Source organism: Bufo bufo, chromosome 3 (assembly GCF_905171765.1).
Source record: "Bufo bufo chromosome 3, aBufBuf1.1, whole genome shotgun sequence".
Classification (NCBI taxonomy): domain Eukaryota; kingdom Metazoa; phylum Chordata; class Amphibia; order Anura; family Bufonidae; genus Bufo; species Bufo bufo.
In genome coordinates this window covers 183,413,963-183,486,051 of record NC_053391.1, presented here as the reverse complement: position 1 = coordinate 183,486,051, position 72,089 = coordinate 183,413,963, and the positions used below count along the sequence as shown (strand labels likewise).

At 45.3% G+C, this 72,089-nt stretch overlaps 1 long non-coding RNA gene across 1 annotated transcript; it reads left to right on the top strand.

Annotated features, from left to right (window-relative positions):
- Positions 1 to 27,078: 27,078 nt before the first annotated feature.
- Positions 27,079 to 67,385, top strand: LOC120994920. The gene is made up of 2 exons (XR_005777500.1): positions 27,079 to 27,141; positions 67,247 to 67,385. It is a non-coding gene; the product is annotated as an uncharacterized LOC120994920 (long non-coding RNA).
- Positions 67,386 to 72,089: the final 4,704 nt, after the last annotated feature.

The window sequence follows — 72,089 nt, the reverse complement described above, 5'->3', positions numbered from 1 at the left end:
GAAGCATCTTCCATCTTCTCTGCCACAGCCAGCACCACAGTGCCACCCTCTCCAGTCCCATTTTTAACAGGCTCTGGCTTCTTGACATCTTCCAGAGAACTCTCCTCTTCAGGTTTCTCACCTTCCACCTGCTGTTTGGGAGCACACTTAGATTTCTCCAACTCATCTTTTAAGCTCATGAGATTTTCATTCTCTGCTCTGAGTTGCTTGTTCAGCCTCTCCAATTCAGCATGCTCCTCAAGCGCTTTTTCCAGGGCTTTAGCCAAGGAGAGGGCCTTGGTCTCCTTTTCCCAAGCATCAGTCTCTGTTTGGTCACGTTTTTCACCATATCGAGCCGAGATGTATTTCTCTTCAGCTAGGAGCCAGTCACACTTCTCCTGTTTCTTCGCTGGATTAGACATAACTTGCTTCTGGTGGTCCAGGTCCACCATCAGATCATCCAATCCTCGCTGAAGTTTGTTCTTGGTTTTCTCCCCCTTTTTGTATGTCACACCCTGTTTCTCCAGGCGCTGAACCACCAACTCCATGTTTTTCAGCAGTTTCTTTTCAGCTTTTTGCACAAGCTTGTGGGAAGTGCCCCGCTTTTGGGCCTCCGGTTCCAGCTGCTCCTTGCTCGGCTCTGCTGCAGCAGATGTAGGAGTATCACCATTCTCTTTCTTTGCCCTTTCTGAAATTTTCTTCAGTTGCTCTGTGAAGACAGCTAGTCCCGTCTCTAACGTTTCTAGGGAGCGTGAGGAGAGAGAGATCATTCTCCTGTTTGCAGTTGTACTGTCCTGTCAGGTCATCTACAACTGTCTGGATATGGGCTTCAGACCCTAGGATGACGTCACCCGACTTAATTCTCATCTCGTCATATATAACTGTCTGGTCGCTACTAGTAACCACCTTTGTTTCCCAGGACCTTGACATGGTAGCTTCACTCTCTGGGTTGCTATCGGTCACAGCACATACGTCACCTATACCGCTCGTGTCATTATTAATTCTGACCTCTAGGAGCACCGATGAGCTAATCCCGACCTGGGACACTTCCTTAGTAACCAACCAACATTGTGGGGACTGCATTTTCCCCTCTGGTCTGTGCGGTACACCCTCTAGCCCCATCATATTTTCCTGCACCTTCAAACACTGAGCTGGAGCTGGGCTTTGCTCCACACTACTTATATGCATGTCTTCAAACCTTTCGATTACGTCATATCGCGCTTCATGAAACATAGCAGATGCAGAAAATAAAGCTTCATCATCATTTACATTTTTACCACCAGGGGGCGCTTCTCCCCTGACCACAACCTGCAACAGAAAAGTTATATCACTGTCACCACTTATTTCATATGACATCATATTTTCCTTATGCATTTCCGCACTTTTGTCACCATCACTTTGCACTTGACCAGCCCCATTGTTTTCAATGGTCAATATTCTTTCCCCATGCAGGTCAAAGTGCAACTCCCTTAGATCCTCACTTAAAGGGACAGGTACAGGTTCTGCAGGAGTTTCGTCACTATCTGCAGAAGTGTCTCCATTACTCCACAGCAACAACCCGATATCACGGCCCAACACTCCCTCATGCATGAGCGTATCTGTAACATCAAATTCATCAGTCTCTGTTCTCATTGGAGTCTCACGCTCAGTGAAAATCAGCGGATAGTCCTTTATCGCACGACTGTCCAGCACCTTTAATATTTTACCAGTCTCAGGTTTCAATATTGTGCTGCCTCTTACCTGAGCTAGCATGGGATCCCGGATCCTTGTCATCCCAAAACTAGCTTTGGTCATGGGCAACTGAGGTAACACAGAAACCTTCTCCCCTGTAGATTTCTGCGAGGGAGCGATCACAGCAGGCTGATCCGCCTGTCCAGACACAGACTTATTACCTACCGGCCCAGCAGGTATCCCCTGCCGCCGGCTCACTGTCACTGGGTCTGCCACATAGTTAATAACAGGAACAGTCTTACCCTTTGTAATCAACCATTCTGGTAAATCAGTGACATTCTCTCCCGCAGACTCATCAAGGTTGTGGTTGCTCCTAGCAACAGCTTTACTGCACCTCCGCACTTCCTCTCTAGGACTCCGGACACAGTCGCAGGGAAGATATGCACTCCTGAGAACCGCGCCGCTCTCCACCTCTTTGTCTTCCCGACGGTTGCCCTTGGCAACGGCATATCTTTGCCTTTTATCAGGAACTCTGCTCCACAACTGCCCAAACAATGGAAAGTCCTTGCCCAGTACAAATTCCCCTTCCAGTGTCTCACATTTTAACAGCTCCCATTGCACAGAGCCATAGTCCGTCACAAAGGTCAGTGACACCGTAGTTTTGGTCTCTGGCCCCCTTGTTACAAAGTCCAGAATTCCAGGCAGGACCCGAGACACTTGCTGGCGGGAGTCTAGAATGACCCCCAGCGGGATTCCGCCGATCACTAGCAGGATTTCTCCCACGGGCTATACCATTTTGCAGCCATTTCCACTGCTCAGTCTCTTGTACTGGGCTTCTGTCCCTTTAAATCCTGCACTGTTTGCACCACAGGAAAAAAAAAGTCCAGTTTAACACCAGCAGTCTCTGCTCTGCAAACTAGCAGGCTTCCAGCATTTTTACTTATCAGCAGGGACACTTGCCCGCATCCTCCACCAATTGTGGGGGGGTTAGCTCTTCTCCGGGGGTGATTCACACAAATATCGTCGCCAGACACCAAGTTTCTGGTCCAAACATCACTTTATTTGGCTCCTCAGCAATCCAAACATAAATGGTACAAAATAAACACCTGCCCGGCTAGGCTCTAACTAAACATATAATATCCTGACTCACCTAAAGTCACAGTTCACACCCTGTGAACACATGCGGCTTTGTCAGCCAATGTCCCACAGCCTCCTGGCTGTACAGAGCACAGTACGCCCACTGTCTCCAGTTCAGTAATTCTTGTGGGGGATTGGGGCTCAGTAGTCTGCCTGACTATGGCCCTGCGACCCTCCCAGGCGCCGCTGCGTCCCCCAACTCCAGGCTATCTCCCAGCCTTGTGGTCCCTCAGCCTTGCCCCGCTGAGACCACACAGACAGAGCCTCCAGGCCTCTGTCCACAGGTAACACACTACCCCCTCTCTGACACTCTGGGAGGTGCCTTATGCCAGGCTGATTACCTCCAGCTTGTCTCACCTGAGGTGGAACAGGGGTGTGGACCACACTATCCACCCCTTCCATGCCTCTAACCTGAGTGAGACCTGTCACTGTCTCACTATATAATATATATATATATATATATATATATATATATATATATATATATATATATATAAAAATAAAAATTTATGTCTGTTTGTCTGTCTGTCCTCTATAGGAATCCAGATGCCTGAACTGATGGACACCAAATTTGGCACATAGGTACATCAGGTGTCTGGGAAAGTTTTCATAGAGGTCTCAGCTCTCTAGGGCACACCGTTTCTGAGATATTCCCCCAAAAATGTATTAGCCAATAGAAGTTTATGTCAGTATGATTCTGTTAGAGAAAGGTCAGACAGAGGCCCACAGCATTATCAATCATGATAATGCCATGCTCTTCCTATAAAGGCTCATGCACACGAACGTATTTTATTTCCGTGTCCGTTCCATTTAATTTGCGGACCGTATGCGGAAGCATTCACTTCAATGGGTCGGCAAAAAAAAATGGAAGTTACTCCGTGTGGATTCCGTTTCCGTATGTCAGTATTTCTGTTCCACAAAAAAATAGAACATGTCCTATTATTATCCGCATTACAGACAAGGAAAGTACAGTTCTATGAAGGGCCAGCTGTTCTGTTCCGCAAAATATGGAATGCACACGGATGTCATCCGTATTTTTTGTGGATCCGTTTTTTTGCGGACCGCAAAATACATACAGTCGTGTGCATGAGCCCTAAGTCCAGAACACACAATCCCTCTCTCAGGGCTTGTTCACACTGCTGTTGTGCGGCCGTTCCTTGCATTGGGGACCGCAATTTGCAGTCCCCAATACACGGGCAACCTCTGTGCGGAGGCACGGCCAGAAACTCTGTAGTGCTTTCGTGGGGTTCAGATCCGTGCTTCCGTTCCGCAGCTCCGTGATTGCGGACCCATTCAAGTGAATGGGTCAGCATCCATGATGCGGAGTGCACACGGGCCGTGCCCGTGTATTGCGGAACCGCAATACGGCCACGGGCACACAACAACCGTTTGAACAAGCCCTCACACGGAGAGTAATTCCAGCAAAGGACAGACTTGTGTGAAAGAGCCCTTGAAGGGGTTGTCCCATGGAAAATATTCTGCAGTTTTCAAACAAGTACCTGGATCTGAATACTTTTGTAATTGCATGACATTTTAAATTTTGTATAGCTGCTGAGGTATTCAATAAAATGTATCTGTATAGCGTCAATTAATTTCTTATATCTTTGACTGCCTCATTAAGAATGCCGCACATGCTCAGTTTCATCCTTCAACTGCCTCCTGAGTTGTGATAGGGAGAACTGAGACTCCCCTTGAGCTGTCAGCTTGATATAAATCTAGCAGAGCAATGAATGGGGAGATCTCTGGATCCATGTGAGGGACAGAGCTGGTTCTAGCTTTGTTAGAGATGGTCATGTACTATATGATGTCTGATTTTCATTGTTTACATTAATCATGGGATAACCCCTTTAACCCCTTAAGGACTCACCTCCGGACCGCCGAACGCAGCGACGCGTCCTGGAGGTGGTTGATTGTTTCCTCCTGGACGCGCCGGCGCGTCCTCTCGCGAGACGCGAGATTTCGATCACAGCCGGCCCGCGCATGCGCATCGCGGGCCGGCAAAAGTTCGAGGAGAATTGCATCAGCAACCTGCCAGCCAATGATCGTTGCTGGCAGGTTGCTGATTTTTAAAAAACCGAATCAGAAGCCATCTAACACCTTATATTAGTAAATATAAGGTGTTAAATGGCTTCTCTGCTCCTCTGCTGGTCCTTTTCGTCGGTTGGATCCAGCAGAGGAGCAGACTGAACTGTGAGTACCCACCAAACACTGCCCTTAGCCCCAGATCACCTTCCATCACCCCCATCATCCAAATTAACCCCTTGATCGCCCCCTGTCAATCACTTAGTGAAAGACAAAAAGTGATCAGTGTAAACTGTCACTTTTTTTTCCCACTAGTATTGGCTGTTAGGTTTTAGGATAGTTTAGGTCCCTTGGTTAGGTAGTTAGCGTCAGTTAGCGCCCACCGCACCGCACCGCAGTCACTTTTATTCGCTGATTAGGGTATCGCTAATCAGCATTTGTACTTTTATAGTATCTGTAAGTGATCAAAACTGATCACGGTCAGATCTATAATAGTATTAGTGTCACTTTAGTTCGCCCTCCACCCAAAACGCAGTGTTTGCCCGATCAGGCCTGATCGGTCGCCCACACGTGCTTTCACCCACGGCCGCCTCACCGCAGTGACAAAAAATTTATTTTTTTTGATCACTGCACATTCACTTTACACGCACTGCGGCGATAAAAAAAAAATCAGTTTTGATATTTTTTATCAACCGCAGCGGCCTCCGGTACTTCGCTAGCCTCCCCTTTGTAAGACAGGCTTGCTTTTTTTCTTGGGTAGTCTCAGGGAATACCCCTAAATTTAGTTGCCCAAATGTCAAACAGGGGGTATTCTTCTGAAGAGGCCTACAGGATTCTGACCCAGTCGGATGAGGAATGGGAACCCTCATCTGACGAATCTAGCGGGTCAGATTATGAACCTGTAGAAAGCAGTGGCTCTCTGACCCAAAGTTCGTACGAGGAGGTGGAGGTCCCTGATAGAACCAGGCGTACCCGGCCCCGTGTCGCTAGACCACAGGTTGCGCAGGATCCGCTTCAAGAGCAGCAGAGTGGGGCTGGCACTGTCGGATCACGTGGTGAGGCATACACCAGCAGCGCAGCCCTTCCTGGACCTAGTACCAGCACTGCCGTACAACATGGTGAAGTAGCGAGCACCAGAAGGGCAGTTGAAGCTGGTACGGTGGCACGTGCAGTAGTTACCCCGTCGCAGCCACCGCACAGACAGGCCCGTAGAGCCCCTAGAGTCCCTGAGGTGCTGGCAAACCCTGATTGGCAGTCACCAACTTCAGCCGCACCATTAGTTACCCCTTTCACCGCCCAGTCTGGAGTTCGGGTTGAGACGGCTCAGATCGGTTCGGCCCTGGGATTTTTTGAGCTGTTTTTGACTGCGGAGCTCTTGGACTTAGTCGTGGCAGAAACAAATCGGTATGCCACACAATTTATAACCGCCAACCCGGGAAGCTATTATGCCCAGCCTTTCCGGTGGAAACCAGTCCAAGTTTCCGAATTTTAAATTTTTCTGGGCCTTCTCCTCAACATGGGTCTAACTAAAAAGCATGAATTGCGGTCATATTGGTCCACGAACCCAATTCATCACATGCCCATGTTCTCTGCTGCTATGTCCAGGACACGATTTGAGACCATCCTGCATTTCCTGCATTTTAGCGACACCACCTCCCGTCCCAGAGGCCACCCAGCTTTTTACCGGCTCACAAAATTCGGCACCTCATAAACAATTTCAAAACATCTGCGTAGACGAGTCCCTAATACATTTTACCGGGCGCCTTGGCTGCAAACAATACATCCCAAGCAAGCGTGCCCGGTATGGGGTCAAATTGTATAAGATCTGTGAAAGGGCCACAGGCTATACCCACAAATTTCGTGTCTATGAGGGAAAAGATCAGACCCTGGAGCCGGTCGGTTGCCCTGACTACCTGGGGAGCAGTGGGAAGACAGTCTGGGACTTGGTGTCACCCTTGTTCGGCAAGGGGTACCATCTTTATGTGGACAATTTTTACACAAGTGTGGCCCTCTTTAGGCATTTGTTTCTAGAACAGATTGGCGCCTGTGGCACCGCGCGAACTAGTCGCGCGGGCTTCCCCCAACGGCTCAGTACCACCCGTCTTGCAAGGGGGGAGAGGGCTGCCTTGTGTAACGAAGAACTGCTCGCGGTGAAATGGAAAGACAAGCGTGACGTTTACATGCTCTCCTCCATTCACGCAGACACGACAATCCAAATTGAAAGGGCAGCCCGTGTCATTAAAAAGCCCCTCTGTGTCCACGACTATAATGCGCTCATGGGAGGGGTGGACTTCAATGACCAGATGTTGGCTCCCTATTTAGTTTCCCGACGCACCAGACGCTGGTATAAGAAGGTGTCTGTATATTTAATTCAATTGGCTCTGTATAATAGTTTTGTTCTCTACAGTAAGGCTGGGAGAACACGATCCTTCCTCAAATTTCAGGAAGAGATCATCGAGAACCTCCTGTATCCAGGAGGTTCCGTGGCCCCAACCACCAGTGTAGTTAGCCGTCTACACGAGCGACATTTCCCCAGTGTCGTTCCTGGTACCTCAACCCAACCGCCACCCCGAAAAAAATGTCGTGTCTGTAGCAGGAGTGGAATAAGGTGTGACACCCACTATTTCTGTCCTGACTGTCCTGACCACCCTGCCCTATGCTTAGGAGAGTGTTTCCGGAAGTACCACACACAGGTACACTTAGCATAGGGATTGCATCTCACAGGACAGGCACACAGGGCTATTAGGGCCCTTTCTCTCACAGCTGCTGCAAACCTCTCCTTTCACCTGGGATAAAGTGCATAACGTACTTCGCCACATCTTTGGGCGATTTGCGCTTTGCACATTGTCCCATGGGGAAGGAGAGGTTTGTTCTATAAAGGTAAAAAACAATAAAAAAATAAAAAATCACTGGTAACTATAAAAGTTAACGTTCAGTTCAATAAAGTTTATATGTTATGTTCAAAAGTTATTATAAAGTTAATAAATTTATTGCATTGCGGCCTGGTTTTTTCTTTTTTGTTTTGTTTTTTTTTACCTTCCAGGTGGACCAACCGATCGACTAGCTGCAGCACTGATGTGCATTCGGACAGAAGCATTGCGCTGCTGTCAGATTACACACAAGTCGGTGTATGCGGCGCTGCAAGACGAGATTTCTCCTCTGCAGTAAAAGATACGTTTGCCGAGGCATATGAGCTGAGGAGGTGGCGGTGTTCATATACTTTGGCAAACACTTTGTATATAAAAAAAATAAAAAATCCCGGCAATGATTTATTCATTCACATCGATTGAGCGTGAGAAGAAGTCTGGTATCCAAATGTCTAAAAATGCCCTCCTAAAAGGAATGTGGGCCCCTTTGCGCATCTAGGCTGCAAAAAAGTGTCACACATGTGGTATCGCCGTACTCAGGAGAAGTTGGGGAATGTTTTGGGGTGTCATTTTACATATACCCATGCTGGGTGAGAGAAATATCTTGGCAAAAGACAACTTTTCCCATTTTTTTTTTATACAAAGTTGGCATTTGACCAAGATATTTCTCTCACCCAGCATGGGTATATGTAAAATGACACCCCAAAACACATTCCCCAACTTCCCTTGAGTACGGAGATACCACATGTGTGACACTTTTTTGCAGCCTAGGTGGGCAAAGAGGCCCACATTCCAAAGAGCATCTTTCGGATTTCACCGGCCATTTTTTTTTACAGATTTTGATTTCAAACTCCTTACCACACATTTGGGCCCCTAGAATGCCAGGGCAGTATAACTACCCCACAAGTGACCCTATTTTGGAAAGAAGACACCCCAAGGTATTCGCTGATGGGCATAGTGAGTTCATGGAAGTTTTTATTTTTTGTCACAAGTTAGTGGAATATGAGACTTTGTAAGAAAAAAAAAAAAATCATCATTTTCCACTAACTTGTGACAAAAAATAAAAAATTCTAGGAACTCGCCATGCCATGCCCCTCACGGAATACCTTGGGGTGTCTTCTTTCCAAAATGGGGTCACTTGTGGGGTAGTTATACTGCCCTGGCATTCTAGGGGCCCTAATGTGTGGTTAGTAGGTAAATGACCTGTGAAATCCGAAAGGTGCTCTTTGGAATGTGGGCCCCTTTGCCCACCTAGGCTGCAAAAAAGTGTCACACATGGGGTATCTCCGTACTCAGGAGAAGTTGGGCAATGTGTTTTGGGGTGTCATTTTACATATACCCATGCTGGGTGAGAGAAATATCTCGGCAAAAGACAACTTTTCCCTTTTTTTATACAAAGTTGGCATTTGACCAAGATATTTCTCTCACCCAGCATGGGTATATGTAAAATGACACCCCAAAACACATTCCCCAACTTCTCCTGAGTACGGCGATACCACATGTGTGACACTTTTTTGCAGCCTAGATGCGCAAAGGGGCCCAAATTCCTTTTAGGAGGGCATTTTTAGACATTTGGATCCCAGACTTCTTCTCACGCTTTAGGGCCCCTAAAAAGCCAGGGCAGTATAAATACCCCACATGTGACCCCATTTTGGAAAGAAGACACCCCAAGGTATTCAATGAGCGGCCTGGCGAGTTCATCGAATTTTTTTTTTTTGGCATAAGTTAGCGGAAATTGATTTTATTTATTTTTTTCTCATAAAGTCTCACTTTCCGCTAACTTGGGACAAAAATTTAAATCTTTCATGGACTCAATATGCCCCTCAGCGAATACCTTGGGGTGTCTTCTTTCCAAAATGGGGTCAGTTGTAGGGTGTTTGTACTGCCCTGGCATTTGAGGGTCTCCGCAATCATTACATGTATGGCCAGCATTAGGAGTTTCTGCTATTCTCCTTATATTGAGCATACAGGTAATGAGATTTTTTTTTTCCGTTAAGCCTCTGGGCTGAAAGAAAAAAATGAACGGCACAGATTTCTTCATTCGCATCGATCAATGTGGATGAAAAAATCTCTGCCAAAAAAAAAAAATGGAGGGGAAAGTCGTCTGCCAGGACATAGGAGCTCCGCCCAACATCCATACCCACTTAGCTCGTATGCCCTGGCAAACCAGATTTCTCCATCCACATCAATCGATGTGGATGAATAAATCATTGCGGGGATTTTTTTTTATTTTTATTTTTTTATATACAAAGTGTTTGCCAAAGCATAGGAACACCGCCACCTCCTCAGCTCATATGCCCTGGCAAATGTATCTTTTACTGCAGAGGAGAAATCTCGTCTTGCAGTGCCGCATACACCGACTTGCGTGTAATCTGACAGCAGCGCAATGCTTCTGTCAGAATGCACATCAGTGCTGCAGCTAGTCGATCGGTTGGTCCACCTGGAAGGTAAAAAAAAGAAAAAACCAGGCCGCAACGCAATAATTTTATTAACTTTGGAACAGAACATATAAACTTTAACTTTTTGAACTGAACATTAACCTTTTTGCTTACTGGTGTTTTTTTTTTTGTTTTTTTTACCTTTATAGAACAAACCTCTCCTTCCCCATGGGTCAATGTGCAAAGCGCAAATCGCCCAAAGATGTGGCGAAGTGCGTTATGCACTTTGTCCCATGTGAAGGGAGACGTTTGTAGCAGCTGTGAGTGAATGGGCCCTAATAGCCCTGTGTGCCTGTTCTGGTGAGATGTGATCCCTATGCTAGGTGTACCTGTGTGTGGTACTTCTGGAAACACTCCCCTAAGCATAGGGCAGGGTGGTCAGGACAGTCAGGACAGAAATAGCGGGTGTCACGCCTTATTCCACTCCTGCTACAGACACAACATCTTTTTCGGGGTGACTGTTGGGTTGAGGTACCAGCAACGACATTGGGGAAATGTCGCTCGTGTAGACGGCTAACTACACTGGTGGATGGGGCCACGGAACCTTCTGGATACAGGAGGTTCTCGATGATCTCTTCCTGGAATTTTAGGAAGGATCGTGTTCTCCCAGCCTTACTGTAGAGAACAAAACTATTATACAGAGCCAATTGAATCAAATATACAGACACCTTCTTATACCAGTGTCTGGTTCTGCGGGACACTAAATACGGAGACAACATCTGGTCATTGAAGTCCACCCTTCCCATGAGCGCATTATAGTCGTGGACTGAGAGGGGCTTTTCAATGACACGGGTTGCTGGCTCAATTTGGATTGTCGTGTCTGCGTGAATGGAGGAGAGCATGTAAACGTCACGCTTGTCTCTCCATTTCACCGCGAGCAGTTCTTCGTTACAAAAGGCAGCCCTCTCCCCCCTTGCAAGACGGGTGGTAACGAGCCGTTGGGGGAAGCCCCGGCGACTAGGTTGCACGGTGCCACAGGCGCAAATCTGTTCTAGAAACAAATGCCTAAAGAGGGCCACACTTGTGTAGAAATTGTCCACATAAAGATGGTACCCCTTGCCGAATAAGGGTGACACCAAGTCCCAGACTGTCTTCCCACTGCTCCCCAGGTAGTCAGGGCAACCGACCGGCTCCAGGGTCTGATCTTTTCCCTCATAGACACGAAATTTGTGGGTATAGCCTGTGGCCCTTTCACAGAGCTTATACAATTTGACCCCATACCGGGCACGCTTGCTTGGGATGTATTGTTTGAAGCCAAGGCGCCCGGTAAAATGTATTAGGGACTCGTCTATGCAGATGTTTTTCTCTGGGGTATACAAATCTGCAAATTTCTGGTTGAAATGGTCTATGAGGGGCCGAATTTTGTGGAGCCGGTCAAAAGCTGGGTGGCCTCTGGGACGGGAGGTGGTGTTGTCGCTAAAATGCAGTTAACACAGGATGGTCTCAAATCGTGTCCTGGACATAGCAGCAGAGAACATGGGCATGTGATGAATAGGGTTCGTGGACCAATATGACCGCAATTCATGCTTTTTAGTTAGACCCATGTTGAGGAGAAGGCCCAGAAAATTTTTAATTTCGGAAACTTGGACTAGTTTCCACCGGAAAGGCTGGGCATAAAAGCTTCCCGGGTTGGCGGTTATAAATTGTGTGGCATACCGATTTGTTTCTGCCACAACTAAGTCTAAGAGCTCCGCAGTCAAGAACAGCTCAAAAAATCCCAGGGCCGAACCGATCTGAGCTGTCTCAACCCGAACTCCAGACTGGGCGGTGAAAGGGGGAACTAATGGTGCGGCTGAAGTTGGTGACTGCCAATCAGGGTTTGCCAGCACCTCAGGGATTCTAGGGGCTCTACGGGCCTGTCTGTGCGGTGGCTGCGATGGGGTAACTACTGCACGTGCCACCGTACCAGCTTCAACTGCCCTTCTGGTGCTCGCTACTTCACCATGTTGTACGGCAGTGCTGGTACTAGGTCCAGGAAGGGCTGCGCTGCTGGTGTATGCCTCACCACGTGATCCGGCAGCGCCAGCCCCACTCTGCTGCTCTTGAAGCGGATCCTGCGCAACCTGTGGTCTAGCGACACGGGGCCGGGTACGCCTGGTGCTATCAGGGACCTCAGCCTCCTAATCCGAACTTTGGGTCAGAGAGCCACTGCTTTCTACAGGTTCATAATCTGACCCGCTAGATTCATCAGATGAGGGTTCCCACTCCTCATCCGACTGGGTCAGAATCCTGTAGGCCTCTTCAGAAGAATACCCCCTGTTTGACATTTGGGCAACTAAATTTAGGGGTATTCCCTGAGACTACCCAAGAAAAAAAGCAAGCCTGTCTTACAAAGGGGAGGCTAGCGAAGTACCGGAGGCCGCTGCGGTTGATAAAAAATATCAAAACTGATTTTTTTTTATCGCCGCAGTGAGTGTAAAGTGAATGTGCAGTGATAAAAAAAAATAAAAATTTTGTCACTGCGGTGGGGCGGGCGTGGGTGAACGCACGTGTGGGCGACCGATCAGGCCTGATCGGGCAAACACTGCGTTTTGGGTGGAGGGCGAGCTAAGGTGACACTAATACTATTATAGATCTGACCGTGATCAGTTTTGATCACTTACAGATACTATAAAAGTACAAATGCTGATTAGCGATACGCTAAACAGCGAATAAGTGACTGCGGTGCGGTGGGCTGGGCGCTAACTGATCCCTAAACTACCTAACCAAGGGGCCTAAACTATCCCTAAAACCTAACAGTCAATACTAGTGGGAAAAAAAAGTGACAGTTTACACTGATCACTTTTTTCCTTTCACTAGTGATTGACAGGGGCGATCAAAGGGGTGATCAAATGGTTAATTGGGGTGCAGGGGGGTGATCTGGGGCTAAAGTGTACTGTTGGTGCTACTCACTGTGATCTCTGCTCCTCTGCTGGATCCAACCGACGAAAAGGACCAGCAGAGGAGCAGACAAGCCATATAACAGATCATATTTACTAATATGATCTGTTATACGGCTTGTGATTCTTTTTTTTTTTAATCGCCAGCCTGCCAGCCAATGATCGTTGCTGGCAGGCTGGTGACGAACTTGTACTTTAACTTTTGCCGGCCCGCGATGAGGACGCACGGATGCATCCAGGAGGAATGAATCAACCACCTTCCGGACGCATCCGTGCGTTAGGCGGTCCGGAGGTGGTTAAACTACCATATTTTTCGTTTTATAAGACACACTCACCCCCCCCCCCCCCCAAAGTGGGGGGAAATTGGCAGTGCGTCTTATAAAGCAATGGTGTCATTTTTACATGGCTGACACTGATGTATCGCAGGTCGGTATGCTGCACAGCGCGGCCGGCGATACATCAGTTACAGTTATGCGGGGTGGGAGGAGGGGCTGGCAACTCGCGGTGGGGCCTGGTGCAGTCACTGTTTTACACCAGGCCCGCGCACAGCAGTCTCTTTGTATGTAAAGTTTATTTCTTTAATGCTAAAGCAATCGCTCTCCTTTGATAAACTAGCCTAATCGCCTGAAACAGTACTCACTCTATGAATCCAGTGGTCCAACCGGCGCTTGACACCAGTTACTCAGTTGCGCTCCTACTCCTGCTTCATTAATGACATCACACGCCGGTCGGACCACTGCACCGGGTCCTGCCGCCAGTTGCCAGCCTCCAGCCTCTTCTCACACCCCGCATAACTGTAACTGCTGTGCGCAGAGTGTAATGGGACACATATTAATAAAGTAATGCTGTGAAACATAGGGCCATGAGGGGGACAGCAGAAGATGCTATATATTTGTCATCCACACATATAGCATCTTATGCTGGTCCCTCTCATGGCCCTATGTGTCACAGCACACATCCCCCATAACACATCCACAGGTCCCCCATAACAGTGTGTCACCAATAGATCCCCCATAACAGTGCGTCAGCCACAGATCCTCCATAACATTGTCATCCGCAGATCCCCCATAACAGTGCATCATCCACAGGTCCCCTATAATAATGTCATCCCCAGACCAAAATCTCATCCCCAGTTCAAAATACACCAAAAGCACACCTTTTTGTTCAAAAAATGTTTTTTCTTATTTTCCTCCTCAAAAACCTAGGTGCGTCTTATAAGCAGGTGCGTCTTATAAAGCGAAAAATACGGTAATACTTTGTTGAAGCACCTTTTGATTTTATTACAGCACTCAGTCTTTTTGGGTATGAGTCTATCAGCATGGCACATTTTGACTTGGCAAGATTTGCCCATTATTCTTTGCAAAAACACTCCAAATCTGTCAGATTGCGAGGGCATCTCCTGTGCACAGCCCTCTTCAGATCACCCCACAGATTTTCAATCGGATTCAGGTCTGGGCTCTGGCTGAGCCATTCCAAAACTTTATTCTTCTTCTGGTGAAGTCATTCCTTTGTTGATTTGGATGTATGCTTTGGGTCATTGTCATGCTGAAAGATGAAGTTCCTCTTCATGTTCAGCTTTCTAGCAGAAGCCTGAAGGTTTTGTGCCAATATTGACTGGTATTTGGAACTGTTCATAATTCCCTCTAGCTTAACTAAGGCCCCAGTTCCAGCTAAAGAAAAACAGCCTTAATGTATGATGCTGCCACCACCATGCTTCACTGTGGGTTTGGTGTTCTTTTAGTGATGTACAGTGTTGTTTTTGCTCCAAACATATCTTTTAGAATTATCGCCAAAAAGTTCAACCTTGGTTTCATCAGACCATAACACCTTTTCCCACATGCTTTTGGGAGACTTCAGATGTGTTTTTGCAAAATGTAGCCTGGCTTGGATGTTTTTCTTCGTAAGAAAAGGCTTTCATCTTGCCACTCTACCCCATAGCTCAGACATATGAAGAATACGGGAGATTGTTGTCAAATGTACCACACAGCCAGTACTTGTCAGATATTCCTGCAGCTCCTTTAGGCTGCGTTCACACGGGCGAGATTTCCGCGCGGGTGCAATGCGGTAGGTGAACGCATTGCACCCGCACTGAATCTGGACCCATTCATTTCAATGGGGCTGTTCAGATGAACGATGATTTTCACGCATCACTTGTGCGTTGCGTGAAAATGGCAGCATGCTCTATATTCTGCGTTTTTCACGCAACGCAGGCCCCATAGAAGTGAATGGGGTTGCGTGAAAATCGCAAGCATCCGCAAGCAAGTGCGGATGCGGTGCGATTTTCACGCATGGTTGCTAGGTGACAGTCTATTCACTGTATTATTTTCCCTTATAACATGGTTATAAGGGAAAATAATAGCATTCTGAATACAGAATGCTTAGTAAAATAGCGCTGGAGGGGTTAAAAAAAATTAACAAATTAACTCACCTTCTCCTCTTGTTCGCAAAGTTCCCGGTATGATGAGTTGTGGGCTAAAGGACCTTTGGTGACGTCAGATCACATGCTCCAATCACATGGTACATCACCACGGTGATGGACCATGTGATTGGAGCATGTGATCTGACGTCACCAAAGGTCCTTTAGCCCACAACTCATCATACCGGGAACTTTGCGAACAAGAGGAGAAGGTGAGTTAATTTGTTTTTTTTAACCCCTCCAGCGCTATTTTACTAAGCATTCTGTATTCAGAATGCTATTATTTTCCCTTATAACCATGTTATAAGGGAAAATAATACAATCTACACTACAACTAACCCAAACCTGAACTTCTGTTTAGAAGTTCGGGTACCACAGTTGGTTTTTTATCACGCGAGTGCAGAACACATTGCACCCGCGCGATAAAAACTGAACATCGGAATGCAATCGCAGTCAAAACTGACTGCGATTGCATTCCTACTCGCGCGGGTTTGCCGCAACACACCGGGACGCATCCGGACCTAATCCGGACACGCTCGTGTGAACCCAGCCTTAATGTTGCTGTAGGCCTCTTGGTAGCCTCCCAGACCAGTTTTCTTCTCGTCTTTTCATCAATTTTGGAGGGACGTCCAGTTCTTGGTAATGTCACTGTTGTGCCATATTTTCTCTACTCTTCACTGTGTTCCATGGTATATCTAATGCCTTGGAAATTCTTTTGTACCCTTCTCCTGACTGATACCTTTTAACAATGAGATCCCTCTGATGCTTTGGAAGCTCTCTGTGGACCATGGCTTTTGCTGTGGGATGCGACTAAGAAAATTTCAGGAAAGACCAACTAGAGCAGCTGAACTTTATTTGAGGTTAATCAGAGGTACTTTAAAAGATGGCAAGTGTATGCTGACTCCTATTTAACATGATTTTGAATGTGATTGCTTAATTATGAACACAGCTACAGAGGGTGTGCACACTTATGCAACCACATTATTTTAGTTTTTTTTTTAGTTTTCTTCCCTCCACCTAAAAGATTTCAGTTTTTTTTCAATTGAGTGGTACCGTTTATAGGTCATATTAAAAGGTGGAAAAAGTTCTGAAATGATTTATCATTTTAACTGGGGTGTGTAGACTTTTTATATCCACTGTGTGTGTGTGTGTATATATATATATATATATATAAAAGAAAAAGAAAGAAAGCAGCACACAAAAAATGAACGGGTGCAAAAAAATCCTCCCAGGAGACCTGCGACCAAGATCCCAAATGTAGATAATGTAGCAAAAGAAGGCAGCACTCCAGTTTGCAGTAAAAAAGTGGACGGTTTATTCACTCATCAGCAACGTTTCAGCTCTCACATTGGAGCCTTTTTCCAGCTGAGTAACATGTGCAAAATTACATACATATATAGTGCAAGTAATTACCAGAATACAAATTAACCCATCATATAATAAAGTGCAAATGCATAAACATAATCATCACATTACAAATATAATCAGTGTATTGTCATAATTTGATATAGCAGCAATACAGACATAACCGTAAGAAAATTCATAATATAGTGGATGTGATATAAAATCACCAAACTGTCATAATGACCAATCAAATGTGAAGGTGAACAGGTGTGTTTAAACATGATATAACAATCAAAAAAGATTAAAAACCTTTGAATGAGTCACTTGCGGCTGACAGGGCATGGTAGGAACTGTTGGCGTCCGGAAAGGAGCATGGCGCTTGCGCCGCTCCAACCACTATCGCGAGATTCACTGAGGTAATGTGTGGTAAAACAACCACATCAAAGATGGCCACTTTGGAACAATGTTTAAGGGCGCATGCGCGTACCAATGCTACCGCCCATACGAGTTTGACAGACACAAATACAGTGTCCGAGCGCCGCAGTGTACAGCAGAAACAGCTGATCTATTCATCGGGGGCCGACGGGTCAACGTGGGTCACCAGTGAGATATCTGTACATGTGGGATGATGCGGTTGTCACACCGTTAGCATCCCACTGTCCAGACTGCCAGCATATCCGCTCTATGTCCCTTATAGCCATACAGTAGACGATGTCCACTTGAAATCGGCCTGAAGGACACAGATAGAACTGCATCGGGGCTCATAGTATATATAAATGTATATAGAATAGGTCAACTGTACCCGTCTGTATAGGTGTCACCCCAGTCCCAAAGGGGGCTTGAGTCACACCATGGCACAGACCGGTACTGACCATAAATATTAATAGAACTTATTACAAGATTATGAAAAAAGGGGGGATCGCCAACATGTTCCTCCAGGCTTCGCCATACGTGAACATTCGAACTTTTATGCTTCAGAATAATTTCCTATAAAAAAAGAAAAAATATTTAATGTATAGCACATGTTGTTTTCCATATAAGTCATCAAATTGGGAGAGAACACACATAAATTCAATGACTAGACAACCCTAAACTCCACATTTAAACCTTGTGGCCTCAAAGTGCCAAGTGTGTAGATCCAATAAAGTTCACGCTTTTTCAATAACTTTATCCGATCCCCACCTCGCCTTGACAGAGAATTTTGGAGCAAATATCTCTGTCAAGGCGAGGTGGGGATCGGATAAAGTTATTGAAAAAGCGTGAACTTTATTGGATCTACACACTTGGCACTTTGAGGCCACAAGGTTTAAATGTGGAGTTTAGGGTTGTCTAGTCATTGAATTTATGTGTGTTCTCTCCCAATTTGATGACTTATATGGAAAACAACATGTGCTATACATTAAATATTTTTTCTTTTTTTATAGGAAATTATTCTGAAGCATAAAAGTTCGAATGTTCACGTATGGCGAAGCCTGGAGGAACATGTTGGCGATCCCCCCTTTTTTCATAATCTTGTAATAAGTTCTATTAATATTTATGGTCAGTACCGGTCTGTGCCATGGTGTGACTCAAGCCCCCTTTGGGACTGGGGTGACACCTATACAGACGGGTACAGTTGACCTATTCTATATACATTTATATATACTATGAGCCCCGATGCAGTTCTATCTGTGTCCTTCAGGCCGATTTCAAGTGGACATCGTCTACTGTATGGCTATAAGGGACATAGAGCGGATATGCTGGCAGTCTGGACAGTGGGATGCTAACGGTGTGACAACCGCATCATCCCACATGTACAGATATCTCACTGGTGACCCACGTTGACCCGTCGGCCCCCGATGAATAGATCAGCTGTTTCTGCTGTACACTGCGGCGCTCGGACACTGTATTTGTGTCTGTCAAACTCGTATGGGCGGTAGCATTGGTACGCGCATGCGCCCTTAAACATTGTTCCAAAGTGGCCATCTTTGATGTGGTTGTTTTACCACACATTACCTCAGTGAATCTCGCGATAGTGGTTGGAGCGGCGCAAGCGCCATGCTCCTTTCCGGACGCCAACAGTTCCTACCATGCCCTGTCAGCCGCAAGTGACTCATTCAAAGGTTTTTAATCTTTTTTGATTGTTATATCATGTTTAAACACACCTGTTCACCTTCACATTTGATTGGTCATTATGACAGTTTGGTGATTTTATATCACATCCACTATATTATGAATTTTCTTACGGTTATGTCTGTATTGCTGCTATATCAAATTATGACAATACACTGATTATATTTGTAATGTGATGATTATGTTTATGCATTTGCACTTTATTATATGATGGGTTAATTTGTATTCTGGTAATTACTTGCACTATATATGTATGTAATTTTGCACATGTTACTCAGCTGGAAAAAGGCTCCAATGTGAGAGCTGAAACGTTGCTGATGAGTGAATAAACCGTCCACTTTTTTACTGCAAACTGGAGTGCTGCCTTCTTTTGCTACATTATATATATATATATATATACAGTACAGACCAAAAGTTTGGACACACCTTCTCATTCAAAGAGTTTTCTTAATTTTCATGACTATGAAGGCATCAAAACTATGAATAAACACATGTGGAATTATATACATAACAAACAAGTGTGAAACAACTGAAAATATGTCATATTCTAGGTTCTTCAAAGTAGCCACATTTTGCTTTGATTACTGCTTTGCACACTCTTGGCATTCTCTTGATGAGCTTCAAGAGGTAGTCCCCTGAAATGGTCTTCTAACAGTCTTGAAGGAGTTCCCAGAGATGATTAGCACTTGTTGGCCCTTTTGCCTTAACTCTGCGGTTCAGCTCACCCCAAACCATCTCGATTGGGTTCAGGTCCGGTGACTGTGGAGGCCAGGTCATCTGGCGCAGCACCCCATCACTCTCCTTCATGGTCAAATAGCCATTACTTTCAAAGTTTTCCCAATTTTTCGGCTGACTGACTGACCTTCATTTCTTAAAGTAATGATGGCCACTCGTTTTTCTTACTTAGCTGCTTTTTTCTTGCCATAATACAAATTCTAACAGTCTATTCAGTAGGACTATCAGCTGTGTATCCACCTGACTTCTCCTCAACGCAACTGATGGTCCCAACCCCATTTATAAGGCAAGAAATCCCACTTATTAAATCTGTGAAGTGAAAACCATTTCAGGGGACTACCTCTTGAAGCTCATCAAGAGAATGCCAAGAGCAGTAATCAAAGCAAAAGGTGGCTACTTTGAAGAACCTAGAATATGACATATTTTCAGTTTTTTCACACTTGTTTGTTATGTATATAATTCCACATGTGTTAATTCATAGTTTTGATGCCTTCATAGTCATGAAAATAAAGAAAACTCTTTGAATGAGAAGGTGTGTCCAAACTTTTGGTCTGTACTGTGTATATGTATGTGTATATATATATATATATATATATATATATAACAAAAAATGAGGCAGCACTCCAGACGTTAGGTGAAAAAGAAAGTGGATCCTTTATTCCCCTCTGCAACGTTTCAACCGCTCAATGCGGTCTTTATCAAGCAGGCTCCGGAAATCCATATGCAAACGGATAGCATTTGTTTCCGGGCCCGGTTGCGGATCCGTCTGACCAATGCATTGAAATACCGGATCCGTCTCTCCGGTGTAATCTGGAAAAAACGGATCCGGTATTAATTTTTTTCACATTTTTAAAGGTCTGCGCATGCGCAGACCGGGAAACTGGATCCGGTTTTCTGGAACACTTGGTACCGGATCCAGCATTAATACATTTCAATGGGAATTTATGCCGGATACGGCAAGTGTTCCGGAATTTTGGCCAGAGAAAATACTGCAGCATATCGTAAAGGGACTGAACTGAAGACATCCTGATGCATACTGAACCGATTGCTTTCCATTCAGAATGCATTAGGATAAAACTGAAGCGTTTTTTTTACGGTATTGAGCCACTGTGATGGAACTCAATACCGGAAAAGAATAACACTAGAGTTGAGCGAACACCTGGATGTTCGGGTTCGAGAAGTTCGGCCGAACTTGACGGAAACGTTCGAATTCGGGATCCGAACCCGAACCGAACTTCGTCCCGAACCCCATTGAAGTCAATGGGGACCCGAACTTTTGGGCACTAAAAAGGCTGTAAAACAGCCCAGGAAAGAGCTAGAGGGCTGCAAAAGGCAGCAACATGTAGGTAAATCCCCTGCAAACAAATGTGGATAGGGAAATGTATTAAAATAAAAATTAAAAAAATTAAAATGACCCAATATATATTGGACAGAGGTCCCATAGCAGAGAATCTGGCTTCACGTCAGCAGAGAATCAGTCTCTTCATGCCATAGCAAAGAATCTGGCTTCATGTCAGCACAGAATCAGTCTCTTCATGCCATAGCAGAGAATCTGGCTTCATGTCAGCACAGAATCAGTCTTCATGTCATAGCAGAGAATCAGGCTCCACGTCACCCACCATTGGAACAGGCCACTGTCACACATTTAGGCCCAGGCACCCAGGCAGAGGAGAGAGGTCCCGTAACAGAGAATCTGGCCTGATGTCAGCGCAGAATCAGTCTTCATGTCATAGCAGAGAATCAGGCTTCACGTCACCCACCACTGGGACAGGCCACTGTCACACATTTAGGCCCAGGCACCCAGGCAGAGGAGAGAGGTCCCGTAACAGAGAATCTGGCCTGATGTCAGCGCAGAATCTGTCTTCATGTCATAGCAGAGAATCAGGCTTCACGTCACCCACCACTGGAACAGGCCACTGTCACACATTTAGGCCCAGGCACCCAGGCAGAGGAGAGAGGTCCCGTAACAGAGAATCTGGCCTGATGTCAGCGCAGAATCTGTCTTCATGTCATAGCAGAGAATCAGGCTTCACGTCACCCACCACTGGAACAGGCCACTGTCACACATTTAGGCCCCGGCACCCAGACAGAGGAGAGCGGTCCCGTAACAGAGAATCTGGCCTTATGTCAGCGCAGAATCTGTCTTCATGTCATAGCAGAGAATCAGGCTTCACGTCACCCACCACTGGAACAGGCCACTGTCACACATTTAGGCCCCGGCACCCAGACAGAGGAGAGAGGTCCTGTAACAGAGAATCTGGCCTTATGTCAGCGCAGAATCAGTCTTCATGTCATAGCAGAGAATCAGGCTTCACGTCACCCACCACTGGAACAGGCCACTGTCACATATTTAGGCCCAGGCACCCAGGCAGTGGAGAGAGGTCGCGTAACAGAGAATCTGGCTTCATGTCAGCACAGAATAAGTCTTCATGTCATAGCAGAGAATCAGGCTTCACGTCACCCACCACTGGAAAAGGCCACTGTCACATATTTAGGCCCAGGCACCCAGGCAGAGGAGAGAGGTCGCGTAACAGAGAATCTGGCTTCATGTCAGCACAGAATAAGTCTTCATGTCATAGCAGAGAATCAGGCTTCACGTCACCCACCACTGGAACAGGCCACTGTCACACATTTAGGCCCCGGCACCCAGACAGGCGAGAGGTTCATTCCACTTTGGGTTGCCCCGCAATATAATGGTAAAATGAAATTAAAAATAGTATTGAATGAGGAAGCGCCCTGGAGTAGAATAATATATTGTTAAGGGGAGGTAGTTAATATCTAATCTGCACAAGGGATGGACAGGTCCTGTGGGATCCATGCCTGGTTCATTTTTATGAACGTCAGCTTGTCCACATTGGCTGTAGACAGGCGGCTGCGTTTGTCTGTAATGACGGCCCCTGCCGTGCTGAATACACGTTCAGACAAAACGCTGGCCGCCGGGCAGGCCAGCACCTGCAAGGCATAAAAGGCTAGCTCTGGCCACGTGGACAATTTGGAGACCCAGAAGTTGAATGGGGCCGAACCATCAGTCAGTACGTGGAGGGGTGTGCACAGGTACTGTTCCACCATGTTAGTGAAATGTTGCCTCCTGCTAACACGTTCTGTATCAGGTGGTGGTGCACTTAGCTGTGGCGTGTTGACAAAACTTTTCCACATCTCTGCCATGCTAACCCTGCCCTCAGAGGAGCTGGGCGTGACACAGCTGCGTTAGTCGACCTCTTGCTCCTCCTCTGCCTTCGCCTTGGGCTTCCACTGGTTCCCCTGTGACATTTGGGAATGCTCTCAGTAGCGCGTCTACCAACGTGCGCTTGTACTCGCGCATCTTCCTATCACGCTCCAGTGTAGGAAGTAAGGTGGGCACATTGTCTTTGTACCGGGGATCCAGCAGGGTGGCAACCCAGTAGTCCGCACACTTTAAAATGTGGGCAACTCTGCTGTCGTTGCGCAGGCACTGCAGCATGTAGTCACTCATGTGTGCCAGGCTGCCCAGAGGTAAGGACAAGCTGTCCTCTGTGGGAGGCGTATCGTCATCGTCCTGTGTTTCCCCCCAGCCACGCACCAGTGATGGGCCCGAGCTGCTTTGGGTGCCAACCCGCTGTGAACATGCTTCATCCTCATCCTCCTCCACCTCCACCTCATCCTCGTCCTCCAGTAGTGGGCCCTGTCTGGCCACATTTGTACCTGGCCTCTGGTGTTGCAAAAAACCTCCCACTGAGTCACTTCGAAGAGACTGGCCTGAAAGTGCTAAAAATGACCCCTCTTCCTCCTCTTCCTCCTGGGCCACCTCCTCATCCATCATCGCCCTGTTTTCTCAAGGAGACATAGAAGTGGTATTGTAACGCTGATAACGGCGTCATCGCCACTGGCCATGTTGGTGGAGTACTCGAAACAGCGCAACAGGGCACACAGGTCTCGCATGGAGGCCCAGTCATTGGTGGTGAAGTGTGTCTGATCCACAGTGCGACTGACCCGTGCGTGCTGCAGCTGAAACTCCACTATGGCCTGCTGCTGCTCGCACAGTCTGTCCAGCATATGCAAGGTGGAGTTCCACCTGGTGGGTACGTCGCATATGAGGCGGTGAGCGGGAAGGCCGAAGTTACGCTGTAGCGCAGACAGGCGAGCAGCGGCAGGGTGTAAACGCCGGAAGCGCGAACAGACAGCCCGCACTTTATGCAGCAGCTCTGACATGTCGGGGTAGTTGCGAATGAACTTCTGCACCACCAAATTCAGCACATGCGCCAGGCAAGGGATGTGCGTCAAACCGGCTAGTCCCAGAGCTGCAACGAGATTTCGCCCATTATCGCACACCACCAGGCCGGGCTTGAGGCTCACCGGCAGCAACCACTCGTCGGTCTGTTGTTCTATACCCCGCCACAACTCCTGTGCGGTGTGAGGCCTGTCCCCCAAACATATGAGTTTCAGAATGGCCTGCTGACGTTTACCCCGTGCTGTGCTGAAGTTGGTGGTGAAGGTGTGTGGCTGACTGGATGAGCAGGTGGAAGAAGAGGAGGAGGAAGCTGAGTAGGAGGAGACAGGAGGCAAAGAATGTTGCCCTGCGATCCTTGGCGACGGAAGGACGTGCGCCAAACAGCTCTCCGCCTGGGGCCCAGCCGCCACTACATTTACCCAGTGTGCAGTTAGGGAGATATAGCGTCCCTGGCCGTGCTTACTGGTCCACGTATCTGTGGTTAGGTGGACCTTGCCACAGATGGCGTTGCGCAGTGCACACTTGATTTTATCGGACACTTGTTTGTGCAGGGAAGGCACGGCTCTCTTGGAGAAGTAGTGGTGGCTGGGAACAACATACTGTGGGACAGCAAGCGACATGAGCTGTTTGAAGCTGTCTGTGTCCACCAGCCTAAATGACAGCATTTCATAGGCCAGTAGTTTAGAAATGCTGGCATTCAGGGCCAGGGATCGAGGGTGGCTAGGTGGGAATTTACGCTTTCTCTCAAATGTTTGTGAGATGGAGAGCTGAACGCTGCCGTGTGACATGGTTGAGATGCTTGGTGACGCAGGTGGTGGTGTTGGTGGTACATCCCATGTTTGCTGGGCGGCAGGTGCCAACGTTCCTCCAGAGGCATAGGAAGAGGCGAAGCGGCTGCAGCAGCAGCAGAAGAGGCCGAGGCGGCGGCAGCAGCAGAAGAGGCCGAGGCGGCAGCAGCAGAAGAGGCAGCAGGGGGAGCCTGAGTGACTTCCTTGTTTTTAAGGTGTTTACTCCACTGCAGTTCATGCTTTGCATGCAGGTGCCTGGTCATGCAGGTTGTGCTAAGGTTCAGAACGTTAATGCCTCGCTTCAGGCTCTGATGGCACAGCGTGCAAACCACTCGGGTCTTGTCGTCAGCACATTGTTTGAAGAAGTGCCATGCCAGGGAACTCCTTGAAGCTGCCTTTGGGGTGCTCGGTCCCAGATGGCGGCGGTCAGTAGCAGGCGGAGTCTCTTGGCGGCGGGTGTTCTGATTTTGCCCACTGCTCCCTCTTTTGCTACGCTGTTGGCTCGGTCTCACCACTGCCTCTTCCTCCGCAACTGAGAAAGTCAGTGGCACGACCTTCATTCCATGTGGGGTCTAGGACCTCATCGTCCCCTGCATCGTCTTCCACCCAGTCTTGACCCCTGACCTCCTGTTCAGTCTGCACACTGCAGACAGACGCAGCAGTTGGCACCTGTGTTTCGTCATCATCAGAGACGTGCTGAGGTGGTATTCCCATGTCCTCATCATCAGGAAACATAAGTGGTTGTGCGTTAGTGCATTCTATCTCTTCCACCCCTGGTGAAGGGCTGGGTGGATGCCCTTGGGAAACCCTGGCAGCAGAGTCTTCAAACGGCATAAGAGACTGCTGCATAACTTGAGGCTCAGACAGTTTCCCTGATATGCATGGGGGTGATGTGACAGACTGATGGGCTTGGTTTTCATGCGCCATCTGTGCGCTTTCTGCAGAAGACTGGGTGGGAGATAATGTGAACGTGCTGGATGCACTGTCGGCCACCCAATTGACTAATGCCTGTACCTGCTCAGGCCTTACCATCCTTAGAACGGCATTGGGCCCCACCAAATATCCCTGTAAATTCTGGCGGCTACTGGGACCTGAGGTAGTTGGTACACTAGGACGTGTGGCTGTGGCAGAACGGCCACGTCCTATCCCAGCACCAGAGGGTCCACTAACACCACCACGACCATGTCCACGTCCGCATCCCTTATTAGATGTTTTCCTCATTGTTCCCGTTCACCACAATTTTGAGAATGGCAAATTTGGGAATAGTTTTTCAACCCAGAACAAAAAGTGTGCTTTTACGGTCACTACAAATAACTTGACCAGCTAAAACAGTACAGATTTGGTTGAATAGAGATGTGAGGCCTGTTTTTTTTGCGCTGTGTGACAGGTATAGGTTTAATCACAGAATCAGACTTCTATCTGCACGCTAGCGTGTGTCTTAGGTTTTTCTGAATGACACTATCAGTACCTTCAATGTAAGATATCCTTTTTGGGATAGATTTCAAGTAGGCCTCAAATACCAGAAACTAGTTATTTTGAGAATGGCAAATTTGGGAATAGTTTTTCAACCCAGAAAAAAAATTCTATTTTTTAGGCGCTGGGTGACAGGCTCAACTTGCCCCTGATGTAGTATATGGCCAAAAAATAACCACACTGTTGATGGTTAAATGCACTTCGGTGACACAGGCTCAGCCTGCAGCTGATGTAGTATATGGCCAAAAAATAACCAGACTGTTGATGGTTAAATGCACTTCGGTGACACAGGCTCAGCCTGCAGCTGATGTAGGATATAGCACAAAATAACCACACTATTGATGGTTAAATACACTTGGTGATAGCTTGTGCTGGCGCACCACAAGTCACAAAATGGCCGCCGATCACCCCAGAAAAAAAGTGATCTAAAAACGCTCTGGGCAGCCTCAAAAAAGTGAGCAAGTCAATATTAGCACTTCAATGATCCACAGCTGCAGATCGATCACAGAATGAAGTCTTTTGGAGGAGTTAATCTGCCTAATCTCGCCCTAACGTCGCAGCTGCAACCTCTCCCTATGCTTGAATCAGCAGAGTGACGTGCAGCGCTACGTGACCCAAGCTTATATAGAGGCTGGGTCACATGCTGCACTGGCCAATCACAGCCATGCCAATAGTAGGCAAGGCTGTGATGGCCTCTTGGGGCAAATAGTATGACGCTTGTTGATTGGCTGCTTTGCAGCCTTTCAAAAAGCGCCGAACACCGAACCCGAACTTTTACGAAAATGTTCGGGTTCGGGTCCGTGTCACGGACACCCCAAAATTCGGTACAAACCCGAACTATACAGTTCGGGTTCGCTCATCCCTAAATAACACTAGTGTGAAAGTAGCCTTAAGTATACACTGTCTTACTTTCAGGTTGTATTACTAAAGGTGAGTCAGTGTCTTATGTTTTAAAAACTTTACTCTTTACCATTTTAGGTCTTACTGCTGCTAAGCTACTTGTGGACTCGGGACTGAGTGTTGTGGTGCTTGAGGCAAGAGACAGAGTTGGAGGCAGAATACATACTATAAGAGTAAGTATGCGATTTGACAAATATGTGAAAATGTTATAAAAGCCATGAATAGGTTATTGGTTACTTACTCAGGGCCTCCTCCTAACTCCACCATTTATCCCCCCATCAAGATACCATCCCAATAAGACACCACACACTCTGCTTGGATTAAATCGGCCACAGCAGCCGTTTTATTAATAAAATAAATACATCCATAAATAACAATAACATTAAAATTAACATTAACCCCTGACGAGGGAGATCGTAGAAGCCCCAAAATGTTACCATCCACAAGAAGCCAACCTGGCAATTCCATCTTGTCTCCAGCCGTAAACACCAGCTCGGAGACATCAACTGATGGACGCCGCTCAAATCAACCAAGTACCTGAAACTATGAGAGTCCAGCCCCACCATTGAGGCCCTCCCATTTCAAATATCGTCATATACCACCAGCTTCTATGATCTCCCACCGCCAACAACATGACAACTACCCTCAAGCCTGCGCGTTCCTCCACAAACGTTCGATTCCACTCTGCCAGCCCAGAGCCCACAGATCAATGCCCACCGCATTCAGATGAACACCATCCGCTCTCCAAAAACCTCCACTCCCCGCTTCCAAGTCCGTATGCTGCACCGCCATTGCCCCATTACGCTCCATAAACCTCCCAATAGTCCTATTCACCTTTACTCTGGCCTTGTTAATACGCTCCACCGAACGTGCCTCCCTCCAAGTCTTCCGAGCTACTATGTCCGACCAAACCGTCACCATACATAGACCACAACCTCAAAAGATTAAACTTAATATCCTTAATCATTTCCTGATAAGGCCTGACCCCCAAATCGTTACCCCCGACGTGCAACACTAAAATATCGGGGGCTCGATCCAACCTCGCAAATAGGTGCACTTCCCTCAACACGCTCCCCCATAACATACCCCTACTCCCCAGCCACTGCAGCACCGCTTCCTCCCTACTGAACCCAAGCTGCCGCCCCTCCGGTTGCACATCTGCCCGAAGCGCTCCCCAGAAAACAAATTAGTGCCCTAGAATCCACACCAAAACCGCACCTGCAACACAAACAAAAGAAAATTAGTGACAACCCCCCAACTCACCAACCACCCAACCGAACATAAGATTTAAAACGTGACGATTCCCATCTCCCTATCTTCTTGATCACCTCCTCGCTCAAACCTAACCTTGCCGCCTCCGTAGCCGCCCCAAACCTGAAGGAATGACCCATAAAATGCTTAGAGTCCATCCCTAATACCCCCAAACATTTCTTAAACACTGCCACAAACTGAAAACGTGACAAACGACCCGTCCTCGTGCCTCAGCAGGGGCCCCATGTCCCCAAAACTAACGCCCTCCCGGTACTGCCCCAAGCAGCGAACCGGACACAACACACACCCCGGCACCTCGAACAGTGACACACTACAGCCTTTACCTTCCCTATCCGTCTTAGAAACGTGGATCCGCACTACCACCCTATCACTATACAGATCAACATCCCCCCCACACAAACTCCCTGCTCTATTAACACTGGGACACACCAACTCACCCAGCCGAAAAGCCCCCAAAAACGCTAACGAAAAAGCTAATCGAAACAACCGTACCTCACCCACTGACCTACAAAACACACCCACCTGCTCACCAATCCGCAACAATAAAGCGAACGAAACCGTCCGTCTCTGATCCGCCACTCGCCTCCCCCTCCAACACCCCTTCAATACCTGCCTCACCAAAAAGGTCTTCGTAACATCAGGTAGGCCCCTAAGTTTAAACCCGAAGGCCAAACCCGCCATAACCCGATTCACCTGCGCTATAGACCGCCATACTCCCTAAAAACAACACCAACGGAACCTCACCCTCATCGACGCCCACACCCAACTCAGCACACCACCGCTCCCAATCACTCCAAGCCTTACCGTAGGCCACCCAAGTGCCAGCGCTCAAAGACTCCCTCAACAACCCCGCTACTGTACCTCCAAGAGCTCCCACAGAAACTCCGGACAAACCAACCCGACCGCCTCCACCTCCGGGGCGAGCTGCTGAAAACGTTCCCACTGCAAACGAGAAAGAGAGTCAGCCACCCCGTTATCAACCCCCGGCACATGCACAGCCACAATCCAAGCGTTAATTTCCAAACAACATAACACTAACTGCTGCAATAACTTAACCACAGGAGGAGACGACGCCGTCAAAGCATTGATCGCCTGCACCACCCCCAGGTTGTCGCAGTGAAAATGAACCTTCCTATTACGGAACTTATCCCTCCAGAGCACCACCGCCAGTACAATAGGAAACAACTCAAGCAACGCAACATTGCGAACCCAACCCCTCAACACCCAAGGCTCGGGCCACTGTCCTGCACACCACTGGCCATTACAGAATACCCAAAAACCTACCCCCCCGCAGCATCCAAATACAAATCAAAATCAAAACTATCCACCACCTCCCCCAACACCAATGCCCTACCATTAAAGTCCTTCAAAAACATCTCCCAAACCGCCAAATCCCCTTTCAATTCACACCCCAGACGAATAAAATTATACGGGGCAACCACCCCCCCAGTAGCGGACGCCAATCTCCTACAAAAAATGCGCCCCATCAGCATAATCCGACAGGCAAAATTTAACTTACCCAACAATGACTACAAGTCCCGCAAACGAATCTTGTGCACCCTCATTGCACTCCCAACCGCCCACCTCAAATCCTGGACCTTCTCCTCCGGCAACCGACACTCCATCCTAACCGTGTCAATAACGATGAGCAATAAACTCAACTCCGTCGTGGGCCCCACCATCTTCCCTGCCGCCAACGGCACACCAAACAACTCAAAAACAGACTGCAACGTGGACAATAACAATGAGCAAACCCGCGAATCTGCCGGACCCAAGCATAAAAAAGCGTCAAGGTAATGGATAAGTGACACACACCCCGACACATCTTTTACCACCCATTCCAAGAATGAACTGAATGTTTCAAAGTATGCACAGGACACTGAGCACCCCATTGGCAGACACCTATCCACAAAATACCCACCGTCCCAGAAACAACCTAACAAGTGTAAACTATCTGGGTTAACGGGCAACAACCGGAACGCCGCCTCAATGTCAGTTTTTGCCAATAAGGCCCCCGGCCCGAACTTTCGCACCCAACTACCGCCGCATCAAAGGAGGTATAGACCTCTGAACAAAGCTCAAGATCAATACCTTCATTGACCGACGCCCCCTTTGGAAAAGACAAGTGATGAATGAGCCGAAACTTGTTCGGCTCCTTCTTGGGCACCACCCCCAAAGGTGAACCCTGCAAGTCCTCCGAAGGCAAGTCTGCCAAAAGGCCCATCCATCCTACCCAACGCCACCTCCTTAGCGAGCTTCTCCGATACCACCTCCCTATGCTCCAAAGCCGACCGCAGATTCTTCCTAACCCCCAACACCTACTCCACCGGGCGAGACTGAATACTGAAACCATCTGTAAACCCCTTCAGCAAAAATTCTGCCGCACCCCTGTCCGGGTATCTATCTAGGTACCCCGCCATCACGCCCACCCGCACTGGAGTCTGACCCTTTTGCACCAGCCTCACTCCCCCTCTGCTTAACACCCCTGAAACAACGGCTGGCCCCATGACCTCCCCCGCAGGAAGAACATTATTGCTTAAATTTACACTTGGGCCCAAACTTGCAACTCCCCTCATTAAAGAGAAAGCACAATCCCTTGGCCGCTGCCGTTGCAAATCCCGACTGACCTGACCCCCCATGCTCCCCCCGAAGGGCTGCCCAGACCGTACCGGCGCCGTCACCTTCATCCACAACCCGATATCCTTATGGTCCCACCGCATACTCCAATGGACCGCTTTCCTCTGCCGAAACTGTTCGTCATATCTCAACCACCCAGAACCCCCATAAATCCTATACGCCTCCCCTATCGCATCTAAATAACAGAAAAGCGCTGTCCGACACCTTCTCCCCAATCACGCTAGCTAAGATGGCTAACGCCTGTAGCCAGTTCGCAAACGTGCGCGGTATTAGTCTATAACGCCGCTTCTTCTCCTCCTCCCTCTTTGACCCATCCCGCTTCCCCAAGTCGAGATTAAAACGCTCCAAGGGAAGAAGCGAAAAAATATCCACGTATTCCCCATGCCATATCCTATCCCTGACCTCCTGCTTCAAATGCACACCCAGAGGGCCCTCAAAACACACATATACCTCCCCCTGGCCGCATCATCCACCCGCGGCCTGTCGTCCTCACCGCCCGCCTGCGTCTGCACCGATACAGAGGCCGCCGCGACGCCCGAGCCCCCTGTCCCCCCGCCCCCAACAGGTACGATCCACCACGCCTGCAGAGGAGCCCCCCCTGACACACCACTCCAGACTCCACTCCAGCCAAATCACACAATAACCTCCCTTTTGCCCCCCCCCCCGCCAAAACCACTCAGCCCCGAACCCTGCGCCAGCGCAAGAAATGCTCCCAATGCCGCCTCACCTGGCTGCTGGGGCACTGTGAACCCCGCAGCTGGAAGTCCGGAATCCTGACTGAGTGACCCTGATGTCGCTGGAACGACCACTCCAGACGTCCCTCTCCCGCTCGTCCCAGGCATCCCAGCATCCTCCACGCTGGATGCGCTGCGCGCCGAAAACGACTCCTCCTCCTCCTCCTCTTCCCCGTGGGCAGGACCAGCGAAATGCTGTCCGTCAAACTGCTGAGGCCTGTGCACCCCACCTCGCTCCTGGTGCACAGCCTCGTGTCCCCTGCTGCTGCCTCTCCCACGCCGAACAGCCCTCCCCCCCCCACCAAGAGAGGGAAGCCTGCAGTACCAGCTCCAGCCTCCAAGTCACATGCTGCAGGGGACAGGGCACTTGCCACTCCGCCCCTCACTGGGCCCCGCCGCACAATTGGATTCCTCCCATGCCAGGAGGACCATAAATTCTCTTTGCATCCAAAACAACAGAAATGTGAGCCTGCCATAAGTTTTTGGTCCAAAATCAAATTTTTCTAAATTACATAGTCATACCGTTTAGCAACCCTCAGAATGCAGATGGTAATTTCTGATGAGATGTTGCACTGCAGTATATCTTGGAACTCAAGATAACTGCAGATTTATCTGGTGTCGTCTCAATGGCACTGGAAACCTTCATGCCGTACTTAGATAACAGATTTGTTAAGACTTGGCTGATTTCCTTCAGCATTGTTCTTCATACACCTTGCTGCTATATATTACTAACTGTACATATGTTGGAAACAGCACACACATATAGCTAGTAATAGGGACTGCAGTGCTGGCAAGCAGGTAAGAAGACTTGCATAGAAACTTAAATTAGGGATACTAAACCAAGAAAGTAAGAGGACTTGCTAGTAATGTAAATTAGGGAACTAAACCATCTGATATTATTGCCGATAGTTTATGCGCTTATTACTAGCTGCATTTGTGTGCTGTTCCCAGCATATGTATAGCTAGTAATGCATAGTGGCCTACAGCAGGCCATGCACATTAGATGTACAGGATGTTGGAAGAACTTACCGATTTTGGTGGGATCAGCTAACCATGTAATCTCACCTGAGAGCAGATGGCAGGGGAGAGGAGGATCAGAAATCATCCTCCATTGCGACACTTGACCCTCCTCCCACCATGTAGTTACAGGAGGAATAAATTAGATCCTCCTCCAGTTCCTCCTCAGTGTCTTCATGTCCCTTCAATGTGGGCAAAAGGAGGCCCGCATCTAGGGGTCTTGGGTGTGCCTCACCACCCACATGCCCCATGTTGTGCCAGGCAGTCAGGTGCCGCATGGTGACCAGACACTCAGGAAGTCCCGTTGGTCTCTTCAGCCAATGCTGCCCGATAAGTTCAGCTCCAGCGGATGACGTCAGTCAGGGCCCAATGCAGAGTGGCTTGTGTAAATGCCTGCTTCATGTCTAGGTCTTCTGGCATAAGGTTGTGCTTGTGACTATTGGCTGTGGATTCTGGCTCCAGATTCCAGGTAGATGACGCCCTCTGATCTCAGGTCTGGAGGATGGAATTGTATAAAAGGGGCCATTATGGTGGTACTTTGTCTCTGCAAACTTCCTGAAGTAGGAGACAGTACTGAGACTGCTCAGTGTACTGGAACCGTGATGCTAACTGCTAATGTTTCTTTTGTATTTGTTACTTTCTGAGTGACTGGCTGTTGAAGTGATTCCACCTTTCATTTTACAAAGGAGCTGTCAAAAATGAAAGCTGGAATCTGATTGGTTGATATGGGCAAATAAGCCAGTTGTACTTTACCCCAGTTTGAGAAATAACCCCATAAATGTATGGTGTGTTCAGTTAATCTTCCGGAATCTTGCTCTAAAAAGTTAAGTGCAAAACACACAACTAACTTTGCCAAGGTTTTAATTCCTTCCCTTAAAGGGAATCCAAATACAAAAAAAAAACAACAAACAAAAACAACCAACAAAACATAACATCATCTCCTAAGGGTACTTTCACACTAGCGTTTTTGTTATTGAGTTCCCTCACATAGTAACATACCGGTAGTACATAAGGCCGAAAAAATACATTTTTCCACCCAGTTCGGCCTGTCATCCTGCAAGTTGATCCAGAGGAAGGCAAAAAAAAACCCTATGAGGTAGAAGCCAATTTTCCCCACTTTAGGGGAATAAAGAATTCCTTCCCGACTCCAATCGGGCAATCAGAATAACTCCCTGGATCAACGACCCCCCTCTAGTAGCTATAGCCTGTAATATTATTACACTCCAGAAACACATCCAGGCCCCTCTAGAATTCCTTTATTGTACTCACCATCACCACCTCCAGGCAGAGAGTTCCATAGTCTCACTGCTCTTACCGTAAAGAATCCTCTTCTATGTTTGTGTACAAACCTTCTTTCCTCCAGACGCAGAGGATGTCCCCTCGTCACAGTCACATTCCTGGGGATAAATAGATGATGGGATAGATCACTGTACTGACCCCTGATATATTTATACATATTAATTAGATCTCCCCTCAGTCGTCTTTTTTCTAACGTGAATAACCCTAATTTTGATCTTTCATGGTACTGTAGTTGCCCCATTCCAGTTATTACTTTAGTTGCCCTCCTCTGGACCCTCTCCAGCTCTGCTATGTCTGACTTGTTCACAGGATCCCAGAACTGTACACAGTACTCCATGTGTGGTCTGACTAGCTATTTGTAAAGTGGTAGGACTATGTTCTTATCACGGGCATCTATGCCACTTTTGATGCAACCCATTATCTTATTGGCCTTGGCAGCAGCTGCCTGACAGTGGTTTTTGCAGCTTAGTTTGCTGTTTATTAAAATTCCTAGATCCTTTTCCATGTCAGTGTTACCAAGTGTTTTACCATTTAGTATGTACGGGTGACTTGCATTATTCCTTCCCATGTGCATAACCTTACATTTGTCAGTGTTAAACCTCATCTGCCACTTATCTGCCAAAGTCTCCAATCTATCCAGATCCCTCTGTAGTAGTATACTGTCATCTTCAGTGTAAATTACTTTACACAGTTTAGTGTCACCTGCGAAAATTGATATTTTACTATGCAAGCCTTCTACAAGATCATTAATAAATATATTTAAGAGAATAGGGCCCAATACTGACCCCTGAGGTACTCCACTAGTGACAGTGACCCAATCTGAGTGTGTACCATTAATAACCACCCTCTGTGTTCTATCACTGAGCCAGTTACTTACCCACATACAGACATTTTCTCCCAGTCCGAGCATTCTTATTTTATATACTAACCTTTTAGGCGGTACAGTGTCAAATGCTTTGGAGAAGTCCAGATATACGACATCCATTGATTCGTCATTGTCAAGTCTAGAACTTACCTCCTCACAGAAACTGATTAAATTAGTTTGGCATGACCGATCCCTCATGAAGCCATGCTGATATGGCATTATTTGCTTATTTCCGTTGAGATGCTCTAAGACAGTGGTGGGCAACCTTTTTTGTCAACTGAGCCAAATATCGCCAAAACCATGATTGGAATTTCTTTCGAGAGCCACATTTTTAAAACCTAAAATATTGCATCAACAGTACCAGTGAGGACTATTAGGCTCATGCACACGACCGTGTGCCCGCAAAAAAGTAGCGCATGCTGAAGTGAATGGGTCCATGATGCGTGCTGCACACGGCCGTGTGCAGCCCGCATCAAGGACCCATTCACTTCAATGGGTCCAGGATCCGGGCGCACGCACTACTTTTTTGCGGTGCGGAGGCACAGCCAGAAGCACCACGGAAGCACACTGTAGCACTCATATCCCCGATCCTGGACCCATTGGAGTGAATGGGTCCATGATGCGGGCTGCACACGGCCGTGTGCAGCCCGCATCATGGACCCATTCACTTCAGCATGTGCTACCTTTTTGCGGTGCGGGCAGTCGGATGCGGATCGCGAACCCCATTCAAGTGAATGGGTCCGCGATCCTCATGCAGCTGCCCCATGGTCTGTGTCCGTGCATTGCGGACCGCTATTTGCGGTCCGCAGCACAGGCATGGCGCCCTTACATTCGTGGGCATGAGCCCAGAGTGTGTTTTTGAATACTTTTATATGTACTTTCTTTTATTTGGATCTTGATTATTATTTCATTTTATCTTTATAATTTTTTACTTTTCTTAAACTTGTCTGCAGATGTGGATGTAATGTGGATGACGCACTTATGGGGGATATCTGTGGATGACGCACTTATGGGGGATATCTGTGGATGACGCACTTATGGGGGATATCTGTGGATGACGCATTTATGGGGGATATCTGTGGATGACGCACTTATGGGGGATATCTGTGGATGACGCACTTATGGGGGATATCTGTGGAGGGCACATATATAGCATCTTATGCTATATATGTGTCATTGACACATATATAGCATAAGATGCTATATATGTGCCCTCCACAGATATCCCCCATAAGTGCCCTCCACAGATATCCCCCATAAGTGCCCTCCACAGATATCCCCCATAAGTGAGCCATCCACAGATATCCCCCATAAGTGCCTTCCAGTAAGTAATGTATTAGTGGGGGGAAGGAAGGAGGCAGGGACACTTGCGGTGGGGCCGGTGCACACATCGGGGGCAGCTCCTACCTTTCTGCTGCAGGACATTTCGTTCCTCCTGAGCGGCGGCCTCTTCACCACTCCACCCCTCCTCACAGTGGGCAGCCGAACTAGAGCCGCGCTGCCCGCTCTTCTGCTGCTGTGCGCAGCGTGACATCTCACCCTCCGTCATGCGCCTCCTGCCCCGCCTGCCTGCTTCATTCATAAAGTGGAAGGAGCAGACAGACGGGGCAGCAGGCGCATGACGGACAATTTACAAGCAGCTTGAACGGCGCGATATGGCTGCGTGGCCGCCCACCCGCCAGCCCAGTGGCGTAGCGTAGGTTGCCAGCACCCGGGGCAAGCCAAGTATTGCGCCCCCAACCTGTGACCACGCCCCTTTTTACAAATAATGCAGTAGATGTCATCTGCAGTCCTATGTAACACCACAGGTAACACAGGGATAACTCTGAGTACAGATAATGTAGTAGATGGGTGTGAGCCCCAGAATTCAGGACACGCACAGTGTGACCTGAAGTCCGGGGCCAGGCGTCGGCAGTGTGGCCCAAATTCTATATCCACCCCCCCAAACAGATATTTGTATGGACATAACATACATTGCTATGAAAAATACAGGAGAAGACCGCACCATACCTGTTACATCCAGTGACCTCTCCTGTGATGTAGACTTTCCTCAGCATCTTCATTCGGAGATAGGACCGCCATGACACCTTCTTTCAGCCACGTCTCGTCTCTGTAGAGTTTCACAGAAAATGTTTGGGATTTCTCACTTTACTATCATCCTCAGATAACAGACCTCCCCTCCCCCGAAGTGCCCATAACTATAATGCCCTCTGTATAATTATAATATATACTGGCCCCTCTATATTATTATTATTATTATTATTATTATTATTTCCTCTTCTGTATTAATATTATTATTAAAATGGCCCCCTCTGTAGTATTATAGTAATAATTATGCCCCCCTTCAGCATACAGTCCCATGTAAGATACAACCTTCCCCCTGCCTTCAGCCCCTCCAGCATACAGTCTCATGTAAAATACATCACTCCCCGCCTTCAGCCCCTCCAACATACAGTCCTATGTAAATAATATCACACTCCCTCTCTTTGCCATCTGCCTTCAGCCCCTCCAGCATACAGTCCCATGTAAGATACTTCACACCCCTGCCTTCCAGCCCTCCTTGCACAGTCCCAGCTACTTTCACACTTGCGTTTGGGGCTCCGCTTGTGAGCTCCGTTTGAAGGCTCTCACAAGCGGCCCAGAACGCATCCGTCCAGCTACCAATGCATTCTGAGTGCATGCGGATCCGCTCAGAATGCATCAGTCTGGCAGCGTTCAGCCTCCGCTCAGCAGGCGGACACCTGAACGCAGCTTGCAGCGTTCGGGTGTCCGCCTGGCCGTGCGGAGGCAAGCGGATCCGTCCAGACTTACAATGTAAGTCAATGGGGACGGATCCGTTTGAAGTTGACACAATATGGCTCAATTTTCAAACGGATCCGTCCCCCATTGACTTTCAATGTAAAGTCTGGACGGATCCGTCTGAAGCTACTTTCACACTTAGAATTTTTTCCACAATATAATGCAGACGGATCCGTTCTGAACAGATCCCAAGTCTGCATTATATGAGCGGATCCGTCTGAGCAGACATCAGACGGACCCGCTCTTAACGCAAGTGTGAAAGTAGCCTAATAAAATGCATCATTCCCCCTGCCTTCAGCCCCTCCAGCATATAGTCCCATGTAAGATACAACCCCCCCTCTGCCTTCAGCCCCTCCAGCATACAGTTCCATGAAAAACACATCACTTCCCTGCCTTAGCCCCTCCAGCATACAGTCCCATGTAAAATATCACCCCCCCTGCCTTCAGCCTCTCCAGCATACAGTCCCATGTAAAACACATCACTTCCCTGCCTTAGCCCCTCCAGCATACAGTCCCATGTAAAATATCACCCCCCCTGCCTTCAGCCTCTCCAGCATACAGTCCCATGTAAATAATATCCCCCGCCCCCCGATTCCTTCTCCCTTAAGCCCCTGCAAAAAGCCCCCCCAAGTAAAAATAACAGACAGTCACTATTCTCCTCCACATACTTACCTTCACACTCTGCTCCTGCTCTGTAGAATCTACCGCACATTGTTAGGCCACGCCCCCTGGACGACGAGACTCCGCCTCTTCCCTTGACATCATCATACCTCCCAGGATCAACTACATTCTCTTACACTACGCTCACTCTACTGCCTCATAGGCTTCAGGCTGAAACCTATGAGGAAGAACGGAGGGGACGGGAGCCATAGGCTCCCATGACCCTCATTGAAGTGTTTGCCGCCTGGCGCCCCCTGCAATTTTGCGCCCGGGGCAACGGCCCCCCCCACGCTACTCCCCTGCGCCAGCCCGAACCAAAGAGCCGCAGTGAAGGATCAAAAGAGCCGCATGTGGCTCGCGAGCCGCGGCTTGCCGACCACTGCTCTAAGATAGCATCTCTTACCGGCCTATAGTTTCCAGGCTCTGTTTTTGGACCCTTTTTGAATATTGGCACTACATTTGCCATGCGCCAATCCTGTGGGACATTCCCTGTCAGTATAGAGTCTGCAAATATCAGAAATAACGGTCTGGCTATGACATTACTTAATTCCCTTAGGATACAGGGGTGTATGCCATCTGGTCCTGGCGATTTGTCTATTTTAATCTTTTTAAGTCGCTGTTGTAAGTCTTCCTGGGTCAGACAGGACACTTTTAATGGGGAATTTATTTTTACATTCAGCATTTTATCTGACAGTTTATTTTCCTCAGTGAATACATTGGAGAAAAAAATATTTAACAGGAGCTCAATACCGGAAAAAAATGACAGTTTTATCCTAATGCATTCTGAATGGAAAGTAATCCATTCAGTATGCATCAGGATGTCTTCAGTTCAGTCCCTCTTACGTTTTTTGGCCGGACAAAATACTGCAGAATACTGCAGTTTTCTCTCAGGCCAAAAATACTGATTACTTGCGCAGACCTTTAAAAATGCAAACAAAATTAATACCGGATCCGTTTTTCCAGATGACACCGGAGAGACGTATCCGGTATTTCAATGCATTTGTCAGATGGATCCGTACCAAAATGCATTCTGTCCTGTTTGGTTGCGCTCCCATCGCGGACAGCGTTTTTCTGTCCGCGATGTGGTGCGGAGCAAGACGGATCATTCCGGACACACAATGTAAGGCCTCTTTCACACGGCCGTTTTTTTTTCCCGTTTACTGGCCGTTTTTTGCGGTCCGTATACGGAACCATTGATTTCAATGGGTCCGCAAAAAAAACGGAATGTACTCCGTATGCATTCCGTTTCCGTTTTTCCGTTTTAACATAGAACATGTCCTATATTTGGCCGCAAATCACGTTCCGTGGCTCCATTAAAGTCTATGGGTCCGCAAAAAAACGGAATGCATACGGAAGTGCATCCGTATGTCTTCCGTATCCGTTCCGTTTTTTGCGGATCCATCTATTGAAAATGTTATGCCCAGCCCAATTTTTTCTATGAAATAACTGTATACTGTATTTGCCATACGGAAAAACGGAACGGAAACAGAAACACAACGGAAACAAAAAACGGAACAACGGATCCGTTTAAAACGGACCGCAAAACACTGAAAAAGCCATACGGTCGTGTGCAATAGGCCTAAGTAGGGATGAGCGAACCCGAACTGTATATACATTTTCGTAAAAGTCTGGGTTCGGTGTTCGGCGCTTTCTTGGCGCTTTTTGAAAGGCTGCAAAGCAGCCAATCAACAAGCATCATACTACTTGCCCCAAGAGGCCATCACAGCCATGCCTACTATTGGCATGGCTGTGATTGGCCAGTGCAGCATGTGACCCAGCCTCTATATAAGCTTGGGTCACGTAGCGCTGCACGTCACTCTGCTGATACAAGCGTAAGGAGAGGTTGCAGCTGCGACGTTAGGGCGAGATTAGGCAGATTAACTCCTCCAAAAGACTTCATTCAGTGATCGGTCTACAGCTGTGGATCATTGAAGTGCTGATATTCAATTGCTCACTGTTTTTAGGCTGCCCAGAGCGTTTTTATATCACTTTTTTCTGGGGTGATCGGCGGCCATTTTGTGGCTTGTGGTGCGCCAGCACGAGCTACCACCAAGTACATTTAACCATCAATAGTGTGGTTATTTTTTGCTATATCCTACATCAGGGTCAAGCTTTCATCAAGTGCATTTAACCATCAATAGTGTGGTTATTTTTTGGACATATACTACATCAGGGGCAAGTTGAGCCTGTCACCCAGCGCCTAAAAAATAGGCCTCACATTTATATTCATCTAAATCTGTACTGTTTTAGCTGGTCAAGTTATTGTTTGTGACCGTCAAAGCACAGATTTTGTTCTGGGTTGAAAAACAATTCCCAAATTTGCAATTCTCAAAATTTGTGGTTTCTGCTGTATCAGGCCTACTTTAAATCTATCCCTAAAAGGGTATATTAGATTCAAGGTGCTGATAGGGTCATTCTCAAAAACTTAACACACACGCTACAGTGCAAATCCAAGTCTAATTCTGTGATTAAACTTATACCTGTCACCCAGCGCCTAAAAAATAGGCCTCACATTTATATTCAACCAAATCTGTACTGTTTTAGCTGGTCAAGTTATTGTTTGTGACCGTCAAAGCACAGTTTTTGTTCTGGGTTGAAAAACAATTCCCAAATTTGCAATTCTCAAAATTAGTGGTTTCTGCTGTATCATGCCTACTTTAAATCTATCCCTAAAAGGGTATATTAGATTCAAGGTGCTGATAGGGTCATTCTCAACAGGCTAACTTACAGGGTTATCGCGTGATTTCTCAAAAATTGTTTTTTCGCAGGGGAGCATGTTTTGGGACCCCCTGATCATTCTGGACTATAACGTTTTGTATGGGATTTCGGGGTGACCTGAAGTCGGTAATCTGTGCCATATATGGCGCAAACCCCCAAAGACTAACTCGGCCAAAATTGCTCAGATTTTTGTGAGTCGATGTGGAGTGGAAACTTCGCGCAACCCTTAGCTTAAGTTTCCGTTTTGCAAACAATCGCACAGACGGTGACCGTTTTTCAACGTTTTTCACATTTTGCCAAATTTGGCAACCAGTTGAGAAAAAAAAAAAAAGTTAGAATTTTTTAAATCTGAAGGTGAAGTTTCGAAGGGCCTTCGAAGTCGAGCGTTTTGACACTTGACTCACTCCGTTGCCTTAAAGGGCCCCTGCGCAATATGCAAATTTAGCCGACTAAAAGCCGCGTTTTCCAAAACCTACTTGTGTTTTAGGGCCAATAACTCAAAAACTATGCTTCTTAGACACATTAAATTTCCCACAGACACAGAAGACACAAGCTCAAACTTCCATTCCAATTTCCGTGAATTTTGGACAAAAGGGGACCGCGCAGGAATTTTTACATGAAGCCTCATTTTTAACTACTTATGATTTTATGCGCTTTATGTTTAGTATTTTTCAAAAACTATAAACCACAGACATGTGAGATCTTTTCCCACATATTTAGGACACCCTGAAGTACATTTATGCCAAGTTTTGTCATCCTACGCTCTATAGTTTTTACGCAGCCCCCTATTGAATCTTGCTTTTTCGCCTTATAGGCAATTTTGAGGATAATGGCGATTTTTTTTTTTCTCAAAAACGCTGCGGCGTAGAGGCTTGAAATTAATCACAGTTGTTCAACATATTGTAAAGTACTAGCATGAAAAAATTCAGACTTCTATCTATAAAGCATTTTGAAATGCACATTTTGAAATGCACCTCTGATAAAAGCAATTTCTTACTGATTTCCCATGTTAAAGCATAGGCCCCACTAAAACACATATATCTCACAAACAAAAAGTTAAAAAAATCTATAACTTGCAGGTCTTAGAGGTATAACCTTCAAGCATTGTAAAGGGTTTTACTAAGTTGCCTTTGGGTTGTGAGATATTTGGATCAGAACCAGAGCAATTTTCCCATTGACAATAATAGAAAAATCATAAAAATTATGCCCCACTTAAGCACTCATATCTCCCTAGCCAAAGGTCCTAAAAATCTAAAACTTGCAGATATTAGAGAGCAAGGTAGGACCTTTATGCTGTGTAAATGGTTCTTCTGGGTTCTTTTTGACCTCTGAGAAGTCTGGATCAGAACCAAATCAATTTTCCCATTAACATTAATAGGAAAATAATAAAAACTAGGCCCCACTTAAGCACTCATAACTCACCAACTGATAGTCCTTAAGATTTGAAACTTGCAGGTGTTAGAGGGATAGGTATCTCCTTCAATCGTTATAAAGGGTTTGACAGGGTTCCCTTTGGGTTGGGAGACATTTGGATCAGAACCGAAGCCATTTTCGCAAATTCATAAAAACTAGGCCCCACTTAAGCACTCATATCTCACCAACTGATAGTCCAGAAGATTTAAAACTTGCAGGATCTAGAATGCTAGGTATATCCTCCAAGCTTTGTAAAGGGTTTGACTAAGCTGCTTTTGCATTGTGAGATATTTGGATCAGAACCAGAGCAATTTTCCCATTGACAATAATAGAAAAATCTGAAAAATTATGCCCCACTTAAGCACTCATATCTCCCTAGCCAAAGGTCCTAAAAATCTAAAACTTGCAGATATTAGAGAGCAAGGTAGGACCTTTTATGCTGTGTAAATGGTTCTTCTGGGTTCTTTTTGACCTCTGAGAAGTCTGGATCAGAACCAAATCAATTTTCCCATTAACATTAATAGGAAAATCATAAAAACTAGGCCCCACTTAAGTACTCATAACTTACCAACTGATAGTCCGCAAAATCTGAAACTTGCCATACACACACTGTTACTGGAATCTGCCATACACACACTGTTTTCTGATTTAGCACACTGTTGGCTACAGAACACCACAGATTATAGACACTATAGAGGGCCCAGAAGCATTGGAATCTGCAATACAATCTTTTCTGATGTAGTACAGCATTGTATACAGAACACCGCAGATTCTAGATACTCTATTAGGCCCAGATTACTGGAATCTGCCATACACACACTGTTTTCTGAATTAGCACACTGTTGGCTACAGAACGCCACAGATTATAGACACTATAGAGGGCCCAGAAGCATTGGAATCTGCAATACAATCTTTTTTGATGTAGTACAGCATTGTATACAGAACACCGCAGATTCTAGACACTCTATTAGGCCCAGATTACTGGAATCTGCCATACACACACTGTTTTCTGACTTAGCACACTGTTGGCTACAGAACGCCACAGATTATAGACACTATAGAGGGCCCAGAAGCATTGGAATCTGCAATACAATCTTTTTTGATGTAGTACAGCAAGTATACAGAACACCGCAGATTCTAGACACTCTGATAGGCCCAGATTACTGGAATCTGCCATACACACACTGTTTTCTGATTTAGCATACTGTTGGCTACAGAACGCCACAGATTATAGACACTATAGAGGGCCCAGAAGCATTGGAATCTGCAATACAATCTTTTCTGATGTAATACAGCATTGTATACAGAACACCGCAGATTATAGACACTCTATTAGGCCCAGATTACTGGAATCTGCCATACACACACTGTTATCTGATTTAGCACACTGTTGGCTACAGAACGCCACAGATTATAGACACTATAGAGGGCCCAGAAGCATTGGAATCTGCAATACAATCTTCTCTGATGTAGTACAGCATTGTATACAGAACACCGCAGATTCTAAACACTCTATTAGGCCCAGATTACTGGAATCTGCCATACACACACTGTTTTCTGATTTAGCACACTGTTGGCTACAGAACGCCACAGATTATAGACACTATAGAGGGCCCAGAAGCATTGGAATCTGCAATACAATCTTTTCTGATGTAGTACAGCATTGTATACAGAACACTGCAGATTCTAAACACTCTATTAGGCCCAGATTACTGAAATCTGCATAACACACACTATTTTCTGACTTAGCACACTGTTGGCTACAGAACGCCACAGATTATAGACACTATAGAGGGCCCAGAAGCATTGGAATCTGCAATACAATCTTTTCTGATGTAGTACAGCATTGTATACAGAACACCGCAGATTCTAGACACTCTATTAGGCCCAGATTACTGGAATCTGCCATACACACACTGTTTTCTGATTTAGCACACTGTTGGCTACAGAACGCCACAGATTATAGACACTATAGAGGGCCCAGAAGCATTGGAATCTGCAATACAATCTTCTCTAAAGTAGTACAGCATTGTATACAGAACACCGCAGATTCTAGACACTCTATTAGGCCCAGATTACTGGAATCTGCCATACACACACTGTTTTCTGACTTAGCACACTGTTGGCTACAGAACGCCACAGATTATAGACACTATAGAGGGCCCAGAAGCATTGGAATCTGCAATACAATATTCTCTGATGTAGTACAGCATTGTATACAGAACACCGCAGATTCTAAACACTCTATTAGGCCCAGATTACTGGAATCTGCCATACACACACTGTTTTCTGATTTAGCACACTGTTGGCTACAGAACGCCACAGATTATAGACACTATAGAGGGCCCAGAAGCATTGGAATCTGCAATACAATCTTTTCTGATGTAGTACAGCATTGTATACAGAACACCACAGATTATAGACACTCTATTAGGCCCAGATTACTGGAATCTGCCATACACACACTGTTTTCTGATTTAGCACACTGTTGGCTACAGAACGCCACAGATTATAGACACTATAGAGGGCCCAGAAGCATTGGAATCTGCAATACAATCTTCTCTGATGTAGTACAGCATTGTATACAGAACACCGCAGATTCTAAACACTCTATTAGGCCCAGATTACTGGAATCTGCCATACACACACTGTTTTCTGACTTAGCACACTGTTGGCTACAGAACGCCACAGATTATAGACACTATAGAGGGCCCAGAAGCATTGGAATCTGCAATACAATCTTTTCTGATGTAGTACAGCATTGTATACAGAACACTGCAGATTCTAAACACTCTATTAGGCCCAGATTACTGAAATCTGCCATACACACACTATTTTCTGACTTAGCACACTGTTGGCTACAGAACGCCACAGATTATAGACACTATAGAGGGCCCAGAAGCATTGGAATCTGCAATACAATCTTTTCTGATGTAGTACAGCATTGTATACAGAACACCGCAGATTCTAGACACTCTATTAGGCCCAGATTACTGGAATCTGCCATACACACACTGTTTTCTGATTTAGCACACTGTTGGCTACAGAACGCCACAGATTATAGACACTATAGAGGGCCCAGAAGCATTGGAATCTGCAATACAATCTTCTCTAAAGTAGTACAGCATTGTATACAGAACACCGCAGATTCTAGACACTCTATTAGGCCCAGATTACTGGAATCTGCCATACACACACTGTTTTCTGACTTAGCACACTGTTGGCTACAGAACGCCACAGATTATAGACACTATAGAGGGCCCAGAAGCATTGGAATCTGCAATACAATCTTCTCTGATGTAGTACAGCATTGTATACAGAACACCGCAGATTCTAAACACTCTATTAGGCCCAGATTACTGGAATCTGCCATACACACACTGTTTTCTGACTTGGCACACTGTTGGCTACAGAACACCACAGATTATAGACACTATAGAGGGCCCAGAAGCATTGGAATCTGCAATACAATCTTTTCTGATGTAGTACAGCATTGTATACAGAACACCGCAGATTCTAGACACTCTATTAGGCCCAGAGTACTGGAATCTGCCATACATACATAGTGGGGAGATATGAGTTCTTAAGTGGGGCCTAGTTTATTTGCTTTTCTCATTATTGTCAATGGGAAAATAGCTTCAGTTCTGATCCAAATATCTCACAGCACAAAGGCAACCCAGTAAAACCCTTTACACAGCTTGAAGGTCCAACTTAGCCCTCTAAAACCAGCAAGTTTTAGATTTATATATGGGGGGGGGGGGGGGTGTTAATGGTCGTTTTTTATAATATTTTTCTAATAGTCTCTGCATGTTTGTGTCAGTGAAGGGACACTTTGGCTCATCAAACTCTGATGTAGCACAGGTGGGGTTCAATGCATGTCAACGGCAGGTTTAACCCTGGATGCTTCTATGGTGTTTCGATGTTTTACTATACGACTTTGGAAGTCATAGCTGGTACAGTGCTGTTTCTGGAAGTCTCCCAAAAACATGCCAGAGGGTGGGTTGGTTTGGGGTGTAGGGGTACCCTAAAATCTTTAAAGTACTCTGGGCGTCCAGACCTTGACTCAGGGTTGTGATTTTAAGATTGTGGGCGTGCTTAGGTGTCCCCCAGTTTTGGGGGGCTAGGGGAACCCCACTGTTCTGGAAGTGTTCAGCATGCTAAAAACTTCTCAGGTTATGTCTGTGGGGGCTTAATGGTGGTTTTTCTCATGGTCTCTGCATGTTTGAGTGTAAGTGAAGGTAGATTTTAGCTCTCAAACTCTGATGCAGCAGAGGTGGAGTTCAATACAAGTGAATTGAATTTTTAACACAGGATATTTCTATGGAGTGTACATATGTTCCTGTATGACAGGGTTGCCCAAAAGTAGATCTCCGTCTGTTGCAAAACTACAAGTCCCAGCATCCCTTGCAAATAAGATTGTAAAAATCCTAAGACTTACCTTATATGCTCAGTCTAGCAGAGGACGCTGGGAATTGTTGTGTTGCAACAGCTGGACTTCTACTATTTGTGCACCCCTGCTGTATGACTTAAAATTATTACAAGCCTTTATTGAGTAGTCTCAGGTGTGTAACCAAGAAAAGAGAGAGACTATTAGGATCAGAGTGGCTGTGTCTAACTGCATTTGAAAGGCATGCAACACTGGGCCACTAGCTGCAATTTTATGAGGAAGATAAAATAATTTTTAGAGGCCCACATAATGTTTACAGGGGGATCTGTGTCAGTTCTCAAGGCTTTTCTTTTCCAATGGCCTGTAAAAATGTTTGTCAGTTACATATAACAATAGGCCCTGCTGAGAGAGGTGTGAAACTTTGCTTAGCAGACTTGCCAGGTGGGGGCTGCTGTCTGAGCCCAACACACAAACTGCAGGGTAGCAAACTTTGACCCGTTGCCATTCCCGGAGGCAAGGAGGCCCAGGCTTGGTTGGGGTCTCTCCTAGTAGTTATGACCCCACTCTGCAATCCCTGAAAGTCTGGAGTTGGTACCCCTAAAGGAACCTTAGGAAATGTCCACCGAATGTGTGACTTTAGGAAGGGCACTTAGGAAAAAATCTGCCACTGGGGAAAATGATTCTGTATCAATTAATATGCCCCACTGCCATGCTGGAAGAGAGGGTGACTCAGGCTTGTTTAGGGTCTCCTCTAGAAGCCATGACCCCTCTCTGCTACCCCTGAAAGTCTGGGGTCAGTAGCCCCAATGGGGGCCACTCGGCGGGACTTCCAAGGAGGGCTCCTCAGGGAGATTTTCTAATCGGGAATGTCACCCACCTAGTCCGTGGCCACCTTTAATTTTTTTTTTTAACATTGTCGTCTATAGGAAATGAGGCTAAACTCTCACTCCAATATCTAAAGGTAAAGCTAGAGATATCAGCTCAATATTCTAACCCAAAGTAGACCTCCCCTAGACCTCTGCCTACTGGGAGATTTATAGAATTTGTACCTTTGAGAGGGGAGATATGAGTTCTTAAGTGGGGACTAGTTTATTTGCTTTTCTCATTATTGTCAATGGGAAAATAGCTTCAGTTCTGATCCAAATATCTCACAGCACAAAGGCAACCTAGTAAAACCCTTTACACAGCTTAAAGGTCCAACTTAGGGAGATATGAATTCTCAAGCAAGGCCTGTCAGTCCATATCTTTAACAGGGAATTAGTGTGAAGGTCTTAGTCTGCGCCATATATGGAACGGCTATCACCTTCCCACTTTTAGCTAAAAATACAGCAAGATTATCACTGTAATATTGTAGGTAAAAATAAAGATATCTGCTCAATATTTTCACACAATGCAGTACTAACCTAGGTGTCCGCCCAATTGTAGTTTCATAGCATTTGGACTTTGGGTTAAGAATATGTACTGGGTCAAATATGGGGTATTTTAAATGGTCCTCTATGGGCTGCTTTTTCCATTGACATCAATGTAAAAATAGCCCCGGTTCCGATGTAAATTACTCACGGTCCAACAATATTTCTCCTGCATGAAGGTCCAGTCCAGCCTATCATACACCATAAGTTTTAGAACTTTTGGACCATTGGCTGGGGAGATATGAATGCTCAAGCAAGGCCTGTCAGTCCATATCTTTAACAGGGAATTAGTGTGAAGGTCTTAGTCTGCGCCACATATGGAACGGCTATCACCTTCCCACTTTTAGCTAAAAATACAGCAAGATTATCACTGTAATATTGTAGGTAAAAATAAAGATATCTGCTCAATATTTTCACACAATGCAGTACTAACCTAGGTGTCCGCCCAATTGTAGTTTCATAGCATTTGGACTTTGGGTTAAGAATATGTACTGGGTCAAATATGGGGTATTTTAAATGGTCGTCTATGGGCTGCTTTTTCCATTGACATCAATGTAAAAATAGCCCCGGTTCCGATGTAAATTACTCACGGTCCAACAATATTTCTCCAGCATGAAGGTCCAGTCCAGCCTATCATACACCATAAGTTTTAGAACTTTTGGACCATTGGCTGGGGAGATATGAATGCTCAAGCAAGGCCTGTCAGTCCATATCTTTAACAGGGAATTAGTGTGAAGGTCTTAGTCTGCGCCATATATGGAACGGCTATCACCTTCCCACTTTTAGCTAAAAATACAGCAAGATTATCACTGTAATATTGTAGGTAAAAATAAAGACATCTGCTCAATATTTTCACACAATGCAGTACTAACCTAGGTGTCCGCCCAATTGTAGTTTCACAGCATTTGGACTTTGGGTTAAGAATATGTACTGGGTCAAATATGGGGTATTTTAAATGGTCCTCTATGGGCTGCTTTTTCCATTGACATCAATGTAAAAATAGCCCCGGTTCCGATGTAAATTACTCACGGTCCAACAATATTTCTCTAGCATGAAGGTCCAGTCCAGCCTATCATACACCATAAGTTTTAGAACTTTTGGACCATTGGCTGGGGAGATATGAATGCTCAAGCAAGGCCTGTCAGTCCATATCTTTAACAGGGAATTAGTGTGAAGGTCTTAGTCTGCGCCATATATGGAACGGCTATCACCTTCCCACTTTTAGCTAAAAATACAGCAAGATTCTCACTGTAATATTGCAGGTAAAAAAAAAGATATCTGCTCAATATTTTCACACAATGCAGAACTAACCTAGGGGTCCGCCCAATTGTAGTTTCATAGCATTTGGACTTTGGGTTAAGAATATGTACTGGGTCAAATATGGGCTATTTTACATGGTCGTCTATGGGCTACTTTTTCCATTGACATCAATGTAAAAATAGCCCCGGTTCCGATGTAAATTACTCATGGTCCAAATGGATTAGAGAAAGAATATTTCTCCTGCATGAAGGTCCAGTCCAGCCTATCATACACCATAAGTTTTAGAACTTTTGGACCATTGGCTGGGGAGATATGAATGCTCAAGCAAGGCCTGTCAGTCCATATCTTTAACAGGGAATTAGTGTGAAGGTCTTAGTCTGCGCCACATATGGAACGGCTATCACCTTCCCACTTTTAGCTAAAAATACAGCAAGATTATCACTGTAATATTGTAGGTAAAAATAAAGATATCTGCTCAATATTTTCACACAATGCAGTACTAACCTAGGTGTCCGCCCAATTGTAGTTTCATAGCATTTGGACTTTGGGTTAAGAATATGTACTGGGTCAAATATGGGGTATTTTAAATGGTCGTCTATGGGCTGCTTTTTCCATTGACATCAATGTAAAAATAGCCCCGGTTCCGATGTAAATTACTCACGGTCCAACAATATTTCTCCAGCATGAAGGTCCAGTCCAGCCTATCATACACCATAAGTTTTAGAACTTTTGGACCATTGGCTGGGGAGATATGAATGCTCAAGCAAGGCCTGTCAGTCCATATCTTTAACAGGGAATTAGTGTGAAGGTCTTAGTCTGCGCCATATATGGAACGGCTATCACCTTCCCACTTTTAGCTAAAAATACAGCAAGATTCTCACTGTAATATTGCAGGTAAAAAAAAAGATATCTGCTCAATATTTTCACACAATGCAGAACTAACCTAGGGGTCCGCCCAATTGTAGTTTCATAGCATTTGGACTTTGGGTTAAGAATATGTACTGGGTCAAATATGGGCTATTTTACATGGTCGTCTATGGGCTACTTTTTCCATTGACATCAATGTAAAAATAGCCCCGGTTCTGATGTAAATTACTCATGGTCCAAATGGATTAGAGAAAGAATATTTCTCCTGCATGAAGGTCCAGTCCAGCCTATCATACACCATAAGTTTTAGAACTTTTGGACCATTGGCTGGGGAGATATGAATGCTCAAGCAAGGCCTGTCAGTCCATATCTTTAACAGGGAATTAGTGTGAAGGTCTTAGTCTGCGCCACATATGGAACGGCTATCACCTTCCCACTTTTAGCTAAAAATACAGCAAGATTATCACTGTAATATTGTAGGTAAAAATAAAGATATCTGCTCAATATTTTCACACAATGCAGTACTAACCTAGGTGTCCGCCCAATTGTAGTTTCATAGCATTTGGACTTTGGGTTAAGAATATGTACTGGGTCAAATATGGGGTATTTTAAATGGTCGTCTATGGGCTGCTTTTTCCATTGACATCAATGTAAAAATAGCCCCGGTTCCGATGTAAATTACTCACGGTCCAACAATATTTCTCTAGCATGAAGGTCCAGTCCAGCCTATCATACACCATAAGTTTTAGAACTTTTGGACCATTGGCTGGGGAGATATGAATGCTCAAGCAAGGCCTGTCAGTCCATATCTTTAACAGGGAATTAGTGTGAAGGTCTTAGTCTGCGCCATATATGGAACGGCTATCACCTTCCCACTTTTAGCTAAAAATACAGCAAGATTCTCACTGTAATATTGCAGGTAAAAAAAAAGATATCTGCTCAATATTTTCACACAATGCAGAACTAACCTAGGGGTCCGCCCAATTGTAGTTTCATAGCATTTGGACTTTGGGTTAAGAATATGTACTGGGTCAAATATGGGCTATTTTACATGGTCGTCTATGGGCTACTTTTTCCATTGACATCAATGTAAAAATAGCCCCGGTTCCGATGTAAATTACTCATGGTCCAAATGGATTAGAGAAAGAATATTTCTCCTGCATGAAGGTCCAGTCCAGCCTATCATACACCATAAGTTTTAGAACTTTTGGACCATTGGCTGGGGAGATATGAATGCTCAAGCAAGGCCTGTCAGTCCATATCTTTAACAGGGAATTAGTGTGAAGGTCTTAGTCTGCGCCACATATGGAACGGCTATCACCTTCCCACTTTTAGCTAAAAATACAGCAAGATTATCACTGTAATATTGTAGGTAAAAATAAAGATATCTGCTCAATATTTTCACACAATGCAGTACTAACCTAGGTGTCCGCCCAATTGTAGTTTCATAGCATTTGGACTTTGGGTTAAGAATATGTACTGGGTCAAATATGGGGTATTTTAAATGGTCGTCTATGGGCTGCTTTTTCCATTGACATCAATGTAAAAATAGCCCCGGTTCCGATGTAAATTACTCACGGTCCAACAATATTTCTCCAGCATGAAGGTCCAGTCCAGCCTATCATACACCATAAGTTTTAGAACTTTTGGACCATTGGCTGGGGAGATATGAATGCTCAAGCAACGCCTGTCAGTCCATATCTTTAACAGGGAATTAGTGTGAAGGTCTTAGTCTGCGCCATATATGGAACGGCTATCACCTTCCCACTTTTAGCTAAAAATACAGCAAGATTCTCACTGTAATATTGCAGGTAAAAATAGAGATATCTGCTCAATATTTTCACACAATGCTGAACTAACCTAGGGGTCCGCCCAATTGTAGTTTCATAGCATTTGGACTTTGGGTTAAGAATATGTACTGGGTCAAATATGGGCTATTTTACATGGTCGTCTGAGGGCTGCTTTTTCCTTTGACATCAATGTAAAAGTAGCCCCGGTTCCGATGTAAATTACTCACGGTCCAAATGGACTAGAGAAACAATATTTCTCCTGCATGAAGGTCCAGTCCAGCCTATCATACATCATACGTTTTAGAACTTTTGGACCATTGGCTGGGGAGATATGAATGCTCAAGCAAGGCCTGTCAGTCCATATCTTTAACAGGGAATTAGTGTGAAGGTGTTAGTCTGCGCCATATATGGAACGGCTATCACCTTCCCACTTTTAGCTAAAAATACAGCAAGATTCTCACTGTAATATTGCAGGTAAAAATAGAGATATCTGCTCAATATTTTCACACAATGCAGAACTAACCTAGGGGTCCGCCCAATTGTAGTTTCATAGCATTTGGACTTTGGGTTAAGAATATGTACTGGGTCAAATATGGGCTATTTTACATGGTCGTCTATGGGCTGCTTTTTCCATTGACATCAATGTAAAAGTAGCCCCGGTTCCGATGTAAATTACTCACGGTCCAAATGGACTAGAGAAACAATATTTCTCCTGCATGAAGGTCCAGTCCAGCCTATCATACATCATACGTTTTAGAACTTTTGGACCATTGGCTGGGGAGATATGAATGCTCAAGCAAGGCCTGTCAGTCCATATCTTTAACAGGGAATTAGTGTGAAGGTCTTAGTCTGCGCCATATATGGAACGGCTATCACCTTCCCACTTTTAGCTAAAAATACAGCAAGATTATCACTGTAATATTGTAGGTAAAAATAAAGATATCTGCTCAATATTTTCACACAATGCAGTACTAACCTAGGTGTCCGCCCAATTGTAGTTTCATAGCATTTGGACTTTGGGTTAAGAATATGTACTGGGTCAAATATGGGGTATTTTAAATGGTCCTCTATGGGCTGCTTTTTCCATTGACATCAATGTAAAAATAGCCCCGGTTCCGATGTAAATTACTCACGGTCCAACAATATTTCTCCTGCATGAAGGTCCAGTCCAGCCTATCATACACCATAAGTTTTAGAACTTTTGGACCATTGGCTGGGGAGATATGAATGCTCAAGCAAGGCCTGTCAGTCCATATCTTTAACAGGGAATTAGTGTGAAGGTCTTAGTCTGCGCCATATATGGAACGGCTATCACCTTCCCACTTTTAGCTAAAAATACAGCAAGATTCTCACTGTAATATTGCAGGTAAAAAAAAAGATATCTGCTCAATATTTTCACACAATGCAGAACTAACCTAGGGGTCCGCCCAATTGTAGTTTCATAGCATTTGGACTTTGGGTTAAGAATATGTACTGGGTCAAATATGGGCTATTTTACATGGTCGTCTATGGGCTACTTTTTCCATTGACATCAATGTAAAAATAGCCCCGGTTCCGATGTAAATTACTCATGGTCCAAATGGATTAGAGAAAGAATATTTCTCCTGCATGAAGGTCCAGTCCAGCCTATCATACACCATAAGTTTTAGAACTTTTGGACCATTGGCTGGGGAGATATGAATGCTCAAGCAAGGCCTGTCAGTCCATATCTTTAACAGGGAATTAGTGTGAAGGTCTTAGTCTGCGCCACATATGGAACGGCTATCACCTTCCCACTTTTAGCTAAAAATACAGCAAGATTATCACTGTAATATTGTAGGTAAAAATAAAGATATCTGCTCAATATTTTCACACAATGCAGTACTAACCTAGGTGTCCGCCCAATTGTAGTTTCATAGCATTTGGACTTTGGGTTAAGAATATGTACTGGGTCAAATATGGGGTATTTTAAATGGTCCTCTATGGGCTGCTTTTTCCATTGACATCAATGTAAAAATAGCCCCGGTTCCGATGTAAATTACTCACGGTCCAACAATATTTCTCCTGCATGAAGGTCCAGTCCAGCCTATCATACACCATAAGTTTTAGAACTTTTGGACCATTGGCTGGGGAGATATGAATGCTCAAGCAAGGCCTGTCAGTCCATATCTTTAACAGGGAATTAGTGTGAAGGTCTTAGTCTGCGCCATATATGGAACGGCTATCACCTTCCCACTTTTAGCTAAAAATACAGCAAGATTCTCACTGTAATATTGCAGGTAAAAAAAAAGATATCTGCTCAATATTTTCACACAATGCAGAACTAACCTAGGGGTCCGCCCAATTGTAGTTTCATAGCATTTGGACTTTGGGTTAAGAATATGTACTGGGTCAAATATGGGCTATTTTACATGGTCGTCTATGGGCTACTTTTTCCATTGACATCAATGTAAAAATAGCCCCGGTTCCGATGTAAATTACTCATGGTCCAAATGGATTAGAGAAAGAATATTTCTCCTGCATGAAGGTCCTGTCCAGCCTATCATACACCATAAGTTTTAGAAGTTTTGGACCATTGGCTGGGGAGATATGAATGCTCAAGCAAGGCCTGTCAGTCCATATCTTTAACAGGGAATTAGTGTGAAGGTCTTAGTCTGCGCCACATATGGAAAGGCTATCACCTTCCCACTTTTAGCTAAAAATACAGCAAGATTTTCACTGTAATATTGTAGGTAAAAATAGAGATATCTGCTCAATATTTTCACACAATGCAGTACTAACCTAGGTGTCCGCCCAATTGTAGTTTCATAGCATTTGGACTTTGGGTTAAGAATATGTACTGGGTCAAATATGGGGTATTTTAAATGGTCGTCTATGGGCTGCTTTTTCCATTGACATCAATGTAAAAATAGCCCCGGTTCCGATGTAAATTACTCACGGTCCAACAATATTTCTCCAGCATGAAGGTCCAGTCCAGCCTATCATACACCATAAGTTTTAGAACTTTTGGACCATTGGCTGGGGAGATATGAATGCTCAAGCAAGGCCTGTCAGTCCATATCTTTAACAGGGAATTAGTGTGAAGGTCTTAGTCTGCGCCATATATGGAACGGCTATCACCTTCCCACTTTTAGCTAAAAATACAGCAAGATTCTCACTGTAATATTGCAGGTAAAAATAGAGATATCTGCTCAATATTTTCACACAATGCTGAACTAACCTAGGGGTCCGCCCAATTGTAGTTTCATAGCATTTGGACTTTGGGTTAAGAATATGTACTGGGTCAAATATGGGCTATTTTACATGGTCGTCTATGGGCTGCTTTTTCCATTGACATCAATGTAAAAATAGCCCCGGTTCCGATGTAAATTACTCATGGTCCAAATAAACTAGAGAGAGAATATTTCTCCTGCATGAAGGTCCAGTCCAGCCTATCATATACCATAAGTTTTAGAACTTTTGGACCATTGGCTGGGGAGATATGAATGCTCAAGCAAGGCCTGTCAGTCCATATCTTTAACAGGGAATTAGTGTGAAGGTGTTAGTCTGCGCCATATATGGAACGGCTATCACCTTCCCACTTTTAGCTAAAAATACAGCAAGATTCTCACTGTAATATTGCAGGTAAAAATAGAGATATCTGCTCAATATTTTCACACAATGCTGAACTAACCTAGGGGTCCGCCCAATTGTAGTTTCATAGCATTTGGACTTTGGGTTAAGAATATGTACTGGGTCAAATATGGGCTATTTTACATGGTCGTCTGAGGGCTGCTTTTTCCTTTGACATCAATGTAAAAGTAGCCCCGGTTCCGATGTAAATTACTCACGGTCCAAATGGACTAGAGAAACAATATTTCTCCTGCATGAAGGTCCAGTCCAGCGTATCATACATCATAAGTTTTAGAACTTTTGGACCATTGGCTGGGGAGATATGAATGCTCAAGCAAGGCCTGTCAGTCCATATCTTTAACAGGGAATTAGTGTGAAGGTGTTAGTCTGCGCCATATATGGAACGGCTATCACCTTCCCACTTTTAGCTAAAAATACAGCAAGATTCTCACTGTAATATTGCAGGTAAAAATAGAGATATCTGCTCAATATTTTCACACAATGCAGAACTAACCTAGGGGTCCGCCCAATTTTAGTTTCATAGCATTTGGACTTTGGGTTAAGAATATGTACTGGGTCAAATATGGGCTATTTTACATGGTCGTCTATGGGCTGCTTTTTCCATTGACATCAATGTAAAAATAGCCCCGGTTCCGATGTAAATTACTCACGGTCCAACAATATTTCTCCAGCATGAAGGTCCAGTCCAGCCTATCATACACCATAAGTTTTAGAACTTTTGGACCATTGGCTGGGGAGATATGAATGCTCAAGCAAGGCCCGTCAGTCCATATATTTAACAGGGAATTAGTGTGAAGGTGTTAGACTGCGCCATATATGGAACGGCTATCACCTTCCCACTTTTAGCTAAAAATACAGCAAGATTCTCACTGTAATATTGCAGGTAAAAATAGAGATATCTGCTCAATATTTTCACACAATGCAGAACTAACCTAGGGGTCCGCCCAATTGTAGTTTCATAGCATTTGGACTTTGGGTTAAGAATATGTACTGGGTCAAATATGGGCTATTTTACATGGTCGTCTATGGGCTGCTTTTTCCATTGACATCAATGTAAAAATAGCCCCGGTTCCGATGTAAATTACTCACGGTCCAAATGGACTAGAGAAACAATATTTCTCCTGCATGAAGGTCCAGTCCAGCCTATCATATACCATAAGTTTTAGCTAAAAATACAGCAAGATTATCACTGTAATATTGCAGGTAAAAATAGAGAGATCTGCTCAATATTTTCACACAATGCAGAACTATGTATGGCAGATTCAAAAACTTAACACACACGCTACAGTGCAGATCCAAGTCTAATTCTGTGATTAAATGTATACCTGTCACCCAGCGCCTAAAAAATAGGCCTCATATTTATATTCAGCTAAATCTGTCATTACTGGTGTGCCTGTATTAGTGTAATACGGTACCTAAATAGATAGCCAGATAGTGTACGGTGTCTGTAAAAAAAAAAAGGCCTGAATTTTAATTCAATACATTGGCCCGAATAATATTTTTCTTATTGTGGTGAATGGTAACAATGAGGAAAACATCTAGTAAGGTACGCGGACGCGGACGTGGACATGGTCGTGGTGGTGTTAATGGACCCTCTGGTGCTGGGAGAGGACGTGGCCGTTCTGCCACAGCCACACGTTCTAGTGTACCAACTACCTCAGGTCCCAGTAGCCGCCAGAATTTACAGGGATATTTGGTGGGGCCCAATGCCGTTCTAAGGATGGTAAGGCCTGAGCAGGTACAGGATTAGTCAATTGGGTGGCCGACAGTGCATCCAGCATGTTCACATTATCTCCCACCCAGTCTTCTGCAGAAAGCGCACAGATGGCGCATGAAAACCAAGCCTATCAGTCTGTCACATCACCCCCATGCATATCAGGGAAACTGTCTGAGCCTCAGGTTATGCAGCAGTCTCTTATGCTGTTTGAAGACTCTGCTGGCAGGGTTTCCCAAGGGCATCCACCTAGCCCTTCCCCAGGGGTGGAAGAGATAGAATGCACTAACGCACAACCACTTATGTTTCCTGATGATGAGGACATCGGAATACCACCTCAGCACGTCTCTGATGATGACGAAACACAGGTGCCAACTGCTGCGTCTTTCTGCAGTGTGCAGACTGAACAGGAGGTCAGGGATCAAGACTGGGTGGAAGACGATGCAGGGGACGATGAGGTCCTAGACCCCACATAGAATGAAGGTCGTGCCACTGACTTTCACAGTTCAGAGGAAGAGGCAGTGGTGAGACCGAGCCAACAGCGTAGCAAAAGAGGGAGCAGTGGGCAAAATCAGAACACCCGCCGCCAAGAGACTCCGCCTGCTACTGACCGCCGCTATCTGGGACCGAGCACCCCAAAGGCAGCTTCAAGGAGTTCCCAGGCATGGCACTTCTTCAAACAATGTGCTGACGACAAGACCCGAGTGGTTTGCACGCTGTGCCATCAGAGCCTGAAGCGAGGCATTAACGTTCTGAACCTTAGCACAACCTGCATGACCAGGTACCTGCATGCAAAGCATGAACTGCAGTGGAGTAAACACCTTAAAAACAAGGAAGTCACTCAGGTTCCCCCTGCTACCTCTTCTGCTGCTGCCGCCTCGGCCTCTTCTGCTGCTGCCGCCGCCTCGGCCTCTTCCTCCGCCTCTGGAGGGACGTTGGCACTTGCCGCCCAGCAAACATGGGATGTACCACCAACACCACCACCTGCGTCACCAAGCATCTCAACCATGTCACACGGCAGCGTTCAGCTCTCCGTCTCACAAACATTTGAGAGAGAGCGTAAATTCCCACCTAGCCACCCTCGATCCCTGGCCCTGAATGCCAGCATTTCTGAACTACTGGCCTATGAAATGCTGTCATTTAGGCTGGTGGACACAGACAGCTTCAAACAGCTCATGTCGCTTGCTGTCCCACAGTATGTTGTTCCCAGCCGGCACTACTTCTCCAAGAGAGCCGTGCTTTCCCTGCACAACCAAGTATCCGATAAAATCAAGTGTGCACTGCGCAACGCCATCTGTGGCAAGGTCCACCTAACCAAAGATACGTGGACCAGTAAGCACGGCCAGGGACGCTATATCTCCCTAACTGCACACTGGGTAAATGTAGTGGCGGCTGGGCCCCAGGCAGAGAGCTGTTTGGCGCACATCCTTCTGCCGCCAAGGATCGCAGGGCAACATTCTTTGCCTCCTGTCTCCTCCTCCTCCTACTCAGCTTCCTCCTCCTCTTCTTCCACCTGCTCATCCAGTCAGCCACACACCTTCACCACCAACTTCAGCACAGCCCGGGGTAAACGTCAGCAGGCCGTTCTGAAACTCATATGTTTGGAGGACAGGCCCCACACCGCACAAGAGTTGTGGCAGGGTATAGAACAACAGACCGATGAGTGGTTGCTGCCGGTGAGCCTCAAGCCTGGCCTGGTGGTGTGCGATAATGGGCAAAATCTCGTTGCAGCTCTGGCACTAGCCGGTTTGACGCACATCCCTTTACCTGGCGCATGTGCTGAATTTGGTGGTGCAGAAGTCCATTCACAACTACCCCGACATGTCAGAGCTGCTGCATAAAGTGCGAGCCATCTGTTCGGGCTTCCGGCGTTCACACCCTGCCGCTGCTCGCCTGTCTGCGCTACAGCGTAACTTCAGCCTTCCCACTCACCCCCTCATATGCGACGTGCCCACCAGGTGTAACTCCACCTTGCACATGCTGGACAGACTGTGCGAGCAGCAGCAGGCCATAGTGGAGTTTCAGCTGCAGCACGCACGGGTCAGTCGCACTGCGGATCAGCCCCACTTCACCACCAATGACTGGGCCTCCATGCGAGACCTGTGTGCCCTGTTGCGCTGTTTCGAGTACTCCACCAACATGGCCAGTGGCGATGACGCCGTTATCAGCGTGACAATACCACTTCTATGTCTCCTTGAGAAAACACTTAAAACGATGATGGAAGAGGAGGTGGCCCAGGAGGAAGAGGAGGAAGAGGGGTCATTTTTAGCACTTTCAGGCCAGTCTCTTCAAAGTGACTCAGAGGGAGTTTTTTTGCAACAGCAGAGGCCAGGTACAAATGTGGCCAGACAGGGCCCACTACTGGAGGACGAGGAGGACGAGGATGAGGAGGAGGTGGAGGTGGAGGAGGATGAGGATGAAGCATGTTCACAGCGGGGTGGCACCCAATGCAGCTCGGGCCCATCACTGGTGCGTGGCTGGGGGGAAACACAGGACGATGACGATACGCCTCCCACAGAGGACAGCTTGTCCTTACCTCTGGGCAGCCTGGCACACATGAGCGACTACATGCTGCAGTGCCTGCGCAACGACAGCAGAGTTGCCCACATTTTAACGTGTGCGGACTACTGGATCCCCGGTACAAAGACAATGTGCCCACCATACTTCCTACACTGGAGCGTGATAGGAAGATGCGCGAGTACAAGCGCACGTTGGTAGACGCGCTACTGAGAGCATTCCCAAATGTCACAGGGGAACCAGTGGAAGCCCAAGGCGAAGGCAGAGGAGGAGCAAGAGGTTGCTAACGCAGCTGTGTCACGGCCAGCTCCTCTGAGGACAGGGTTAGCATGGCAGAGATGTGGAAAAGTTTTGTCACCACGCCACAGCTAACTGAACCACCACCTGATACGGAACATGTTAGCAGGAGGCAACATTTCAATAACATGGTCGAACAGTAACTGTGCACACCCCTCCACGTACTGACTGATGGTTCGGCCCCATTCAACTTCTGGATCTCCAAATTGTCCACGTGGCCAGAGCTAGCCTTTTATGCCTTGGAGGTGCTGGCTTGCCCGGCGGCCAGCGTTTTGTCTGAACGTGTATTCAGCACGGCAGGGGGCGTCATTACAGACAAACGCAGCCGCCTGTCTACAGCCAATGTGGACAAGCTGACGTTCATAAAAATGAACCAGGCATGGATCCCACAGGACCTGTCCATCCCTTGTGCAGATTAGACATTAACTACCTCCCCTTAACAATATATTATTGTACTCCAGGGCACTTCCTTATTCAATACTATTTTTATTTTCATTTTACCATTATATTGCGGGGCAACCCAAAGTTGAATGAACCTCTCCTCTGTCTGGGTGCCGGGGCCTAAATATGTTACATTGGCCTGTTCCAGTGGTGGGTGACGTGAAGCCTGATTCTCTGCTATGACATAAAGACTGATTCTCTGCTGACATGAAGCCAGATTCTCTGTTACGGGACCTCTCTCCTCCGTCTGGGTGCCGGGGCCTAAATATGTGACAGTGGCCTGTTCCAGTGGTGGGTGACGTGAAGCCTGATTCTCTGCTATGACATGAAAACTGATTCTCTGCTGACATGAAGCCAGATTCTCTGTTACGGGACCTCTCTCCTCTGTCTGGGTGCCGGGGCCTAAATATGTGACAGTGGCCTGTTCCAGTGGTGGGTGACGTGAAGCCTGATTCTCTGCTATGAAATGAAGACTGATTCTCTGCTGACATGAAGCCAGATTCTCTGTTACGGGACCTCTCTCCTCTGTCTGGGTGCCGGGGCCTAAATATGTGACAGTGGCCTGTTCCAGTGGGGGGTGACGTGAAGCCTGATTCTCTGCTATGACATGAAGACTGATTCTGTGCTGACATGAAGCCAGATTCTCTGTTACGGGACCTCTCTCCTCTGTCTGGGTGCCAGGGCCTAAATATGTGACAGTGGCCTGTTCCAGTGGTGGGTGACGTGAAGCCTGATTCTCTGCTATGACATGAAGACTGATTCTCTGCTGACATGAAGCCAGATTCTCTGGAGGTCCCCTCTCTCCTCTGCCTGGGTGCCTGGGCCTAAATATGTGACAGTGGCCTGTTCCAGTGGGGGGTGACGTGAAGCCTGATTCTCTGCTATGACATGAAGACTGATTCTGTGCTGACATGAAGCCAGATTCTCTGTTACGGGACCTCTCTCCTCTGTCTGGGTGCCAGGGCCTAAATATGTGACAGTGGCCTGTTCCAGTGGTGGGTGACGTGAAGCCTGATTCTCTGCTATGACATGAAGACTGATTCTCTGCTGACATGAAGCCTGAATCTCTGTTATGGGACCTCTCTCCTCTGTCTGGGTGCCTGGGCCTAAATATGTGACAGTGGCCTGTTCCAGTGGTGGGTGACATGAAGCCTGATTCTCTGCTATGACATGAAGACTGATTCTCTGCTGACATGAAGCCAGATTCTCTGCTATGGGACCTCTGTCCCATTGATATTGGTTAATTTTTATTTTTTTTATTTTTATTTTAATTCATTTCCTTATCCACATTTGTTTGCAGGGTATTTACCTACATGTTGCTGCCTTTTGCAGCCCTCTAGCTCTTTCCTGGGCTGTTTTACAGCCTTTTTAGTGCCGAAAAGTTCGGGTCCCTATTGACTTCAATGGGGTTCGGGTTAGGGACGAAATTCGGGTCGGGTTCGGATCCCGAACCCGAACATTTCCGGGAAGTTTGGCCGAACTTCTCGAACCCCAACATCCAGGTGTTCGCTCAACTCTAAATTAAAGTCAATGGAGATGGATCCGTTTTCTTTGACACAATAGAATACGGATCCGTCCCCCATTGACTTTCAATGTTGGTCAAGACGGATCCGTCATGGCTATAGAAGACATAATACAACTGGATCCGTTCATGACGGATGCATGCGGTTATATAATTGTAACTGAAGCGTTTTTGCAGATCCATGACGGATGCGCAAAAAACGCTAATGTGAAAGTAGCCTAAGATCATACAACATGACTGCAGTTTCCTATCCAAATTATCAAGGGTGCACAAGAAGCTTGCATCTCTGCTGAAAGTTTGAAACCAGATTTTCAGCCGGGCAGAGAAACATCTCCAGTCAATCTCTGCAGTACTGAAGGGGAAATTGAAAATAAAAGCAGACTTGCAGAGTAAGACTAGATGCCAGAGAATGGAGTCTTGACCCCTGTCCGCAGAAAAATGGGGGAACCCTCAGGTTGATCTGTTTGCACCAGCCAAGAATCGAAGGTGCCAATGTTTTCTTTTACCTAACCTTAGGGGACGGAGGTATAGGGGTAGATACCCTGACCCAGGAATGGAATTTTCAGCTGGGTTACGTATTCGCAGGTTCCAATCCTTTATCTTCAAATGGACAGGCTGCAGTTAGCAGCTTTGATACTGAAAGGCTGATTCTTTAGGCTAGGGGCCTTTTGGATGTAATTAAAACCACGTCGCCCAGTAGAAAGGAAGTCACTTCAAATGTCTATTCTAAGATTTCTAACAGACAGTTGGATGTTTCTCTGGAGAAGTTTTCCGTTCAATTAATCTTACATTTTTTTAGATTGGATTTTGCATCCTAGTATCCTCAAAGTTCACATTTCTGCCCTAAGTGCTTTTATAACGAAAAAAAAAATGCAGATTATATATACAACTCTGGAAAAAATTAAGGGACCACTGCAATATTATCAGTTTCTCTAGTTTTACAATTTATGGGTATGTGTTTGACTAAAATAAGCAGCTTTGTTTTATTCCATAAACTACTGAGAACATTTTCCACATTTCACATTAAAATCTTGTATTATAGAACATTTTTTTTAATTTATTTACTTTTTTTTAGAAAAGGACAAGCGGTCAAAATAACAAGACAGTTACAATAATATCAAAACTCTAATAATGCTTAGAAAAACAGGGTCATATTTATTTTTAAACCACACATAACTAATATTTCAACTTACGTGGAGTCCAGAAACCGATATTTTATGGAATAACCTTGATTTTTTGTTTACTACAGGAGTGGTTTTTATTCTGTTGCTCATATAAGATTTGGTTTAGGTGATCACCTAATCGACACCTCAATAAGTAGAATTATGTGTGCCTGTGATGAAATTCAACAAACACTGTAATTGAATGGATGCCATACATGTGGAAATGCTGATTTAAGAAAAATAATGGAATAATCTTAAAAAAAATTCCAGAGCCGTATAAAAGTTTTTCCCAGAGCAAGGACCCTTCTTTTGTATAAGATTATAGGGTTATGTGTATTTGAGCATTGGTGCTGCAGATGCTCCTAGACTGTCCGAATTCATTAAGACACTTAGGAAGAGCTGGGAAAGGATCACATTTTTTTTGTTCCTGTCCCTCCTTGGTAGAGGGAGGGTCATCTCAGTGTAAGTGCCGTCATGTAGGATTCATGAAAAAGAAATTACCGGTGAGTCTAATTCAGTTTTCAACATCCCTTATCCTTTTGTGTTTGCGGGAAAGAGCTCCCCATCAGAGGTGTCATTCACTGCTCTCCTGTTGACGACATATGCATGCTTGGCTGAACTGAGCATGAATGCGTACGAACAGTCACGAAAAGATAGTTGTCGCCCATACATGGCTAAAGCGTCTCCTTTTGAATACAGCTAAAATGTAGGACTATGACGTTAGGGGCATATTGCTTATGGGATATCTCTACCCCCATTCCAGGGCAATCTCCTAACTCTCACCACAGATGTGATTGAGGACATAAAAGGGAAGGGACACTTCCATAAAATTTGTCAATTTTTTATAATCTACGGTATATGTAGATATTATTTTTGTTTTTTTACAAAAAGAAATGGGTGGATAATTTTCCGGATACACAGTACTTATTTGAAGACACTTCATATTTTCTACTTTCTGTCCTGGCACTTTAACTTCCTCTTTGTTTGGACTTGGCAGACAGTCTCAATTAACTTTTTCCCGCAGACCATATCACCGACTCGAGAGAGCGCGCTGTAATGACTGAATTAGCGCATCACACATTACACTAATTGATGTGGTGCTTTTCTGTAGGCGTCATCTAGGCCTATCAAGAGAGCAATAGAGCTGTCATACCGTTATCCCAATTCTGTGTCTATTGTTGTCATGAGAATTACCCTTCAGATAGCATCTTCCCCTCACAGCAGCAGTAAACTGTCAATGGATTACCCATCTATATAGGAGGTCATATCATTTGTGTTGACAACATGAAAGAAAGAAAGAAAATATTTATATTTACTTTTCATTGCTATAGTAACTGTATTTGTGAGTTATAACCTCTCTTGTGATTCTCAGCTGTGTCATGTGACTAGCACTCTGACTGTTCAAATAACTCAGCATCTTATGTGTTATTATTATTTCCTATTCGCCTTGGTCAAGTCTAGAACTTACCTCCTCATGGAAACTAATTACATTAGTTTGACATGACCGATCCCTTATGAAGCCATGCTGAGACAGCGCTATACACTTATTTTCATTGAGGTACTCCAAGATAGGATCTCTTAGAAAGCCTTTAAACAGTTTACCCACGACAGATGTTAAACTTAATGGCTTATAGTTTTCAGGCTCTCTTATTGACCCCTTTTTGAATATTGCCACCACATTTGCTAAGCGCCAATCCTGTGGACTACTCCCTGTCAGTATAGAGTCCTTAAAGGATATGTCTCCATTGCTGAGAATGAAGCGGGGAAGGGGGTGGCTGGAGGACCCCGGGTTTCTTTGGGTATGGCCACCACCTAGCGCTCTCCCCATAGAGGTCCCACTGAAATGAATGGAGGTCGGCTGCGCATGCGCAGTGCTCCCTCCACCACTTTCAGGGCTCCGTTCTCTGTGTAGGTCCGGATCTCATAGGTGGGACCTGCACCTATCAGACAATGTGGGCATATCCTAGTGATATGTCCCCATTGTCTGAGATGGGAAACCCCTTTAAAAAAACAGAAATAAGGGCCTGTCTATGACATTACTTCTCTTAGGATACAGGGGTGTATGCCATCTTTTAATGGGAAATTTTCTGCATTTCATCTGACAGTTTATTTTCCTCAGTGAATACAGTGAGGAAAAAAAATTGAATAGCTTTGCTTTCTCATCATCTTTCTCTGCGACTCCCCCCTCATCACTCTATAAAGGGCCGACACCTTCAGATTTATGCTTTTTGCCATTTATATAATTTTCTGATTGTAGATTTAATTATTCTATTTTCTGAACATGATTATGGGGGCAGCCATCTTGGCTGAGATGTTCTTAACATTTAGAAAGTATTAAGAAATGTGCTTTACGGCAGCCCCATGGCCATAGACACAGTGGTCAGGAGGGGACCTCATTGACTTCTATGGTAGAGTTTTCTAGACATGCTCTGTAAACTGTGCAGAGGTCATTGTACAAGGAAAGAATATATAAGCTTTGACAATCACCTATTATGTATGGCGGATCCTGTCTTATCTATACAGAGAGGTGATATCATTACAGGCAGGGTATGACAAATAAGCAGATAACTGCAGTGAAATGATCTGTATAGACCAGGGATCAGCAACCTCCGGCACTCCAGCTGTGGTGCAACAACAACTCCAAGCATGCTCCATTTACTTCTGTTGGAGATCTGAGAACAGACAAGCAGTTGTGCATGCTGGGAGTTTCACCACAGCTGGAATACTGGAGGTTGATGATCTCTGGTATAGACCAAGAAGTTGTGCCTATTATTAGGCCTAGTGGCCAGTGCAAAAACTGCAGAAATTAGGGTTTTGCTTAAATATAGATATTGATATGGAAAATTAAAAATAACATAAAAAATTCTTCTAAAATATGTTAAACATAAAAACGTGATTTAAACAATAGGTAACCTTCTAATGACACATTCACTTTAACTGTTCATTTGCATATGGATTAAAAGTATTTTTCCCCAGAAAGAAGCAATAGATCACTAAGGCTTCATTCAAATCTATGCTGAAGTAGTCTGTTTCAGATGAGGAACAGACTACTGAAGTTACTGTATCCGGAACCAGCAGCATTCTGGTATAAATGCCGGTTTTCGGGCAGATAGATACAGCTGCATGTAGAATTTGTCCTGCAGAAAGCCGGTATTTATGCTGGAAAGCTGCCGGATCCCATTATAGTCAATGGGAATTCAACAATGTGCAGTGATATCTTGCAATGTTGGACAGTGAGGGACATTTACTAAAGAGTGAATGTCACAATAGTGGCGTAAAGTTGCAAGTTACGCTGCATGCTAAAAGTTTGCCATAATTTGCTATTCCAAGCGGCAAGAAAAGGAGGTGGGAGGTAGCGGAAGAGGACAGGGCTGCACGCGGCCTGCCGGATTTATTATAACTTACGGCAGAAACTGACGTAAGTTATAGCAGAAGGGTGCGTCAGCCCCTAGCTGGTGTAGACATCATTTTTTTGGGGCACTGAATGCCAGATATGCACCTTATTTATTAAGAGGAATTTGCACATCTCACTCAGGCGTAAATGGGATCAAGATTGGTGTGTGGGAAGGCCCTCAAGTAACTCCTGTAGTCCATTCTTCTGCCGAAACAGACTACTCGATTACTGTTAGTAAAGATGTGAACCTGCCCGAATTGAAAGGTGTCCTTACATTCAGCTGAGCTAGCCCTACAAGGCATTGTGCCTGATTTTACAATGAATTGAGAGACTCCCTTTAAAAGACTTTACACAAGAGAACAACTCTGAGTCCTATAGTTCCAGATGCTCTTCTGAAGGATCATTTAATTATCATCCTTGATAATGGAGGTATCATAACTATATTGTATACTGTATCATGTAATAATTTCTCTTTTCATATTTCTGCCCAGAACAAAGAAGTTCAGTATGTGGATGTTGGTGGGGCCTATGTGGGACCGACTCAAAATCGCATTCTACGCGTAGCAAAAGAGCTAGGTTTAAAAACCTACAAAGTGAATGTGTCACAACGAGTTATCCATCATGTTAGGGTAAGTAATCTTTATGAATGTAGTGTATTAATTTCCTGCACAGAAGCATTCTGGCAGTCAAATGGTGTTTGAATGACCATTACTAGTAAAAGCTGTGTTTGTCAGGACCTAACAGACATTAACAGTATGTCTCAGGATTGCATTATTAATCACGAGTAGAATATTTTTAATACCCCTAGGGATCAAGCAGATTTTGATGGTGACATTTTAGTTTTTCCATCCACTCCTTCCAAGAGCCATAACTTTTTTTTTATGTTTCTGTAGACATATCTGTTTTTTGTGGAACATGAGAGACTACAAAAAAAATCTTTGTGGAGGAAATGCAATTCTGCCAATGTTTTATGGGTTTCCTTTCCATGACATTCACTATGTGGTAAAATTGATGCATTGCATTTAGAATTAAAAAAAATAAAAATTTTTGGGGGAGGCATGGCGACTAAAAGCCGGCAATTCTAAATTGAAATTTTGTAATATGTTGTTCACCATGCTGGATAAATAATAGGATGTTTTAATCATATACCAATCATATATTAGTGATGTTTATTTTTTTTAGGATAACTGGGAGTTGTTTTAACCCCTTCTACCCTGGGCCAGTTTTCTATAACCCTGATTCTGCGACTTACAGAAACACCCCATATGTGGTCGTAATCTGACGTAAGGGCACACGGCAGGGCGCAGAAGAAAAGGAGATCCGTATGGTTTATGGAAGGCAGATTTTGCTGGACTGGTTTTTAGACACCATGTCCCATTTGAAGCACCCCTATAGTAGAAACTTTAAACTGACCCCATTTTGGAAACTTCGGGATAAGGTGACCATTTTATTGGTACTATTTTGCCGTACATATGATTTTTTTATCTCTCTATATTATGTCTGTGAAGGTTCTCATTTATCCAGGTCATGGTATATCTGTAAAGAATAAATCAAGGCAACTGGACTTACTGTAGATTTCTTGAAAACGTTTCACTCGTTCTTCCAATGAGCTTTCTCAATTCTGAGAAATTGAGAAAGCCCGTTGGAAGAACGAGTGAAACGTTTTCAAGAAATCTACAGTAAGTCCAGTTGCCTTGATTTATTCTTTACAGATATACTCTCTATATTATGTTTTTTGTCAGGCAAGGTAACCAAAAAATGTCTGTTTTGGCACAGTTTTTTTTGTTTTTTACAATGTTCATCTGACAGGTTAGATCTTGTGCTATTTTAATAGAGCAGATTGTTATGGGCGCGATGATATCACATATGTCTACTTTGTTTCAGTTTTACATAATAAAACATTTTGGGAAAAAAAATATGTTTTTGTGTCTCCATTTTCTGAATGCCATATTTATTTTTTATTTTCTGCCTATCGTTTTGTGCAGTGGCTCGTTTTTTGCAGGAAGAGTTGAAATTTTTATTGGTACCATTTTTGGGTACATATGATTTTTTGATCATTTATTATTACACTTTATAGGGCAAGGTGACAAAAAATTGTTTGTCTTGGCACAGTTTATATTTATTTATTTTTACAGTGTTCACCTGAGGGGATAGGTCATGTGATATTTTTTTTAGAGCAGGTCGTGACGGACGTGGTATTACCTAATATGTATACTTTTTCTTCTTATTTATTAAAGTTTTTCACTATAAAAAAAAAATGTTTTAGTGTCTATTTTTTGGCCGATTGTCTTAGATAGGGTCTCATTTTTAGTGGGATGAGGTGATGGTTTGATTGGTACTATTTTGGGGGGCATACACCTTTTTGATCGCTTGGTGTTGCACTTTTTGTGATGTAAGGCACTTTTTGTGATGTCCGAATTGCTTGCCGGAATCAAAACGCTATTTTGAATGTACCCTAAAATTGGTACATGTACCAATAAGGAATGGTGGTTAAAAGGATTTAGAAGAATATTGTTTCTTGGCTGTGGGAAAACCCCTCTAACCACTGTGTAGGCTGAATGTCAGAGATGGAGAAATGGTTCTGAACATAATTTTTGCTAATCTTTTTGCTTAGTTCCTTTAATGTGTGGTTTCTCTTTAGAAACAACATACAAAGTGGTTTCCATCTTCCTGTGATTTTTTTTGAAGTGCAATCTATTTTACAAGGAGGTTAAAAAAGTAAATTTTTCATGTTCTCTCCTTTCTATAACCTTTTCTCTGCAGCTCTTTGTGAGAAAGATAAGTAGAAAAGATAGCAAGTTTTCCAAGATCTAATGATTGATGGCTCCAATATACGGCCAACGCTTTTATGGAAACAACAAGCAAAGGCAGTTTATTATAGATGCACTGTTGTACTTCTGCTCTGTCACGTACACTGCAGATTCAACTCCCCTGTCATCTATCTTCTCTTTCTCTCCAATGTGGTTAGATTTCAGCATTCAATAATAATTACACTTCCATAAGATAGTCAGTGTGATGCACATTGATCCCTGGCTGTCATTAAATCTTGCTTCTTGTCAAGCTCCATTGACATTTGCAGTAGTTTTAATTCATCACGTAAAGCACGATCCCTGCAGTTGAATTTGAGCCAGAAATAACACCTTTGGCACAGTGATACAAATTATAGAATTCTGCTCATATTGGGAAACAGTTTCATCTTCAAAATGATTGATTGAACATTTTGCCTTTATATATTTTTCTTTCTGCCTGAAGTACAGTAAGTACACTGTAAACTAATCTGAGCCTGCAGTGCTTTCTAAAGGTCAGTGAACATATTCTTGGAAAAATGCATTCTGAGTAGATGCATTTAAACCTATTTTATTGATATAATGGCTCCTCTTTATGAAACAGACCTAGTGCTATGAAAAAGTACAGGAGTTAGCCTTAGCCAGCAATCACACTACTGCCTTCATTTCTGTTTTGAAAATTACACTATAAAACAGAATTCACCATGATGGAATAAAATTCAATTAAGACATCTAAAGGGGTTGTCCGGGTTCAAAGCTAAACCTGGACATATCCTAATTTTCATCCAGGCAGCCCCTTTTACTTGAGCATCGGAGCAGTTCATGCTGAATCGCGCAGGGTAAAGGCATTTTCTAGAGTTCCGGTGACGAACCGGGCTCTCTTTAGGGCTGCCAGGCGGAGGCTTCCATCCAGCAATGAGCCCGGTTATGTCACCGGCACTGATGGGCAGGCGTTAGCGCTGCCCTAGCCTGTAACACGGCTAGGGCAGCCAAGCCGGCCCATCAGAGCCGGTGACGTTGCCAAACACACTGCTAAGCAGAAACCTCCGCCCTGCAATGTGTCATGGTAAATTTAAAGAGCCCTTGCCCTGCGCGATCTTGCGCAGGGCAAGGGAGAGCATCGGAACATGAAATGCTCCAATGCTAACATCAGAAAGGCTGCCTGGGTGAAAATATGGGTATGTCCGGGTTCAGCTCTGAACCCGGGCAACCCATTTAATGTGTCTAGTGTCAAGTTTCTGTTTCTGGAAATGTATGCAAACATTGACTATATGGGTTGATCACTTAATTGCATTTGTTGTATTTAACTGTACGTTTGAGGTTCTTAGCGCACATTTTGATTAAAATTGTGTAAGCCAATGATCAGGCAACCTCTTATCTGGTTAGGTACAACAAATGTAGTCTAGTCAACACTGTTAGGTTGCCATGTTTTCCTGCTGCCCCAGATTGTTGCTGAAATACACAATTCAGTCAAGGCTTCTAAAAAAAATGCTACTGTGAGTTACCATTAACTGAAGCTTGCTAGATATATACAGCTGTAAGAAAAAGTATGTGAACCCTTTGGAATTATATGGATTTCTGCACAAATTGGTCATAAAATGTGATCTGATCTTCACCTAAGTCACAACAATAGACAATCACAGTCTGCTTAAACTAATAAAACACAAAGAATTAAATGTTACCATGTTGTTTTTTTAACACACCATGTAAGCATTCACAGTGCAGGTAGAAAAAGTATGTGAACCCCTAGACTAATGACCTATCCAAGAGCTAATTGGAGTGAGGTGTCAGCCAACTGGAGTCCAATCAATGAGATGAGATTGGAGGTGTTGGTTACAGCTGCACTGCCCTATAAAAGGGCATTACCCCATCTAATAGTCCCCACCTAACCTCAAACACAGAGCCGTCTTTAGTTGGAAACCAACCCATCTCCAACCCAGATGGGCATCATCCGATCCATCCTCATCCGAACTCTCCAATAACACCAACACACGCATGACCAAACCGCATGCCTTTGCCATTTATTCGAGCACCCATTCTGGCACTCCCATCTTTTTCACCCCACCATCCATACCCCAACGCAGCAGTTACTCTTCCATCTCACCCTTGGAACGCCCACAGGGGTGTCCATTGAACCTGCCCCCTACTTCCTTTGGTCCTACCAAACCAATATCACCTAAAAGCAGATTAGACTCCTCTGCCTATGAGGACTCGCTACTCACAGTTCATAATGACAGTAATCCGGAAAACCCACCTATATCCCCCTATCACACCAACAACGCATCAGTCTCTTTTTTACCGCTTCCGGGGACCCTGACCCCACAAACAACTTATGTCCTCAAACATCCAACAGGGAACACATCAACAATAACGGATTTCTTCAAATTAAAAACAGCACCAACCCAAAAAGGGACCAAAAGAGAAAATGCAGACGAGGACGGAGAGGAGGAACCATCAGACGTCAAAACCGAAAACAAAGGAACCAAAGAAAACTCCCCAGAGCAAACACAGCCCGAAACGGAACAAAACTGCACAACTGTGAAAATCT